The 72,089-nt window shown below is 42.1% G+C and overlaps 1 protein-coding gene across 2 annotated transcripts; it reads right to left on the reverse strand.

The window, feature by feature from the left end:
- Positions 1-4,955: 4,955 nt before the first annotated feature.
- Positions 4,956-43,389, reverse strand: LOC147891975 (aspartic proteinase 36-like). 2 transcript variants are annotated; one of them, XM_087388988.1, is made up of 10 exons: positions 41,399-43,389; positions 29,292-29,421; positions 28,866-29,113; positions 26,117-26,344; positions 25,750-25,906; positions 24,330-24,403; positions 12,947-13,040; positions 12,571-12,655; positions 12,209-12,280; positions 4,956-5,220 (listed from the first exon to the last, which is right to left on the reverse strand). In XM_087388988.1, the coding sequence occupies exons 1-10, from the start codon at positions 41,779-41,781 to the stop codon at positions 5,069-5,071; spliced, it is 1,623 nt and encodes a 540-aa protein (XP_087245114.1). In that variant the 5' UTR covers positions 41,782-43,389; the 3' UTR covers positions 4,956-5,068. The 2 variants fall into 2 exon arrangements, with proteins under 2 accessions (XP_087245114.1, XP_087245113.1); XM_087388987.1 differs by having other exon boundaries at positions 12,196-12,280.
- Between the last annotated feature and the right edge of the window lie 28,700 nt (positions 43,390-72,089).

Below are 72,089 nucleotides of genomic sequence, written 5' to 3' on the forward strand. Positions count from 1 at the left end.
AAACTTTTCTTTGTGGAAAGAACAAATAAGGGATGTGCTTATTCAAAAGAAGCAGATTAAACCCTTGGCAGGGATTGAAGCTAAGCCTGCAAATATGTCTGAGGATGATTGGAATGAGTTGGATGCATTAGCAAAGTCTACTATTAGACTTCATCTTGCAGAGTCAGTTTATTTCACAGTAGTAAATGAGCAGACTACGGAAGATTTGTGGAAGAAACTGTGTGCCACTTATGAAAAGGAAACTGCCTCTAATAAAGTTTACCTCATGAAGAGGTTGTTTGAGCTGCAGATGAAGGAAGGGGTCTCCATTGCTTCTCACTTGAATGAATTCAATATTATTTTCAGCCAGCTTCAGGCTCAGAAAATGAATTTCGATGCGGAGACTAAGGCAATATTTCTCTTATGTTCATTGCCATCCTCATGGGATACCTTCCGTACAGCTGTCAGTAACTCTGCACCTGGTGGAGTACTGAAATTTGATGATGTTGTGGGTAGCTTGTTGGCCGAGGAGATTAGACGGAAGTCTATGGATGGCAACAAGCAGGATGCAGCCTTAAATGTGCAAAGGGGCAGATCACAGTTCAGGGGGAAGTCCCAAGAAAGAGGGAAGTCTCGTAGCAAATCCAGGGCACGGAACATTGAGTGTTACCATTGTGGCAAGAAGGGCCATATGAAAAAGGATTGCTACAAGCTGAAAAGAGAGCAAAAGGATAAGAAAAAGAATGCAAATTGGGGTGCAAATCAAAAGGAAGAGAGTCCAAGGGAGGACAAAGGAAAAGTGAAGATCGAGGAGATCAATGCAGTCACACGTGATAGTGACAATGATGTTCTCTTCATGTCTAGTTTATCTGCAGAGTTGCTTACCACTTCAGATGATGCATATTCCCAAGATTGGATTTTGGATTCTGGTGCTTCATTCCATGTTACTCCCCATAGGGAATGGTTCTCCACTTATGATAGTGGAAAGACAGGTTGTGTGCATCTTGGAAATGACTATGCATGTGACATAGTGGGAGCAGGTGACATAAAGTTTTCTTTTGCAAATGGGTCTGCATTTGTTTTGAAACATGTGAGACATGTGCCTAAGCTGACCAAGAGTCTTATTTCAGTGGGTCAGCTAGATGATGCTGGTTTTCACACCACTTTTGGCTTTCAGAGTTGGAAAATTCAGAAGGGCTCTATGCTTTTGGCCAGGGGTGCCAAGTGTGGGACTTTGTATCCCTTACATGTATCAGGGGTATTTGATCATGTTGTTGCGATAACCGAGCAGCCAAGCACTTCTTTGTGGCATTGCAGGTTGGGGCACATGAGCCAGAATGGAATGAAACTCTTATGTCGTTTGGGTTATGTACCGCATTTGAGTTTCTCTGATTTTGAATTTTGTGAGCACTGTCTCTATGGGAAGCAGACTAAATCAGCCCATAAAAGAAGGGGAAAGAAAGAGTTTGAAATGCTTGATTTGGTGCATTCAGACGTATGTGGTCCCATGCCTACACGGTCATTAGGCGGGGCTGAATACTATGTGACATTCATTGATGATGCAACTAGGAAAGTGTGGGCTTATGCTATAGCTCGAAAGAGTGATGTGTTCCAGGTATTTCAGAAATGGCTGGCCTTGGTTGAGAATCAGTCAGGTAGAACGCTTAAATGCCTACGGACTGATAATGGTGGAGAGTATCTCTCTCATGACTTTCAACATTTCTGTGATACACGTGGGATTAAGAGGGAGCTCACATCCCCTCGTACTCCAGAGCAAAATCCAGTTGCAGAAAAGATGAATCGTACCATTCAAGAAAGGTTGCAATGCATGCTTTCCAATGCAAGTCTTTCTAGTGGTTTTTGGGCTGAGGCAATGAAGACTGCAGTGCATGTGATCAATAGATCACCTAGTAAGAGTTTGGATGGTGGTATTCCTGAAGAGGCATGGAGTGGCAAGAAGCCCTCTTACTCTCATTTGCGTATATTTGGGTGTGAGGCATATGCACATGTGGCCAAAGAGCTTCGAAAGAAGCTAGATCCTAAGTCTAGGAAATGCATCTTTCTGGGTTATGGTGAAAGTGGAGAGATGGGCTATCGTCTCTGGGATCCAGAAGCAAAGAAGATCATACGCAGCCATGATGTGGTCTTCAATGAGAAGAAGATGCATAAGGCACCCATGAGGGATGTGGAAATGAGGAGAATCACTTTCCAGGATGTGAATCCACCTGCCTATGTTGATAGACAGCAAGCTGTCCATGCACCAAATGTGCAAGAAATGGTACAACCAAGTACTCCCACAGGTATACAATCAAGGGTAGATGATGGATCATCTATTGGTGGAAATGATGAGCCAAATGTGGCTGATATGCAAGTGGGACAGCAAGCTGAAATGCCCTTGAGAAGATCATCTAGAGTGTCTAGACCGCCTGATAGGTTTGTTCCAGGGGTCGACTATGTGATGCTTACTGATTGCGGGGAGCCTTCTTGCTATAAAGAGGCTATGATGCGTGAGGATCAACGCAAGTGGGAGTATGCTATGCAATCAGAGATGAGTTCACTTATGAAGAATAAGACTTGGGACTTGGTTTCTTTGCCACATGGAAAGAAAGCATTGCCATGTAAATGGGTCTACAAAATGAAGGTCACAGGTGATGATGTGCCTAGATACAAGGCCCGTTTGGTTGCTAAAGGGTTCAAGCAAGAGAAGGGTGTGGACTTTGATGAGATATTCTCTCCGGTTGTGAAGATGACCACACTTAGATGCATGCTTGGACTAGTGGCATTAGAGGATATGGAGCTTATGCAAATGGATGTCAAGACAGCTTTCTTGCATGGGGATTTGCATGAGGAAATTTACATGGTGCAGCTGGAAAGCTTTGAAGAAAAGGGCAAAGAGCATTTAGTTTGCAAGCTGAAAAAGAGTCTCTATGGTCTTAAGCAAGCACCTAGAGAATGGTATCAGAAGTTTGATGCTTTCATTCGGTCCCAGGGTTTTAGAAGGAGTGAAATTGATCACTGCCTCTACACTAAAAGGGCTAAGGATAATAGCCTGATAATCTTGGCACTATATGTGGATGATATGCTATTGGCTAGCAAGAATACTTATGAGCTCGATGCATTAAAGGCAAAGTTGCATAAGGCCTTTGATATGAAGGATTTGGGATTTGCAGGTCATATTCTTGGTATGCGCATCACGCGTGATCGGCTTTGGCTTTCACAAAAAGAGTATGTTACAAAAGTATTGCAGCGTTTCAATATGGAGGGGGGGAAGGCAGTGAGTACTCCATTGCCTCCATATGTGAAACTGAGTCATACAGATAGTCCCAAATCAGATGAGGAAAGGGCCATGATGGCCAAGGTTCCTTATGCATCAGCAGTTGGGAGTCCTATGTATGCTATGATAGCTACTAGACCAGACATTGCATTTGCAGTGGGAGTTGTTAGCCGGTATATGGCGAATCCAGGAAAGAGGCATTGGGAGGCAGTTAAGTGCATCATGAGGTACATGAAGGGTACCAAGGAGATGTGCATTTGCTTTGGTAAAGGAGACATGCGTGTACTTGGGTACACAGATTCAGACTATGCAGGGCATGTGGATAGTAGGAGATCCACTTCTGGTTATGTGTTCACCTTTGCAGGTGGTGCAGTGTCGTGGATGTCTCGCGCACAGAAGTGCGTTGCTTTGTCTACCACAAAGGCTGAGTATGTTGCAGCCACAGAGGGTTGCAAGGAGGCTATATGGCTTGATCGGCTAGTGGGAGATTTGGGGATTCATACAGGTGTACCGACATTGCATAGTGATTCCATGAGTACTATTCAGCTAGCACGGAATCCGGTCTTTCATGCAAAGACCAAACACATTGAGGTCAGGTACCATTTCATCAGGGAGGTACTTGAGGACAAGCGCATAGAGCTTGTCAAGGTTCATACAGATGATAACCCTGCAGATATGCTGACGAAGAGTCTACCTAGTCAGCGGTTTGAGTATTGTCGTGTATTGATGGGCATTGGATAGTATGCTCACTGGTTGTTCTCCCTTAAAGGCACATTGTCCTTTAAGTGGGAGGTTGTGGGGGTTAAAGGTCACTGTGTCTTAACCCCAGTTATGTACAATACTCAAACACATATATAAATGAATGAAAAAGAAGATTAGGGTGGTTCTGCACCCACCAAAACTTGTGTGGCTCTCTGTCTCTCTCTCTCTCGCTCTCTCTCCCTCTTCCGTTCTTGCTTCCATTGAGAGCACTCTCAAAAAATCACTCTAATTCAAATTTGCGTAGCAGTATTACAATAATTCCTTATAGCAACGTGTTGCCCATCACCCATATTTTCTATATGTTTGCTTAGAAATGTTCAATTGGGAGAGACTGAAACGTAATAATTGTTTTTACAAGGTGTAGCTTGGATGAATATATATTTTGATGTGTACTTTAGCTTTGGTAAAATGGTCATTTGTATACCATAACAATCAAAGACAAGGAGAAAATCCTCAACTAATTTAGTTGTTGACATGGACATTTATGTTACCAAATGTGCACTGGATGGCATTTGAAAGTACGAGAATTGATGAAACACAACGACATGAGTGATTTTGTGTAGAATTGAAAGCCTTTGGACATTTAAAGACTCAAAATTTGTTAAAGATAAAGGCACAATATTCACATTGCATACAATGAAAATAATATTTAATTATGAAATTGAGTCTAAATGATTATAAAATGTTCTTTGATTTTGTTTTGATTGCACTCGACAAGCTAAATGCACATGGTTTTAATTTGTTCACTAAATATGAAACATCCACAGTCCCTTCTCATATCCGAGTCATGTTCCATGAAGCTCCAACATGGTCAATGTTATTAGCCACAAAAATGTTCCAAATGACTTAAATTCTACGCAAGTGCAAACTACAATACCAAAAGAAAAGGCCTAAAAAAATCTCGAATGGACATTGAGCAAATTAAAACAAGCATGCACAATTATGGAAGTAGTCATCTTAAGAGAATATAACTACATAATATAATTTAGTATACAAAGCCAAGAGACCACTTTCATTCAAGTGGGCTCATTACAACCAATTTTGATGGAGATATCAAGAGACCATATTGATCAATATTGTTCCCAAACAAAGGAATAAGAGCACACGAACCTCCAATAGTAATTTCAAAGAATGATTTCCAAGTTGATGGGGACTCACAAATTGACTTTTTCCACTTGTTGTCGAGACAACAACACTTTTTGTACCTTCAAGTAAGGTAAAACTTTCACTTAGAAAATTAGCTTGCACAACTGATTTTTGATAGACTTGGGCTAAACACAAAGGACAAAATGTTCTTTGAGAGGAACAATCACATGCTAGTGTGGCTAACACAATTTGAATGCAAATGTGCATCGTATAAAAGGCATTGGAAATGTCAATGAGTCCTGCCATTAGAGCTGAAGAACTTCACAGGCAATTAGTGAATGACTTCCTTATTTTATTATTTTTATATTGTTGACCTCATTAAGAAATTAGGATTCAGGTGACCTCCAAAATCCAAACTTATGATACAGATGTTAGAAGATCACTATGCATCTTTGTTTCGTCCCCTAGGTTTTCACTCTTACACGTGCACGTGCACACACACATCTGTGTGCATGGTGCACATAGATCCGCAAGCTTTATGGTCACTCGCTATCCTCTAAGGTCCCGCTATGCCCTTTGGATTCTCCAGTTTCAACTACTTCCCCATCAAAGACTCCCAACAAATGCTTCCAATCGATCAAATGCCTACACCTTCCGCTACTTAACTCCCCTTCTCACCAAACCCCCACAACCTCGCTTGGTTAAAGTCCCCTAGCACAACCCCCTTTCTCCTCTTTCCCCCATGCCCCCAAGCAACCCATTGATGACATTCAAGTCCTTGGCTTTACTTTACCCCATACTTGTATATATTATTCTTAACCATTGTGGCTACCTAGGATCCCCTTGGCTTTACTTAACCCCATACTTGTATATATTATTCTTAACCATTGTGACTACCCAGGATCCCCTTCCCAAGCCATCTTCTAGTAGATTTTCACACATGAGCCCTCATGCCTTGGAGGCCAAGATTACTTTTCATCACCTTGAGATGGGTTGCTCCATCAAGGCATTGGGCAACTCCCAGCCTCATGTGAGTAGCTTCCAAAGCAAAGATCTAGACCCTGAATGACTCCTTTTTGTTCCACCTAGTGTGGCAGATGCTTGGACAATGCTTGGGGCCCACAAGCCAAGACATGTGGGCTGTATTTGAGTCCAAGGAAGTATATGAATTGATAGTCCTCTACAGTCTTTCAGGTGGCCAATTATCTCTATAGAGTCGGAGACTTTGGTACCACGACATCTTGATGGTGTAGATTGCCATGGTTGGGCTTGATTTCATGGAGGTCGAGGGGGATTGGCATCGCTCATATGCTAAGACATGTACATGGTTTATAGCCTTCAGACTATATATGGGCCGTTCCAATATAGCCTTGAGGATCTATCCATTCTGCTCAACTATTACGAGGTGAATCAAGTCATTAGAGAGGATTTCTTGCAACTCCACACATGCAAGACCTAGCTCTTGAGCTTTCACTAAAACTCCGCTTCTACAGGGATCATGTTTGTGGATCTCAAAGGAGGGGATTACCAAATCACTAGGTTATACTCAGATCCATCTCCTACATGCACAAAGGATCTCAACTAGACAGTCACGTGTTTCTTCTCACATACTACGAGTTGAGACAGATGAGCATAGGGCATTCCTGGTGAGAGACGAATTTACACTTTATGCGATATGCAAGAGACAAAGACGAAGCAGCAGTTTGCATCAGATGTCTTGTGTACTATGAGATCCGTGGACGATGCCACCATCTATTCAATAGCAGTTTTGGTCCACTCAGAGACTTCCTTGCACATCTTGATCAATAGCATGGAAGCACTTTCCATCTTGAGGCCCAAAGACATAGAGGTCAGCTCATACAAGCACAAAGGAAGGCATAGAAGGACCAACAAAGCCCAACTAGAGCAGCACCATCACAAAATTTTGCTCCAATGACGAGCTAAGGACAGCAGGGGACCGGACGTAGCAGAGATCCAGAGTGCATAACTTGACAGACCCAACCTTGGGTGGACATGCACATGAGGACTGCGGGTATATCCTCTCTTCTCGACGAGGGAAAACAAACCCCACTGGAGAAACAGTAGCACTTGTTAGATGGTGAGACGCCTCATGGGAACTACAGAGGAGGAGGGAGGGACATGGACATGCACATGAGGACTGCAGGCATATCCTCTCTTCTCAACCAGGGAAGACGAACCACTGGAGAAATGGTAGCACTTGTTAGATGGCGAGCCTCCTCATGGGAACTACAGAGGAGGGAGGGACATGGACTGGCCAAGAGCATCGGCAGTGATCCATCACCTATTTTCTTCCTTGACACCAACCCTCACCAAATCGAGAGCCACTGTCAAATGAGTTCATCTTCTCTCTCCTCAATCATTCGGTATTGTTGGTCCCACAGACACCATATGTAGGTCTAGTCACTGGGAGATGGCTAGGGCTTCCGCTTGTTGTTCCCTTATTTGATTTTTCTCTCACAGAGAGACAATGCGATGTATTATTTTTTCTCATCACACATCAACCTTGGGTATGGGTGCAAGTTTAGTGCCCCCCCCCCAGCTTTCATTGTATCTGATTTTTTTAAAGGCTCATAGACCTTTCGTTCTTTCGTAGATATTAATAAACTCTCTCTCTCTCTCTCTCTCTCATAGTCCTTTGCCTCAGCCCACCGAGGCTTTTATGAGTACCTCTTTTGTGGTGTACTTTATTCCATAGGCCCACAGGCCTCCCAAGGACGTCTCTCTCTCTCTCTCTCTCTTCCCCCCCGCCCCCCCCCCCCCTAATAAGAGATATATTACCAAAATAGTATTACAAATGGCCACATGGCTGCCATGTGATGTGCAAGCTTCCCTCACTAATTACTTCGAGCCACAGGTGTAGCTCGAAGTACCCTCATTCAATATATAGCTATGTCATTCTCTACCAAATGAACTGACCAAGGAAGAAACTTGCCACAAGAAAGGCCCTTTTATAAGACCTATGTGAACTTTAATACCAACTTTTGCATCAAGTAAGAAGGCATTCATAGTTATCAGATATGCCACAAACCAGTCTATCTTCAAAAAGGAAAGAAGACTGAATGCTTTGGGCTATAAGGCCCCTTTGAAATCTTGCCAAAAGTCCAGTCTTTAACCTTTATGGGCCTATCGGGGTCATCTAGACTCGAGAAATGAAATCCCACACCTTCTTTACCATCGGATATGAAGTGAAAAGATGTGGACAGGTTTCCAAGCATGTAGTACAAAACACACAATTACAAGAACCAATCTGCCGCTTGCGCAATTGGTACCCCATTAGTAGCATGTGCCAGAGGAACACCTTCCCTTGCAATGGAATCTTAGACCACCAACCCTGCAAAATTATTTCCTTCCACCAAGTCCTACTCTTTCTAGTGTTCCATACCCTATTAGCCTTGTTAGTGATCCAATGCTTATCTTTCACCATTAAATGGTACACTTGATTTGTTGTACATTGGATACTCTCCCGAGGCTTATCTTTACCACTCAACTGCTTTGTTAGGCCACTTCAAAAGTTGGGAAGTAGCCAACACCTCATCTGCCATAGAATTCACCTGCAATTGCTGATCTACAGGCTCCCATTTTGTGTGTGCCAACACCTCCTTCCATGAGACCATCAAATGAGAAGAAGAGGTAAAGCCACCACACAAACCTGTTGGGAACCATTCACTCTATCCCACCATGTACCATCAATCCTAGTCCTCTCTCTCTCTCTCTCTCTCTCTCTCTCTCTCTCATCACCCTACCTCCCGCTCCCCCTCCACCCCATGTCCCTTCTCGCACCTTCCAACACTCTCCTCTCACATCAAGAGCTTTGTTCACCCTTTTCTCAAACTTGTAACTCTTTACCATCCAGCTATGCACTCAAGACCCTCAGGTCCAAGCTGAGAGATGTTGAAGGTCTTCATCATATAAGACAATAGAGATGGCTGCAGAAGAAAATGGTGTGTTTCTAGCATTGGTTCTTAGTAAGCAAGGAAGAAAATAGCTTTAAGGCAGCTTTAACAAACAAACAATATTTGTCTCTGGTTCTTAGCAAGCAAGGAAGAAAATAGCTTTAAGGCAGCTTGCTAATCCCTGCACCCAATCTTATGGGATTTCTCTATAATTTAAAAAATAAGAATATTCCAAACAAAGAGCACTTATGGTTACAGGATATTGACATCGACGAATGAGGGCACACAAAATGGCACAAAGCTTTAGAGGAAAGGGGGGGCATCACCACTATGAGCAAGAATTTACTCACCTTCGGTGGATATTTCAGCCTGTAGATATTCAGCAATGGTGCTAACTTTGTTAGGAACACAAGACACACACAAGTACAACTCCAAAGGGATGCTTTGATTACCTTGTGATCAGTTGACGTTTGACTCGTGTAGGTGAGCAAAGCCCAAGGTGGGTGATGGAGAATTGGAGAGGGACCACTGTTCGATCCCCTCTTGATGGATAAGGTAGCATGGTATGAGATAATCAGTAAAAACAAAGCACCCTCCTAGAATAAGCTAGATTACACTATATCTCACATCTATAAGTCAAAGATGGCGCAGACTTCGAGCATGTCTATGCAAGGAAATTACATAGAGATGCAGAGTCACTTGACAAAGGTATTAACAGAAACATGATCATTGGTTCAAAAGGCAGGAGCAAAGGGATGTTCTCTAGCAGTTGGTAGGACCAAAGTGCAAAAAGGATAATGATGCTTGGAAACCAGCAACAACAGAGAAAAATCTAGTGAGGAAAAAGTGCAAGTATGGTCTGTTGTTTGCTTGTTTGGGTTCCTTCATCTTGGGCACAGGTCCTTCCTTAGAAATGTCCCTCTTGCCTGCTAGACTGAAGTTTTGACAAGTGCCTCAAATTCAAGTATTTGATGTCCTTGCTCCATGGATGCAGGTTTGGGACTATGGTTGGTTTTGTGCTAATGCCGGGCCATGGGCAAAGTGCCTAGTGCAGATCAAGTCACTGAGTGAGCCTATGATAGCTCCACTAGAAATGCCTTCTCATCTTCTCCATCGAACACCTTTGTCACTATATCTTCATGTAGCAACAAAGCAAAGGTGGGTGTAAGTTCCTCACACAGCAAACCCGGCTCTCAAAACAAAACTTTGTCACTATATCTTCATGTAGCAACAAAGCACCTATCTCTGCAAAAAAGATTGGATCTGCAAATGCTTTAGGCTTCTTACAAAGCTTCGTTGAGCATGTTCAAGAGTAGCATTGCAAAAAATATGACCATCCAATGTTTGCCCCATTGCATACAGCCAACCAATCTCTAACTTGTGCTTTTTCACCTTCCTCCATACAAATCATTTTGGAGGTTGAGAACTTGTGTGGATTTGTTCATCACATAGGTGCCCTTGAGAAAATTCCAAGCTTCACAAACTCTTTCTACAAGGTGGTTTAGGGAAATCATTGAATCTGCCATAGTCCCAATGATATATCTCAAAACACAACAATCTCACTCACAAGGTTGACACTCCATCATGTGTAGCACGGACTAGCTAACTTGACATCCCCATCGACATCATCAACGCCCAACGGTGGGTGTAGACCATAGTATAAAAATACGCTCTCACACATACAAATCCACACACCCACACATACTTGAGCACTCATTTATACTAAGTCTTCGTCTAGAGGTTTCGTAGCACTTTGGAGGTGAAGGAAAGACTCAAGCGTGACAAAGGCTAACACTAAAGGGAAGGCTAATAAAAAAGTAAGTTCACTTTCTCTTCATTGAAGCTACAACTACTTGTGAAAACTGAATGATTTCACTTTAGTCTCTCCCAAACGAGCATCTAAGCGTGAAAAAAAAAAAACTTGGACAACCTAGCTGACAGGGCAATGCACCACTGATGATGGTTACCAATGATGATGGACAATCTAGCTGATAGAGAAACACACCACTAATGATGGTTGCCAATGATGATGGACAATGCTTCATGATCCCCTCCCCACTACATGAGGGCTAATGGCATGTCATAGGAAGGACATGTTTGGATACCACTCTATTGTAATTATGATGGGATGAAGAACTACAATGGAGAGGCATTGCAATGGTTAAAATGGACAACTGGTGGGCAAGTTACATGGGTCTTACTATAGGTGGTCACCTATGGCCCGTGAGTTGTACTACCGCTAACCTTAGGTCGGGTATGATTGCATGGACGAGGAAAGCAATAAGGCCCTTTATAAAGGGGGCAGGCACCCTTCTCCTTGTGATCCGCTTAAACCTTTTAAGGTAGCACAGAAGAGGAGTGGGAGGAGCACTCAGTGCGAGGATCTGGAGCCACCCATGAATGCTATACATTAGGGAAGTAAGGTGTACACTTGGTTACACATTTTTAAACCTGTTCTTTGCTATACTTCTTGATGGTTTATGACAGCATACTTTATTCTACTTGTGCACCTCCTTCACTGATGAGATTGGAAATGGTTTTGTGATCTTGTTTGGCATCATTTACTTCCACTGCAACTACTTCTAGCAGTGCTGGTCATATTCTCTAATATGATATCCAAGGAAAGGAGTCCCTCTTGCGGTGAAGGAGATCATATTGTTCTCCTCTTGAACAGCTGCTTCACACGTTGACATAACCTCATGTTTGCCTATCCCCAACTTTGTTAAAATCTGGATGGTACCAATTGAGATGGCATATGGCAGCATGGAGAGTGTGGAAGGTCAGGCATTTCCTACAGATATTCTAACAAAGCCATGATTGAAAGTCTTGTCACATGAAATATTGAAAAGGTTCATTGTCTTCGGGCCTAGATCGAAGTACCATTGATGCCTCAAAGATTCCCACATGATCCTAAGTACTGCTTACATCGCTGCCGGAAGCACAATCAAGGTCTCTCTAGAGCCATGCACACTCGACAAGAGCTTTGGCATCGAGATGTTGTTTTCATATTGGAATGAGTGACAAAACTTAGCACTACTTGGATTCTTAATTTGTTCTCTTTGACCATCATGATCAAGGTTTGTGCAACCATTGGATACTTTCGAAAATGATTTAAAACTAGCTATTCCTTGATTAATCTATCACAAGCACCAAAAGAGATGGAGGCATTGATAAAACAACCAAGTAAGCTTACAATCGAAGTCGACCCATCCAATTTGTTGGTTTTCAAGATCATATGCAACCAGCTGATCCTTCAAAACTATGTCTGCAAAAAAATATAATGAATATATGATTCAGCAACCAGGATGATTCATAATACATATACTTAATAAGTTGTCGAGTTGATGTCCAAAGTTATAAACATTGATGCTACAAAAACATACGAGAAGCAAGAGGTGGTGGTAAAACCATGTGAGCATATACAATCATCATTTGATTTTTTGACATAAGCAAAGCATAGAGAACAGAAAGACTAGAAGCACAAGAGGAAAATGATCTTAAGAAATCCAAGAAGAGCATAAAAAAACAAGAAACATGTATACTCCATGAGCAGACCTCCAAGTATATTTAGTTGTACACCATTGAGCGAAGTGCTTGGACCGATGGGCTTCCAACCAATGCACCAAAGTGGATCATTGACCTGCAATACATTTTATGCAATTCTTATACAATGAGACCACTGACCATGACAAGCGTGTAGAAGGGAGTCTTCAAACTGTGCAATTCTAAAATTAAGGTAAGTGTGCCTGAGTAGAGAAAACCTGAAAATAAAAGCATGCCTTAGTATCCTTCAATAGTCATTCATAGAGGGAAAAAATGCATATAGGGTGCATTTATGCTCGCAATCGTGATAAATGACATCAAGCCTCAGTGCATATTTCAAGAGAAAATAAGTGCTGCAGCAATTAAAAATAATTGAAAAGCAGCTTACGAAATCTGCTTGTTGTATAAGATAATGACTGCTTTTCAGATTCATATCTGCACCATCGAAATGTAGTGTCACCATTGGAAAGGCATCATCCACCCTATCTTGAAACAAAGAATCCAATTAGTACATAAAGCAGATAAGATTTGAAGATTCACAAGGTCTTGAACAAATTACACAGGTTTAATCATCAAGCAGCAAAAGTCGTTCTCCATGAAGGGAAGAGAAGACGTTTTACGGTTGCAACAGAAATTTAAAAATGAATGACTGCATGCAATATTTTGAAGGGAAGCATAGCTATGCATCATTAAAGTGCCTTAGCTAGAGAATCTTAGTGTTAAAGCCTTCGTGACGACCTCTGTTGGGTTCTCTTTTGTTGGACAATATGCCTCCTATACCCATCCATCTTGCACTCTCTCTCTAGATTGGACATAGAACTAGAGCACCTGCCCGCATTAGGCCGCCTTGCATCGTCCACGGGTATCACCTTCAGCGAGAAGTCAAGGATTCCAACAGTATATCTCGGATATGTTCCAAAGACAACAGTCATCTAACCATCATCTTTACCATTTGCCGCTCCCATACTTTAATTTTCGTACAGAAAAAGAATAAGTCAGCACGCTTGTGTGCTGCTACTAGAGGGCACTTAACAAACTCACAACAAGCAATAAGTTTCTGATGCCCCACATTGAGTACATTATGGACAGACTCAACGGTGCCAAGTATTTTTCCAAAATAGATCTGAAAAGTGGCTACCATTAGGTATGCATTTTCAACATTGATATTCCAAAAACAGCGTTTAGGACAGAACGAGCTCATTATGAATTTGTGGTCATGCCATTCGGACTCAAGAATGCACCGCCAACCTTCAACAAATGATGTTGACGGTGTTTACTCAAGGGACTCCATTGCGGCCATAGCTTGTTAGAGTATGGATCGTCACCTCCCCATCTGTGAGCCCCCAAATGAGGAGTGCAAGGTGGACCAGGTCAGGGTAACTGACATGTGGGCAGCATTTGAGATCTAGCTGAGAAGGCAAGGCTGCCACATGGACAGCACATGGGCTGCCATTGGGCAGCAAGCACACAGAGAAAAGACAAGAAACAGGACTCTCACATGGGCAACACAGGGACTGCCATGTGGACAGCACAATCAAAGTACCTAGCAGTTTGGAGCTGTCCTAGAGGTCTGCCTTTGTACGGAATAGCCACGTGTCATGCAGCAACATCACGGGGCAATACTGCATTGTCTCTGGCTTTGGAACAGACAGCTCTGGAGCGAGGACAAGTGGTGCAGCTGTACGGCTGTCAAGCTTGGTGGTTGGGCCAGGTAAAGGCTTGGAAACCTGGAAAAGAGCCTAGAAGAGCCCAGGATTGCAGGTGCCTGTGTTTGGAGCAATAGGAGGGCTGCAGCAGCCTGTACGAAGCTTCCCATGTGCAGCAAGACTGGAACAGGTCCCGGAATAAAAGGAGCTCATAGGCGACTGTCAGGAGGGAAGATCTAGACAGGCGGAATACGGGAAAAGACCCGGGACAGGTCAGTACAAGCCTAGTCTTGTGGCAGGCTGCCACGTGGCCAGGCAAGGCTAAAGAAGGCTGCAGATCTGGTCGGGGTTCTCCAGGTTCAGGTCTGGTTTCACAGACTGGCTGAGCCCACCGCTTCCATCGGGTATTTCACAGGGCCCTTCAAGGGCTCATCCTCATTTTGTGTGCAGTTTGTGGAGCAGGCAGCCTGCCTCAAGGATCTTATAGAGAAGCATCTAGTGGAGAAAATGGATGTCACAAGGACGTGAAATTTTGGGACTTTTGATTTGAGACTCCTGTTATTTGCGCGTGACTACCTTGAGCCTCTAGGGCGCGAGGGTCCGGCGGCCGGCCATGGGGCAGGACTTGGGGAATTAAAATTCCTAGTGGACCCTTGTAAATAGTGAATGTGCGCCCAGTTACTAAAGTGTGCAACAGGGGGGCCAAAAGAGTGGTGCAATTAAAAAACTGCTTTTAGGGGACAAAAGAGTGGTGCAATTAAAAAACACTGCTTTTTGGAGCCTAGGGCTTTAAAAGGGGGAGGGAGCCCAAATCAGTTCCAGAGGAGCCAGATCATCAGTTTCAAGTGTTCCAGAGCCTGCCAGGGAAATTCGTTTCAAGCAGGTGTTTTCAACTGCATGGCTTACCACAACTTTTAAAGTGGATATCATGACTGCTTGGCATGAGCTGAATTCCAATGATTGCCGTAATTTGCAGGAGTATAACAGCAAGTTTTGGGCGGCTTTGTTGCCTGTTAGCTCCTACTGGATTGTTCCTTTCACTGAGCAGGTTGAGAAATATTGTTGCAGGCTGCCTAAGGAGTTGAGAGACTACTGCACGAAGACTCAAGTCTCCAATATGTCTCAGCTTATCGAGAATGCTAGCATGGCATATGCTTTGATGCAAGGGAGGACTTCACGGTTCAAAGGTGGACAGAAGCACGAAGCGAAGAAAGATGACATAGATAAGAAAACTCGGTTCCGATTTTCCAAAATAGAGAAGAAGGCCAATTGTCAAAAGATGAGCGTAATCGCTTGTCTCCAGAGGAACGACGCGCTTTATATGAAGTTGGTAAATGTTTTATTTGCAAAGAGGAGGGACATCGCTCTAGAAATTGTCCCAACCGTAAGAGGAAAGAGCCGACTAGTGACACGGATGAGCCACGGAATGTTCCGAAGGGCAAGAGTTCCTGATTCCATAGCGGATTGTTTACAGCTGGTTTTGTATAGCGCAGTATACAAGTACTTGTAAAAATAATTTTGTATGGCAAAGTCTGCCACTCTTTTTGGCATCTGATTCTAGATGATGTATACGGTTTGCAAGATGGTGTTTTCCCTGCTACTTTTGGATGCTCTTTTCTCATGAGGTTTCGACAAAATGAGATTGCTATTTTTGTCATGAGGTTTCGACAAAAATAAGAATGCTATTTTTACCATGAGGTTTTGGTAAAATATGCATGTTATTATTGTCATGAGGATTCAACAAGATGGGAATGCTCTTTTTTGTCATATGGTTTCGACAAAAAGAGAATGGATTCCCCTAGACCTTGGTTCCGGATGTGCAATTCCTAGAAGTGGTCTATGTTGTGCATTGTTGACCGCGATGTACGTGGTGTACTAGTCACAGTGGGTGTAGTAGTCGCTTGGTTCGCAATGCTATACGGATTTGTTATTTGCAGCTCTATAAATCGTATATGCATTGTTGGTGATGGCGGCATGGTTGGCTGTCCACTCAGATTTGGATTTGATATCTCATGTACTTCGGATGTTCATGATGTACCACTAGTGTGGGACTGAAGAGATGGCCATAGGTGGGTAAAGCATGCGTGAACTATCCCTGGGAAGTACAGTCTGAGTATCTATATGCATGCATTAAGTGTTTACATATGCTCATGATGTACCATTGGCAGTGGGTCCTTAGGGATGGCCATACATGAGGTGGATCGGACATCGTGGGGAGCATATTGTTTGTGAGTGCATGTATGCATGTATACATGTACGTGGAATGTTTGCTTGTCTTTTGCCTAACAAACATTTAGTGTTTCCAGTTGTTTTTCTTTTGCAGGCAATCGAGGACGTTTGCCTTCTTTCAAGAGGGAGGTATGTCACGGGGACGTGAAATTTTGAGACTTTTGATTTGCGACTCCCGTAATTTGCGCGTGATTGCCTTGAGCCTCTTGGACGCGAGGGTCCGGCCATGGGGCGAAACTTGGAGAATTGAAATTCCTAGCAGGCCCTTGTAAATAGTAAATGTACGCCCAGTTATTAGGCAATTAATTCCTAGGGCCAAAGTGTGCAACAGGGGGGCCAAAAGAGTGGTGCAATTAAAAAACTGCTTTTAGGAGCTAAAAGAGTGGTGCAATTAAAAAACACTGCTTTTTGGAGCCTAGGGCTTTAAAAGGGGGAGGGAGCCCTTCTTTTGGATGCAGTTGGCCAAATCAATTCCAGAGGAGCCAGATCATCACTTTCAGGTGTTCCAGAGCCTGCCAAGGAAATTCGTTTTTACCCAGGGGCCAGTTTTAGGTGATCCAGGGCCTACCAGGGAAATTCGTTTTTACCCAAGGGTCAGTTTTAGGGCCTAACTAAGCTGCTCCGGGTGAACTGCAACTTGCTTTTTTTTCAGGCTTTTAGGCTCTGCACGAGATTTAGACCTGATTTTCTGGAGCTTTTTGGGTGTTGTGACTGGTTTTGGTATCTTTCCAGGCGTGGGTGTTCTATTCTAGGCTGCTTCTGGGCTGTGCCAGGGTGGAATTAGCTTATCTCCGCAGGATCTAGGGTTTTCCAGCCAGGGTGACCTTTCTTCTGTGGATTCCGGGTAGAAGAAGGCTTGTCTTTGCCTGTTTTTGCTGTTTCCTGATTGGTTGCTGGCTAGTTATTGCGTTTGGGTTTCTTTCCTCGTGAAGAAGGGTTGATTTATGCTGTTGGGCAGTGGCCAGGGAGGCTATAGATTGAAGAAACTCGCTGGGAAGTGTTTGGTTGTTTGATTGCACCAGAGTTCAGCTGTTGAGGGGTTTGTCTTGCAGTTGTACAGCCGTGTTGATTGGTTGGGCACTTGGATGTGCGATTGCAGGAGTGGTTCAGACAGTGGATGCTATTGGAGTCTCTGTTGCATACTTTGGTTGGCTGAGGATATAGGATTGTCTAGTGATTGGATGTTGTTCACCATTTGAAGTTGAGCAGGGAATTACAATGTGGGCTGGATGGAGAGTCTGCTGGCATTGGTTTGCCTGTGGTGCAGCTTCCCAAAGACCTTTGTAATCAGCCGCTTGGCTTCAAATGAATGTTAAATAAATACCGCAAGGGGCGCCAACATTTGGGGCCAATCGGTGTCTTGTTTCTGAGTAGGAGCGCTCTAGCTCCCCTGTGATTTGTTCTGTGGTGCATATTTACTTGTCTATTTACTGTGTATGCTGTATTTAAGTGGATCCTACCACCCTTTACGTTGTTGAGGCTGGTTTCAATGGAGGTGGCTAACTGCAGGGTTCAAGGAGCATACAGGTCTTCACCATTGGCTGCCCACAACAGCAGCAGGGAAGATTGGAGCAAAGAAAAAAATGTGTGCCTCCTTTTGGGCTGCATTCAGCGCAGCAGGAAGGTCAAGGTTCCATAGCAAGCACTGCCTTACGAGAGGCTGTCCATGAAGGTGTGCTGCGGGGCACGCTTATGAGGCCAACTCAAAGCTCTAGGAGAGCCCATAGGCCACATGTTTTGGAAGTGCCAAGGAGGTAGGAGAACAGCTTTCTGTATGTACAGCGATCCACATCTAGTCAACACTCTGTTGTTGATAGAGGGTGAGCACATTGGATGTAGATTTTGCATTGGATGGAAATATATTTTGCCGGTTCTACAATCTTCTTTTGAGCAGTGTCTAATTACTGCCTGCACATCTATGCATAGTACACATTAAGGAAAGAAGTTTTGAATTCGGATATACCACTGTGTGAGTTCCTGGGCTCCATAACCTTAACTCTAGAGTTAGTCTTCCACTGCGCATACCCTTTGTTGTGTTCACTAACAGAGCTTAGGCTACTCATAACTGACACGACACATGATATTCCTATTTCCTTGACTTATTAGAGGTATGATAGACACCTCTAGTGCGTCCCACGAGGGATGTACTCCATGATGTTTTTAGTGTTTGGTCTCATAGGCTTTTCTAGCCTTCCATAGATGCTGATAGACCTTCCTTGCTTTCTTTCTTTCTTTCTTTCATATAAATTGATGACGAATATCAATGTGCTTGGTACATGCATGAGACATTGGATTCTTTGTCAATGCAATACAACTCTTGTTGTTAAGTTTGAAAGGGCTGTCTTGCTGAGATCCCAAGTCTGCAAGTACGTGACAGTACACGAAAAGCCAAATGCTCTCACACATTGCTTATGTTGCTGTCATATGCTCTGCCTTTATATATGACAATCTGATATCACCGGCTCTTGCTGCGCAATGAAACTATGTCTATACGGAGAGCGAACAATACCTTGGAGTAGATATGTGGACTTGTGCATCCCCAATCCCACTTTCATAGTGTTATGCTTTGCCAAAGGTGCAAATCTCAAAATAATAATCAATTCCCTCATCGTGAGAATTCAGCAACTATGTCATAAAAATTGTCCATCCAACTTGTGATAATTACCCTGGCATTGGGGGTCCATGTGTTCAAGATAAGAGGTACCAACAAGTCTGCATCCGTGACATCTTCTCTTATGGCTACAATCTGCCCCACAAAGTCCTTTAGCTTTGTAAGATGACTCTCAATTGAATCAAATTCATGCATCCTCAATGTATACAGCTGTTTTCTCATTACAAATCTTTGGAGGATTGTGTTGCAAGATATCCCATGCAGCAAAGGGCTGACTTTTGCACTCAGTTTGTGGACATCAACCCTGCTCTTTACTGACAAAACAAAATGTATGTTCAGCTTATATGTCTAAATGACAACAAGTGACAAAGTGCACAAATGTGCAATTTCTCCATGGCCTTGCAAAAAAACTGAAAGTCGATTGCAATGGCCTTCAGAACAGCAGGTAGAGTGACCTGAATTTACACAAAATTTGATGTTTTTAATGTTTTCCTCAAGTTATTTTTGCAGAAGCATTAAATGTCTCTGCAGAGCCTTGTGACACGATGTGTGTGAAATCTAGAAACATTTCAAAAACCACCTCGAGATGTGTGCTGTCAGCAAAAACCTGTTGTTACTGCTCCTAATTGCTGTGTGAATGTCTGTACAATCTATAGAAGGCTATGGATGCATCTGCGTTTGCCTCAAGACGCATGCCCAAGCCTGAAAGCTCAATTACCACTGTGAAACCCTGAAAATCACAAGTGTTGAGGTATAACAGGGATGAATTCAATCCCCCAAAGTGGAAATGTTCACCTTCAGCCCTGTATAAGAGTCTGAAGTGAAATCCTAATTCAGAATGGCTCACATGACACACGTGGCAAGATTCAAAAAAATCAAAATGTGATATGCATACCAGATCAAAAAGCATTCATGACTTGCTGAGCTGCTGCTCCATGTATGTCTAACCCCCCTGAAAATACAATATGCATACCAGATATAAAAGACATTGTTGCTGCTTCCCGTACCTCCTGCTGCTCTCTGTACTACATCTAGGGGTTTCCGGTGAGCCCATTGATATTCCTTTTATACAGGACTGCATGATGCAGTTTGAAGGAGATCTAGTAAGCTTATTTCTAATCGTATTTTTGGTTTGGTGGATTGGTACTGGAGGAGGGAGATGCATTTCATTTCAGCTTCTATTGTCCCTCTAGTTGTTGGACATGGGGTCAGGGTTTCCTACATTCGATGTACGGAACATTCCGTACTGTTCCGTACGTTCCGTATGGTCCTGTACGGTCGCCTGTTTTTTAGGGTTTCGGCCAATTAGGGTTTTCGTTTTTTTGACCGTTTTCTGCCTGTTTTTGACCATTGGGGCCAGCCTCTCCTCCAAACCTGCATATATAGCCCTCTTACCCCTCCCCCTCTCCACCAAGCACTCTTGCCTCTCCATCTCCCTAGCCATCAAGCAGCCCGCTGCCCACCTCTCCATCTCCCTCTCCCTCCCTCTCCCTCACCATCTCCCTCTCCCTCTCCCTCTCTCCTCTCCATCTCTGTCTCCATCTTCCTCTCTCCTCTCCATCTCCATCTCCCTCTCCCTCTTTCTCTCCCTCTCCCCCTCCCTCTCCATCAAGCTCCACCTCCCTCTACATCAAGCTCCCTCTTCATCCCCCTCCTCCATCACTTCTCCATCTCCATCAATCTCCATCTCCATCAAGCTCTCTCTCCATCTCCCTCGGGCCTCTCCATCAAGCTCTCCCTCGATCTCCATCTCCCTCTCCCTCTCCATCCTCTAGTGAGAGTGATCATAGTCTTGGATTTGACAGTGATGGGAGTACCTAGAGGCTAGGACCTAGGACCTAGGCCCTAGGCTCTTGCCTGTAGTAGTAAAGCTTTTTGTAAGACTTTTTCCATCTATATTAGATCTTGGTCCCCCTTTTTGTACTCACTACTTTATGTCACGAATCATGATATATCTTCGGTCCTTTAAGTTTTGCAAATTCACCTATGCAACATGTAGATTCTAGAATGTTTGTGTTTCAACTTTCAAGAATCAAGTCATGGACATGTTTGTGTTTCAACTTACTCTAAAACTCTAAAATATCCCTCTCTTTTTTTTGTATCGAATGTACCATTGGACGTATACCTAAGATTTTTTAGTTCGTTTAGTACCGCACTGATATTGAGTGGCACGCATCGAACGTGATTGTACGTGTCAACCATGCATGGGGTTATTATTCCTTCTAGAGCTCAATGGGTTATGCTTTGATTAATGGGTACAAGATAGGGTTATGCTTTGATTAATGGGTACAAGATACGCTTTCTTAATTTATATGCATGCAACAATAGAGAAGAGTGTATTTGTTCTGGAAGGAACTACTGTCTTGGATTCTAGCGGTAGATTCATAGATCATTGGTAGTGACTTCAATATGCTGGAGATTCCTAATGATAAAAGAGGGGGCAGAGAGGAGGCATTCATCCTTTGAAGAGAGCTTCTTGAAATGCATTCATTTTTCACTTCAAAGGCAGGGATGGTTGGGTTGATGAAGTATTTGATGTTGTACCCTCTTCACTCCTTTTTCCCGAGTTGAATAGTAGACATTTAAGCCCATTCATACTCATTGATAGATTTTATGTTGATGATTGGGGCGTTGATAGAGGTTGCACTGTATAAATTTCCTAGGGGTCTCCACCTCTAATCATTATCCACTTATTCTCGCTCTCTTTGAGCAACATACCTCCTCACATTCAGCCACCACTATCAGGGTTCTAGAGTCCCTTTATGCAAAGAGGGACCTCATTGATTTGGTTCTCACAATCTAGGATTCTTATTTTCATCCCGCTTTGTTGGAAATTATATGGTCACCTTGCCATCTGTAAGCCTCCATATGAGGAGAGAATGGGGGGGGTGAACCACCTAGATATGATATGGTTGTCACATGGGCAGCACTCTGGCTGCTATGTGGACAGCATTCAAGCAAACAAGAGAATGCACATGGGACTGACACATGGGCAGCACACAGTTTGTCATGTGGGCAGCTCACCTAAGGGCATACCTAGCAAGGAGGATGTAACTAAGCTAGCCTATAGCCTGCTAGCTTAGGTCTAATTCACAGCCTGATGATGTAGAAATACCAGAAAATGAATGCAAAGGTAAAGTACAGCATGTAGGTTGCAGAAATTCAAGAGCTGAGCCATCAAAGTACCTGGGTTGTGTGTAGATCCATAGCTAGTGAGAGGCTGCACCAGCAACAGGGATAGGAAAGAAGATTCCTAGGCTAGGAGAAGACATCCTAGTTCAGCTTAGAGCTATTCAAGCTTCAGCTGTAATGAATGACCACAAGTTTGCATTAAGAAATGAACTGAGTACATAGTACAGCAGAGCCCCCTTTTATAGGTGTGGGCCTGGCATCAAGGGGTGGGGATGTCCATTGTCCATTTTGGTCCACTCTAAAGGGATACCTGAATCAATGTGAGTAATTCTTCTCTCACTTACCCTGAGATGGAGTACCCTCTGATCTCTTTGATCCTTAGTAAGGTTTTTGAAAGCCTTCGAAGACCCCACTGTAGTAGTCGGACCTCTCCCCCACGTAGACCACTGCATATACCCTGAGACTCCAAGAGGCATGTCATTATCATCCTTGAATAAATCTATTCCACATAATGGGCTGTCTAGAAATCTGTGGATGGAGGAACCTGTATTAGAGAACCTTTGAAGTAGCACCAAGCCTTGACAATAGACAGAGCCTACCATAAGTGGTGAGGAAGGCATCTTGATATCTACTGAAGTGAAATCCACGTGATGCCCCACCAATCACCACCAGAGGAAAGAGTGCAAGAAATAATGTTCCACAAGAAGAAAGCCTTCCACTGCTCCTACATAAATCCCCTATTTATCAATTTGCAAATAAAAGCTTCGCACTGAATATTTGGATCAGGCTGTTATGTTGGCTTTTGGGCATCAAATTTCCAACCCCACCATGCATGTTTCTTAAAGCCTTATACTTTATACACCACAAGATGGCTAATGTTAGAATTAGACTTATCCTCTCCATAATGCAAAGGCGGGCACGCCACTCTCATCAATGCATTGGATAGGCTTCAGAGAGTGGGTGATTTGTTCCTGGATCTATTGGTGTTGTCACTTCTCTTCCATGTCCGGTGCTCTTCATGGATCATTTTTGCCCTTCCCTTTTCTCCCTGCAAGTTGTTTGACGGTTCGAGTTATCAATTGACTCCCTCGATTCAGGTTTTTGGTACAGGTTTTCCTCGCTGGAGGGAAGTAGTTATGTCTCACTGAAAAAATGGGTTCTCCCCTTTGCATGCCTGAGCAAGTTTATGGTTTTGGTTTTTGCTTTTTCAGTGATCACTTCTGCCTCTGCTTTTTGTTGTTTGTGGAGGCTAGGGATGGACACCATTGTCCCATCTCTGCTGTATTGGTCTTGTTTTGAAAGGAATACATACTTCTTACTGTAAAAAGGCACATTTTGCTTCTAAGAGAGCCGCAACTCAGTGGCTTGGCTTTCACTTACTACGCCTCAGCCATTTTATGAGCGTCAAGGCGGCTCCTGGGCTATCACCTTGATGTACAGTTTTGTTGACTTCATGTCATCCTTGTCTCTCAATACATAATTGCACATGCATCAGTGGACACTAGCTAGGAAATTGTAACAAGCATCACTTCCTAGCACATTAGGAGAGCTAGATGGATAGAGACTATTGATGACACCCAGCTCATACCTTGGCGAGTATTTTGACAAATATCTTACGCACTCTGATGGCTATTTGGTCGAGGATGCAAAGATCTTTTAAGTTTGGTATGATTTGTCTCAGAGAGTGGAAAGATTGTGCTTTCTTTTCTGAGACCATCACGAGCATGACATGGCATTTCCAGCCATAGTCCTATACTTACCAAGTTTTACATTTGCTTAGACTTTTTCCGTGATATTTTACCATGGGTTATCCACATGATGTATCCATGCCTTCAGTTTCTTCTCTCGGCTGTTTCTTTCATACTTGATAGAAGTTTATTTCATGAAAAAAAAAATAGTACGCTTTAATGTGTGGATACAGTTCCTATATCAAAGTGACTTTTTCTCAAAAAAGACATAGCCACATCAAATATCGCACTAGAATAGGTGCGTGCACATTTTGAGGCATATGGGTACAGTGAACCAAACAAGGAAGCTACAAAGCAAAATGTATGCTTTTGAAAGAAAGAGATCACAGTTTTTCCATTTTGTACATGCAGAGGCTTCAAAAGGAATCATTCAAAAATTGATCACAAAATATGGCAGCTCCAAACCTGCTAGCATATATAAAGCATGAAGTCCCTTGTTGAGAGATATGTTGAGCATCATTAGGTGCCCCTCTAATTATCTGCCACAAGAGAAGAAAAGCAGGTTCACTATAGATGTTATGAATCAACACAAGAAACAAGAAAATTCTCACTAAGAACAAGCTGATTGCATCACTCAACTGCATTGAAAAACAAGTGAATGGAAATGCTAAGGGTTAGCATTCACAGGGAGTGTTTTTTTAAGATGTTTAAAGATGAATTGTTAATAGATAAATAAATATATATATATATAAATATATATGTATGTATATACATAAAACACACACACACATGTATGTATGATATACATATACATTATACATAATGTATATGTATATGTATATGTATATCATACATAAATACATACATACATGTGTGTGTGTGTATATGTATGTATGTAGGTAATTTATTTATGTATATACATACATATATATTTATTTATCTATTAACAATTCATCTTTAAGCATCTTAAAAAAACACTCCCTTTATATATATATATATATATGTATATGTATATGTATATGTATATGTATATGTATATCATACATACATGTGTGTGTGTGTGTGTGTGTGTGTGTGTGTGTGTGTGTGTGTGTAGGTAATTTATTTATGTATATACATACATATATATATATTTATTTATTTATTTATCTATTAACAATTCATCTTTAAACATCTTAAAAAAACACTCCCTGTGACACACACACACACACACACATGTATGTATAATATACATATACATATACATATACATATACATATATATATATATAATTAATTAATTAATTAATTTATTTATATTTACATTTATATCTATATACATATGTGTGTGTGTGTGTATCTATACATATATATACATACATACATACATACATATATATGCACACACACACACACACATACTTTTTTTTTTTAATGAAATCTTTGATTGATAATATTATATGAGTAGCAACCTCAAAACAAGGTGATACAATTACATCAACTGAAAATTTCAGTATATGCCAAAAAGACCTCATGATCTATGCAGCGGGTCCGCAAGCAATCAAAGAAAGACTGCTGCAGAGAACGCCTAAAAAAGCCAAACAGAGAGAAAGTAGGATCACCAAAGACTTTACAATTTCTATATGTCCATAAAGTCCATAGTGCCTAGTAGCGAACCCAAACGAAGAAAAGATGAAACTCCATCCACACACACACATACATACACACACACACACACATACATACATACATAGAGAGAGAGAGAGAGAGAGAGAGAGATGTATTAACATCCGCAGGAGGCCTTGCAGGCCTATGGGACAAAGTACGGAATCAAGTAACTCATACAGACTGCTGTGGGCCGGGGCAAAGGGCTCACTAAGGCCCTTGCTGAAGAGAATACACTTACAGCATCAAGGAAAGCTGAGTAAGCAGGCTCAATGAGATATGCAAGTGTTGTCCCACTATCAAAGATGGTTCCCTGGACATTCTCATAAGCTGATGAGTCCACACTCAATGCAATGCCATTAACAGAAATTGCTCGCATGTGGACATTATAATGTGCTCTGCAAAATATAAAAGAGAAAAACAAACAACAAAGTGACATGCAATGCCATTAGCAAAAATTGATATCACATTGACATTATAATGTGCTCTGCAAAATATAATCAAGGCAACAACATACAAAGACTTGATACTAAAGCAAAAGTGATGACATATTTAGAGATTTATACGATAATGCAAAATAAAAATGAGGTGTAGATTCCTGTGCTTACTGAGATGAAACTATAGGCGTATATACCATTCCAGGCTCCAGGACATTGCCCAGAACGAGTATTCCACCACCTCTGTCAGATCCTCCTAAACAATGTGCAAAACTTTCTGGCGTCAAACCTTGAGCATAAAGTTGAGAGACGACAGACAGCTTGCTCTGACCGAACCCCATAATTCCATCCAGTGCGCTCTGTGATGTCAACAGGTCACCAGATTGACTGTAACCACACCTGAAAATGCAAGATGTAAAAAAAGTAAACACAAATGAGCCACAAAGAAAGCGACTCCAAAGACTGAAAATGGGAGATGAATGCAACTGTCGTGGACGATGGATGGAAATGATGCACTTCATGCAAAGGAGAAAGGTTATCATCTTGACACCAATGCAAAACTGTCCAAACAGACATTCCATCATTCAAATCAGGGTTGTTTAAAGAATGAGAAGCTTGCACAATGTTATCACCTTGTAAGAGGCCACAACTGGGCATATGAGAGCCAGCAGGACTTTTAGAGGGCCCCATGATTTATGGCAGAATATGGGAAAGAATGCTGGCTAGTTCCAGCCGTACAGAGAGATAAGATCTCAACTCCTACATCTCTATCTTCAAAATAAAAGCCCTTGGCCAGTCCTGGCAACTTAGGCCAGCCATCACACTCACATTTCCCCAATGCCAGGTCATATTCCGAGCTAGGAATATCAGATTCGTAACTAATAAGATAAGGTTAGCTGTTGCTAGCTTTTGAACTCAGTCAAGTCAAACCATCCAATGAAGTTTCTGTGAATATTTTTCAGATTTTTTAACACAACTACTCCCTCCATTCTTTAGCCCACAACCCACTGGTTTTGTGTACCCTCAATGGTACTGTAATCTCAGATTACAGTAGAATCCTTTGTCGACAGACCAACTGGCACACACACCATTTTCTTGACCCAGGTGGTATGGCTTGATTGCATCCCCACTACACGCATTCACACCTACTCTTGTAGTCCGCTGATTTGCACGAGTCCTGTTGAAAGTGATCTCATGGTCTACCATGCACCTACTAAAGTAACCTATAATGAAATTTTGTAAATATAGCTATCAAAACCTCAAACTAACAAAGGTCTACCAGTCATGAGTGACCTCCTGGTTTACCAAATACTTGCTGAACCTGTTGGGCCACTATCCTAGACAGGCTAGTGAGCATGAGCTGTGAACATAAAAGAATAGAGGAAGTTTAGTCTCAATGTTGCCCGCGAAAATACCGTCAAAAGTGCAACAAACCACAAGGGCTATAAGGTCAGTTTTTTTAAGGTCATAATGCATGTTGGCTTGCCACTGAGTAAATAAGGAATTCTGCTAAAAAGACGCACAAAGAGACTAAAGAGTCAACGACATCATCTGTGGTTAACCTCTCATGCAACAATTTGCAAAGGAATTTCTATGATTCTTGAGTGCACATTCTAGAATTCCAGGGTGAAGACTTGGCCTATAGCTTACACATGAATTTGCGGAAGTAGATGTTGGCTTGAGAACGTCCATTGTTTCCACCACTCCAGTAATATAACTCCACTCTATCATACCCTTTCAAGAAGTCCAACTTAATAACCCTTATCTGTTGGTTGGACTCGGGGGGCCACAAAACGCCATCAGAGTGTCGAGGATAAATCTCTTCTTTAGGAAGCTTCTTAGCGAGATTTATTGATTCTCTTTAAGGATCAGGGCCATTCTTTCACTGAGAGACTTAGCAATGATCTTCATTCCCCAAGTCATGCATTCAACAAATCGGAGTCAGGCCTGTTGGGTCCGAAGTTGTATGCCACTGGCTGTGGTGTCGATGGATTCACTCGATCATTCAGGGAGTCCTGGCTTTGAATACTCCCCTACCATTCCCGCGAGAGCTGTAAAAGCGTCGGAGAGTAAAGCACTGTATCCATCCCCCACAGCTCCCTACTGATGCTCCTGCCTGAAAGGAGGGAGAAATTGCACTGCTAGGAAGGGTGGGGCGGGAGAAATTACTCTCGGGCCGCCCGATAACAACAAAACGATGTGGCTTTCTTTCTAGGTCTGCACTAGGCTTTCGCCTGCCCATAGGATCTGCAAGGACAGGCGGGTTGATTTCTCGATTTTCTGTCCTCACTGAGTGTATTTGTCAAGAATAACATCCGAGCCTCGGCTCACCCCAAAGCAGCAAGCAAAAAGGGAAAATCGAAAGAACTCTGATTGATTATTATTATATGATAATCAAAGAATTATTGATGCTGATTCTGAAATTTGGAAAGTCAATTCCTTGCTTGAGAAAGGGCCACGAAGCCTCCAGTCATTGATTCACTATCGCTCGATGGGTTAGATTCAGTGAATGGTTGGCGAAACGAATAACTCCGGCTATCTCGGATTGGATCAAGAAGAACCAAATTTTACAGGAATGCAAGAGTTTCAAATGACAGACATATCTTTATGCCAGCAAGTTATCAATTTATATTTTATTACCAAAGTACACAAAGTACGATGTACCATGAGACGTAGTACCACAAGTCTACAAAGGAGTTTTGCATTGAAAGCATGGCTCCATTTCATGACCATGATGCTAAACCAAACTTGGTAAAGTATGCCTGCAAACTACTTAGTAATCACCATCGTATACAAGACACTGGACAGAAAGGCAAAATATTTTAAAACCTTTACTTCATTACAGGCTTGAATAGGAATACAAAGCATACTACTTATTACTAGAGCACACTATCCTAAACAGCAGAACTCACAAACTCACCCAAAAATTATTTTTGCCTCTGTATTGACCAGTGTACTATTTGGTCTGACTGTACTATAAATCAGAGTATCTGCAACCAAATACCCTGTTGTGGTACTTCCATCCCCATACAGAAAGCTATAACCACAGTTTTGTGAGCTATCACAACCAGCATTTGCAATCTTCATTGCAGAATCACAATTTGGGTCTCTGCAGCTTATTGGTGAGCTTGTTGATGAGGTGTGTGGATCATAGGGTACTAGAGTCATCTGCACGGGTGTATAATAAGCAAAGACAAAATTCCTTTCAGAACACAACTGTAAATAAAAAAGACATCACACATTGAACTTGAGAAAAAATATTTGATGTTCCAAAATCAACTCACAGAACTATCCTTGATTTAAAAGTTTTGGCCCAACTTTTTTGAAGGGTGGAAGCAGGTAGTACCCCGAGAGCACTAGATCTTGGGCATGCGGTGCATGGATTACAATTTAGCCAAAGGATATCACTTCCAGTGTCAAGTTGCACATAGTACTCCTTTGATGGGCTTCCCATACTTATTCGAGTGTAGTATATCCTGCTTGACAGATCAGGACACCTTTATTCACAGGAAGCAAAGGAATTCTCTCTAGGTTCTCTCTTTCTTGAGCCAAAAAACAAAATTTGAAACCAAGGGGACAGCTTTGTGTTAAGGAGGAGCTGGTTTGATGGCAAGACTTGACTACCTATGTTCATTAGAGCCTGAATTGGTTTTAATTCAAAAAGAGCAACGCACTCATAGGTTCATATCAGGGTCCATCAATATTTCATGTTTTCATGTTAAACATTTTTTAACAAGCTCATACACTATCCACCAGGTTCATGACAAGGCCATCCGAACAACTTAAAAAAAGAAACATTAATCACCTGAGGAGGGCAGTCAAAATTGCTCCAAGAAGAAGCATAAAATATTGTCACGCATTTAAAAATGGCAAGCGTCGATAAGTCACAAAGTTATTATTTGTGTCTGTTGGCACCAAAGGTGCCACATGTCCAGTCTGGGCAGAGCATTGTCTAGCCACCCAGGTCCTCTCTCTCCCCCTTTCTCCAAAAGGGGCCCAAGGGTGCTGCGAGAGAGCACATGTTAGCCCTTATATCCAAATCCTCCATTAGGCGCACTTGATATATGAAACTACCTGTCATGGGCATCTGCAGCCCATGGCATGGCTGCCTAGGTGTAGCCTTGCAGACCCACAGCACCAGGACAGCAGGACAGCAGAAGTCCACGTGGTCATGCAGGCTGCCATGTGGCCTGCACAGGTACAGCAAGAGCAGACAGGTACAAACAGCAAAGTACAAAAGCAGGAAGGAGCTATTTATAGGCCCCACTAGCCAATCCGTGGATTGTACTTACAGCCTCAGCCAGTCTGTGGATTTATACACTCATGTCTGTGGAAGGAGCGTGCCCTAAAACCTAGACAAGGATCACTTCCCTCCTCATGTCCACATCAACTTCTGTAGCCTTCAGTTCAGATCCAGCAGCCTCAGGCTTCAGCAGATCCAGGAGGACAAGCGGAGCGTCACTTATGGAGAGGGAGAAGAGGAGCAGTCTGAATCTCTCCATCTCCATCTACAGGAAGGGACAGCCCTTCATCTACAGTTGTGTTCTGAGCCCTTTGGTACAACAGTAATAAACAGTAAAAAGGGCAGCTCCCACATTCATTCTCACACGCACATACAAGCACATGTGTTTGTGTACCTTTCAGTCCAGCACATGCTTCTGCATCTGCAGTTAGATAATGGGTGTGAGTTAGCTCCTTCGCCTGTTCAGAGAATCGAAATTTCTTTCCTGAAAGTGCGAGGTACAGATCAGGGAAGGTTGTGAGTGCATGGTCACCACATGCTCTGGCAAGTCAAACATGAACAATGAGACACCTTCCAAACCAGCATGGACGATGAGGCGACGTCCGCACCAGGTGGGAGTTGCACCCATGCCACCAGAGGCACCTATGAGCCAGCTGCTATAGTCACAATGATGCAAGCCATTATTTTGATGCAGCAACAACAGTCAAGAAAACATGACACAGTGCAGCAACAACAGTCAATCTCTCCACCCAGATATTACAGCTCCAGGAGATGAGAGGGGAGTGGGACTGAGCAGCATAGGAAGTAAGAGAAGACAGAGAATGCGAGGCTTGGGAGGCAAAAGAGAGCTGAATCGGTAGATGCTGATGGACGTACGCCTTTGAAAACTCGCAATCGTAGCCTTGCCTCTAACTGGCTTCAAATCTCGGCCTCCTTGAGTCAACAACCAACTTTGCTAATGTTTGCTTGCAGGTCTATAACATGGCGCTGGATCCAACTCATCTCATCTCCACATAGGTAGGGTCATGTCCCCATGGAGGCCCATCACCCTCCTTGGCACTACCTACAAAATCCTATCCGGGACACATGGTCTCTAGCACGTAGCGTACTTGATCAGAGTGAGGTGTCGAATAGTCATCATCATTCCCATAGGTTAGAAGGTTAACCATTTCGGTGCTCTCCCAACAAGGCAGTGAGCCTCGAACTCCATCCACTTCTGCCTGACCTCATGCATGTTCCCCTTCAGGTCATACGCATTCTTTGGAACCAGGAGGAGAGAGTTCTTTCCAAGGTCACACAAGGTTGTAGACTAGTCACACTGCCAGAGCAGAAGCTGGTAGAGGATGTTGTTCTTCATACAATCAAAGTGGCTGGATTCAGTAGACCTACACATGCCGCTTGACATGGGTTATCCTTGGCGCCTCTGGCTCTATGGTGGATGCCCAATCTTGCACCTTTCTTGGGACCCAAGAGAGTAGGACTGGACTGATTCAGCAGCTCCTTACAGGACACTCTTTTTAGACTAAATGCATACAGATTCGCTAGGTGTGGCCAGCTCAAGAGCCTACATGGGATTCCCACCCGGAGAGCACATTAGGAGTCATTTGGCATCACTTTACACAAGTAGACCATTCTTTGGGAGATGACTCTGAAGATCCTACCAGAAGAGAGAGATTTTTATGATCTTTCGGCTATTCTAGCACAATCGACTCTTGATCAGCACCTAAAGACAGACCCCACATGCTATGATGCCACAGTCCTGGAGTCTGTTCACCATTGCATCTGGGAATGCACAGAGGCCCAAAGGATATAGCAGGGCCTTGCACGATTGTTTGGCAGGATGAGGAGAGATACTTGCTACATCACATCGTATCGGTGGCCGAGCTTAGTCAAGTCCACAGATCTTCTATGATAGAGTGGATTTGGACAGGGCCATTCTCATTCTCAAGGGAGCCCCTCAGCTTATCACTTTACATGCACTGCAGGCACAGACATCATGCTTCCTACATCAGACCCGGCTTGGGAGATCATTGCCAGTCTCACCGCAAGGCAAATTTCGAGATCCAAATGCACAAAGGCCTTAGATGGAACCAGACTGATACAGTCACTTACTAATCTCTCTTTCATTCTGTCGATTCACGGACAAAATTCACAGGCGTAGGCATCCCGAATATCCTCCCAGCCTCTCTCATGGATTGCATGCCCATAAAGATACGTAATTTCTATTTCTTCATGCCTATCCATAAGTCCTCAGTTCCCTAGATGGTTCCCTCCTGCCACATGTCAACATTTTAGACCTTTTAGCTTGGTACACCATTTACCCCTCTCTTGGGGCACAATTAAAACATTTGCCCCTTGGCATTTTTACACATTTAGGTGTACCTAGGCCTTAGCACTCAGAACCACCTAGTCGATGCCAATACACCCTCACCTAGGACCTTGGCAGTTACTTCCCTTGACCATTTATTTTACGTACATGAAATATTACAGAAGTCGGTCATCTAAGAGAAAATGCCCACGGATCTTTCCGAGGTCATGCTATCTCGGCTAGAGCATAACATTCCTTCCCTCTTTAAGCATCAGCGTCCTCGATGATGAAATCTGGGAATACTCTCCGTAACTAGTATACGGATTCCCAGGTAGCTTCCGATAGAGGTAGACCATGCCATGCAACCAACACCGTGGGTATCTTCCGATTGCGCACTTGCATTGTTCCTCGGTCCAGGATTCTTGTTGGTTTGCGTCTTGCATTATCCTCTATCTCCTGAAACAAAACAACACCTTCGATTAGTGAGTCACCTGTATGCAAAAATTTCTTTAAACAAGAAACATGAAACACTGGGCGCACCTTACACCCCGGTGGTAATTCTAATTTATAGGCTACCTTGCCTATTCTTTTTAGAATTAACCACGGCCCACAATATCGAGGTGATAACTTAGCACACTCTCCTACAGTCAAAGACATAGAGTGCGAAGAAACTCTGAGAAAAACTTTTTCTCCTTCCTTAAATTCTCTATTGGATCGATTTTCATCCGCATACACCTTAGCTCTGTCCATAGCTTGGCGGATGTTAGCTCTCGCAAGTGCTAGCATCTCCCGCATCTGAACCACAAAGTTCGCGGCACTAGGCACTTTCTGAGATATTCCAACTATAGTTGGATTCGCTGGTCTATAACCATAGTTCAGCTCAAACGGACTGAACCCTGTAGAGGAATGTTTCCTATCATTGTAGGCAAACTCTAACAATGGCAACCACTTGTCCCATGTATGTTGCCTCAATGACACATATGCTAAGTATATTCTCTATAATTTGGTTGATTCTTTCTGTCTGACCATCCGTTTCTGGATGATCCCCACTACTCATTCCCAAGTCAATCCTTAGTGTACCGCAGTCGAAAAATGACCGGTAAATTTGACATCTCTGTCTGACACTATGGATTTGGGTAATCCATGCAGACGAAATATATGTCTAATAAACAAATCCGCCACTTGCGGGGCACTAACAGATTCTCTAGTTGGAATGAAGTGAGCCATCTTGGTAAGACGATCAACCACCACAAGGATAGAATCATATCCACCTTGTGTCGTAGGCAGCCCTACAATAAAGTCCATGGAAATGCTCTCCCACTTACTTAGTGGTATCTCCAAGGGCTGTGAAAGTCTGGGTGGCTTCACCCGTTTTGCCTTACTTACCTGACACGAAAAACAACGTGTCACATATTCATGAATATGCTTTTTCATCTTTGGCCAAAAGAAATCTTGCTTCACGAGATCATATGTCTTCTCAACTCCTGGATGTCCCGCACATGGGCTATCATGGCATTGTCGAATGACTCTCTGCCTGAGATCATTCTGATTAGGTACTACTACCTTGCCATTTCTTTTCAACATACCATCCCTTATGGCATATCTTGCATAAGTTTGGTCTTTTCTGGATGCCAGGTCATCCTTTTCCTCGGGTTTTAACACATGAGCCTTAGGCCAAAGGCTCTGGACGAACTCGTCCACCTTTTGAGTTTCTCTAATCTCGGCCATTAGAGCACTCTCTAACACCATGAAACTCATGTTATGCATAATGCGTGACAACGCTGCGTGACAACGCATCAGCAACTTTATTATCTTTTCCTCTTCGGTACCGAATCGTCAAATTAAACTCCTGCATGAGTTCTGCCCACCTAGCTTGGCGGCCTCTCAAGTCAGGTTGTTTACAAAAATGTTTCAGAGTATCATGATCAACATCCACATAAAACTCCGATCCATACAAATAATGTCGCCATGTTTTCAAAGCATGGACAACAGCATACAACTCTAATTCATGAGTTGGCCAATTTCTTTGAGAGGGAGAAAGCTTCTGCTTTCAAAGGCTACTGGCCTTCCCTCTTGGAGAAGAACTGCTCCTACCGCAATGCCACTTGCATCAGTTTCCAGGAACAATGGTTTCTAGGGAGCAACTATTTTTAACACCGGTCCTGTGACCACAGCTTGTTTTATGGTGTTAAAACTTTCTTGTTGATTCTGTCCCCATATAAAAGGTACTTTATCTGAGGTCAGATCAATCAATGGCGATACTATTTCGGAATATCCTTTGATATGCCTTCAATAAAATTGGACAAATCCCAAGAATGATCGCAAAAGCGGTCAAACTCTAAGGTATTGGCCAAGTCAATATCGCAGCCACTTTCTTTGGATCCATTTCTACCCCCTCTGGAGTAATTATGAATCCTAAATATTCAAGTCTAACCATACACAGTATAGTTTTCTTCTTATTTACATAAAGACTGGCTTTCCTCAAAGTATTGAACACTATTCTTAAGTATTCGCGATGCTCTGTAATACTTTTACTGAATACCAGAATATCGTCAATAAAATGTACTACAAACTTTCCGATATACAGACGTAGTAAATCGTTCATAAGCATGATGAATGTAGCTGGAGCGTTGGTAAGTCCAAAGGACATTACCAAAAACTCATAATGACCAAACCTGCTTCTAAAAGCGGTTTTATGCACATCCTCGGCTCTAATACGGATCTGATGGTAGCCACACTTAAGATCTATCTTACTGAAAATTACGGCCCCATACAATGCATCTAGCAAATCATCAATCCGAGCATCGGATACCTGTGCTTAATAGTGATATTATTCAATGCTCTGTAATCTATACAGAGGCGAAAAGTATCATCTTTCTTCCTCTTTAATATCACTGGCAAAGCAAAAGGTGAAAAACTGGGTTGAATCTGCTCCAGCTTGAGGTATTCTTCCAGTTGTCTTCGCATCTCAGCTTCTTCTGTAAAGCTTAATCTATAGGGAGGTCTATTTACAGGTTCTGCCCCCGGGATCAGCTCAATTTTATGTTGAACATTCCGCTCTGGAGGTAACCCATAAGATAACTCATCCCTAAAACAATCAAAGAACTTCTCCGATATCTCTTTAGCCAACTCGGCCATTTCCCCATCTTGGGTAGCCTCAGTGCCAGCCGATGCATCATCAATCGACTCTACCGATGCTATACACAGACACAGAAACTCTTTCGAAGTCTTCCGAATTTCCATGGCTGAAATCAATGGTCCTCGAGGTAAATCCTTTTCACCTCGCAAAACATATTCTACCCCGTTCATCTTGAACTGGTAAATATGCTTTTTCCAATCAATGGCTGGATTTTTCCAAAAATGCCAAGCCATGCCTAGGGCTATATTTGCGTGAGCAAGCCTGGTCAACTCAAAGTCCAGCTTCTCAACATAGTCATCTGTTCGAAGTTCCAACTGGGTAACCCTTTGGTCCCATACTTCAGTTGAACTTCCGTCCGCCATCCTGACCGTATAAGCATAGTCAGACGGACTAGTTTTCAACTTGAGCCTCTTAATAAGCTTCAAGTTAATTACATTGTGCGTTGACGCTAAGTCAAACAACACAATCACATCATGATTGGCTACTTGCCCTTTCATTTTAATCAACTTGGGCTCATCGAAAACCGTATACCCCGTTGTTGCGGGCTTTGAAAGGATGTTATCAGGTGCACCGCTTACTAACTTAGTAACAGACACACTTAACAACACACGTACTAACCTCTGAGAAGATCCCGCCAATTGCATCTGCATATGTTCCGCATTGAGACTCTCCTACATTTCCGCGTCGCATTCAGATATTATCATATTGACCGTGCGACGGTCTTTATTTAGTGGACAATCTTTCCACTAATGTCGCTGAAGGCAGCCGAAGCACAATCCTTCTTTTCTAGCTTTCTCTTTTTGCTCAGGAGTCAACGAGGACTTTGACCAAGCCTGGGTTGCCATTGGAGTTACTTTTCTTTTCACCCCAACGGTGGTACTTGTCTTTGCTTGTCCCTCAACTGGCTTCACCTGCTTGGTTTGGCTACTTGGCTGCGAGACACTTGTCTTTGAAGTCCATTTCCTCTGAAATCCCCCCTTTCTCGGGTACTCATGCTGAGTCCCTGCCTGCACGAATCCACTAGATCTGCCTTTGGCATCCTCGTAGTTCAGGGCTACTGCAATAGATTCATCTAATGTAGTCACATATTTGGCCCGAACTTCCATTTTAATCTTGTCGTTCAGTCCATAGATATAGTCTTTCAACTGAACCGACATAGGGAGAGAGTCTGTTATTTTCATAACACATTCCCTGAACTTATCAGTGTACTCTGCCACCGACAAATTCCTCTGGCGAAGGTTTCTATAAGCATCCCAAGCTCGGGACTCTTCGTCAGGTGGAAGAAAGTGTTTCTTAAATCCAACCTTAAACCCTTCCCAGGTGGTAGGGGCAACCTGATCTTTCTGTTGCTTTATCCACCATCTATCTGTTGCCTCAATAAACACGTGAGTGGTCTCGCGGATTTTCGTTAAATCAGATCTGATTTCACAAATGGCGAAGGCTTCTTCCCACTTATGTAACCAAACCTCGATCACATCAGAACTGCGCTCGGTCATCCGACCAGCGTACTTCTCCGGTCTATAGTTGGCAATATTAGGTACCTTGACCTTTGCACGTTCTGATGAGTGTATACTGGGCTCTGGCTCTGCTGGAGCTTTGCCCTTTTCATTTCTAGATGGTTTAGCTGACAAGGCTTGTACCATTTCTCTAATTTCATTTTGACCAAGATTCACTTGAAGCTGCTGGTTCATGATCTGTTGTAAAGCATCTTCTAGTACAGAAATCCTACCCACCAGAGTAGGTGTTGTGTGATGGGACACTTGTTGTGTATACTGCGCTCTAGATTCACCAGGATTTACCCTGGAATCCTGTCCCTCTGTCTCCATTTTTTCAAAAGGGAAAATAGTTTTTTTTTTTTAAATAAATAACTTCTTTCCGTACGTCAAAACCCCAAAAATATATCACACTTCGAACTCCCCTTTTGCTGTACAGGAATAATAGACTGTAACTGAAAACTGAAAATTTGTATAGAAGGAAAAAGAACTGCTCCCTGGAATATCCTGGAGTCCCGAATTCCTTTCTTCTGCCAAGCCTTTGCAAGCCTCGAAAATCTGCGCCACCAACCAAGGCACTCACCCAGCTATTCGCTTCTCTGTTTCGGAATCAGCCTCAGTGCTCACGGGCTATTTTCGTGACCACATCCCAGACGTGCAACGTCCCACGCATCTTTGGCGCTGCTCATCAACCTATCGTAGCTGCACTGCTCCTATTTGCTGCCTTGAGGAGCTGCTAGATGGCCAGTCGATTGAACCAGTACCCGACTACTTTGTTGGGCTAATCAGCCACGCATCGCCATCGAGCCCCCACGTTACCATCGCTGCCCGTGTGTCGCCCATCGCCACACCTCATTTACCAAATGAATAACCACCTCTAATCCTTGCTTGATGCCAACGGACGAGACGGCCAAATCCCGTGACCATTTAAAAGCACACGTCGTAATCCCCTCGTCCAGCCTAAGCCACGCTGATTTCACAGGTGTTTCACCCAACAGCGCTTATCGTGTCGAAGGGCCTGCCCCTAACTTCAGTCTCACGCGCCACCGTTCCCTGGCTCTAAGCTAACCGTATACCAACCGGTTCACGTAGACAGCTCGTCCCTTCTACGCAACTCGTTCATCCACGCTCCCATATGTTCTGTGCTCTGATACCAAATGATACAGTCACTAACTAATCTCTCTTTCATTCTGTCGATTCACGGACAAAAGTCACAGGCGTAGGCATCCCGAATATCCTGTTTACCCCTCTCTTGGGGCACAATTAAAACATTTGCCCCTTGGCATTTTTACACATTTAGGTGTACCTAGGCCTTAGCACTCAGAACCACCTAGTTGATGCCAATACACCCTCACCTAGGACCTTGGCATTTACTTCCCTTGACCATTTAATTTACGCACATGAAATATTAAAGAAGTCGGTCATCTAAGAGAAAATGCCCACCGAACTTTCCAAGGTCATGCTATCTCGGCTAGAGCATAACACAGACCTATGCTTCTCAGTCACTCTCAATGATTTAGTCAGATATCAAGGCGCATCACGCACAACCATGGCCAGGAGAGTGGTTTTCATGAGAGAGTGGGACCATGGTTTATTCTTCACTTACATTGCCTTAAGGCCTCCATGGTAGTTCCACTCTCTGGACTGGTTACGACAGCCACACCTTTTCTTTATTTGATTTATTAGAGATTCTTCACAATATTTTTCTTGTTTCCATACCCACAACATGAACCATGCATCTAGTATTCCACTTATGTGGGCCAGGCAGTGACAGTAGTACCAGAACTGGAAGCAGTCCGAGATCATCAATGAGGTAGAGGTGGTTGAGCTACAGCAGATTTTGGTTCATAGGTTCAAGAGAGGTACACGCCACTGCTACCGCTTGTATGTGATCAAGTTCAAACATCAGGGCTCCCACAAAGCACCATGGCCCGACGAGAACACTCCACAAATTATTCTCACTTCCTTAAAGCATACAAAGACGTTTTTATCTCCCCTAGTTCCAGCTTCAGCAGGAGGGGACGCCATGGAAATCTGCAGCCCATGGCACGGCTGCCTAGGTGGCAGCCCTGCAGCCCATTGCAAAGGACAGCAAGACAGCAACAGTCCAGATGGCCACGTGGCCTGCACAGGTACAGCAGCAGCAGGCAGGTACAGCAAAAGCAGCAGGGTACCAAAGCAGGAGGGGGCTATTTATAGGCCTCCCTAGCCAATCAGTGACTTACAGACTCAGCCAATCTGTGGATTTACAAACTCAGTCAGTGGAAGGAGCTTGCCCTAATAAGGAGCCCATCCCTCATTTCCTCAACAGCCTTTGCAGCCTTTAGTTTAGCTCCAGCAGCCTAGCCTCCAAGAGATCCAGGAGGACCAGCAGAGCATCAGTTACAGAGTGGGAGAAGAGGAGCAGTCTGCCTCTCTCCGTCTCCAGCTACAAGATGGGACAGCCCTTCATCTGCAGTTGTGTTCTAAGCCCTTTGGGCAAAAGTCATATCTTTGGGCAAAAGTCATATCTCAGTCTATTGGCAAAACAGTAATCAACAGAAAATACTCTCTATGGAGGGGGCACATTCATTCTCACACACACATAAACGCAAGCACTCGTGTTTTCAGTTCAGCACATGCTTCCAAATCTACAGTCAGATAACAGGTTCGAGAGAGAATGAGTTAGCTCCCTTGCCTGTTACAAACCCCACCCCCCGCCCCCCCCCCACAATTGTCACCATGCACCCATCTCACATTAGGCCAAACCCAACCTGCCACATCACATGCCTGAAGATATCTAGCTACCCGCCCGTAAAGTGATATAGCGCTCAACATAAGTTACATACCATCCACCAGACTGCAGAGGAAGGCATTAACAATCATCACAGTCGGCCACCGTGGGCCATTAAATCCATGCTAACAGCCGCCAATAGCACCACACGCACTGCTGCACAAGCGCACTCCACCTGACCCCCTGACCCAGAGCAGGAGCATAATGGTTCTATAATATGTTGGCATCAAAAGGTGCCACATGTCCAATCTGGACTGCATGGGCAGAGAACAACCTAGCTACCTAGAAGGTGGTGAGAGAGAGTGCCTATTAGCTGACTCTGTATATGGGACTAAAGTCTCACCCATATTGCCACTGTCACGACTCACCATTCATCCATCTCAGAGATTAGGTCTATGTCCATGTTTCTTTTTAGTGTGAGGCGAAGGTCCTTGCAGTTTCTCTAAGCAACAGCTTATAGCTAATTCAGTAACCTTAATTGAGATAATAGTGGACAATTGTGATAGATAACAAGAATCCAAAGCGGCAGTATCAAGCTGGTCAAGACACTGGTAGACTTAGTCCTTCCAAATAGTTTTTCATGTTGCAGAATTCCCGGGTTCCAACTGGAACCCACATGAAAGCATTTCGTACAGAAGGCATGTCACTGTAGGAATATGCTATAGTTCCTTACAGAAGAAAACAAACCCTACAGACGTTCCGAGGTCTGTCTCAGAGAGGAACAACAGTATTAGTACTTAAACGTTAAAATGGGGAAGTGGACAGTCAGGCCACCCAATCTTATTAAACTCTCGTCCACATTGTAGCAATGTTCACAACTGCTCAATACTCTCTCACTTACTTTTAAAAGAGACTATTACGAAAATGAGCTTATGACTCATAAAGTTTAAAATCCAATTTCATCAGGGAGGTACTTGAGGACAAGCGCATAGAGCTTGTCAAGGTTCATACAGATGATAACCCTGCAGATATGCTGACGAGGGTCCGCTAATGTAAAGGCTAAAAACTCGACTGCATCCTGAAGGTTTCCAAATTTGAGGCAGCAGATATTCTAAAAACCAGATGAAAGGCCGTCAAGTCGAGCGAGACACATGGTTTCCTGGGTCCACTGAAACAAAGGAACCTACATTGATGAGTCACGCCTCCTACCGGGTATAACACGTTTGCAAACGTTCAAAAAGAGAGGAGATATTTCTTAATCATGTTGTCAAAACCCGCAAATAGCAGACAATTCGAAACTCTGGCAGTCATATTCCCGCCAATCGCCAATATACCTGCTCTCCTTTGTTTCGCCATGCTATCCTCGAATCATTCGTGAGCACCGCAATAATCAAATCACAGAAAAGCGGGAACGTTTAAAAGCTTTGAGTTTGCGTAAAATCATTGAGAAACGACCAAAGAACATCGTGAACGAATATATTGACTCCTATCTCTTTTACTGAAATTGCAAGAGCGGATGTGGAGAGAGAGAGAGAGAGAGAGAGAGAGAGAGAGAACCCTGCGACAAACGGGTTCGCGGATCCTCCGACTGGAAATTGTACCACGTCCGCAAGAAAGCGACCGTGCCTCGCCCTGTCATGCGCCGCGAAAAGTTCGAAATGTTCTTTACTCATTCCCCTACCAGAATTCTTCTTTGATGCCGTTAGAAGATCGGTGTACGCATGCTGAAGCCTGATCAAACCCACTTGTCCCTTGACACGGGTACTTTCCGTGTAAGCAATAATCAGATAAGAAATAACAAGGATCAGAAAATGTCTGCATTCCCAGCGTGAAAAGCCGAAACGCGAAGTCGCCCGGAGTAGAATGGACGGACTGCACTGGCTGTCTCCATGCCCGTGAAGATGGATGAACGGTGGTGACGTTATGACTGGCCTTCTCATCGGTTTAATCAAGCAATTCAGGATTAGAATCTGCAATTCGGGAGGAGAAGAGAACTGGGCTTTCTTGCAAGAAGAAAATTCTCGCAAGCGCGTCAAAATCCCGTCTAAAGCTTCAAGTCAAGGCAGGAAGGCGATCGCCCGAATGGAAGCACGCGCTTCTCCACAGCCCCGATCATTCTCAAGTATATAAGAACATAAAGAATTAAAATTTTCTAATAAAATCGGACGAATCGTTTCCTGACGGCGCTTCTTGAGAATTTGCTGGGGAATCGGTGCACTGCAGATACCCAGGTCTTGTGTCTGTCTTAAGATTGCAGCCAGAGCTCAATCAAATCTTGTCGTTTAAGAGAAGATTGCAGCCAGACCTCCTTCATTCTTGGAAATTATGTCCAACGAGATAGCGCATGAAACCATGGAAATTTTCTATCTGATGCCGCCTCAGGGGACAAATAGCGACGCAAAGAGCGGCTTCGGAATTCGCTCACATGAAAGGAAAAATCGGTGCCCGCAAGAATTCGGCGCAGACACTTGAAAGTTGAAAACTTGTGACTCGTGTGAAGATTGCCGGCAGACCTCGATCAAATCCTTGTAGTCTGTGCTAAGATTCCAATCATTCTTGAAGTATGAAGAAGGAGAGATCAGACTGAGACAGATGGAGTAATGTCTGTGTGGCGGTCTCCCAAAGGAAGATAGCGATGGGAGAGCGCGGGAAAAACGACGGGAGAGAGGACGCCGGTGCAGAGGCGTTTGGTGCAGCTACTTGAAAATCTTAGGATTGCAGACAGACCTCGCACCGATTTTGTATTGCAAGCTCACCTTTCGGATGCTTCGCCAACCCGAAAACAAGCTGCGGAAGAACAAATTTCCAGACAAGCAAAGCAACGCCGGAAATACGTCGATGAACCAACCGAGAACTGGAGGATTAATCAAACGGGCGGGTAGGAAGGAGCTGGGAGGGATACGAAGCCGGTTGTGATGATGCTAGTGAGATCGTAAACAGGAGGTGAGAGGTGTGGAATCTGTGTAAAGGAAGCATGTCAAGGGGAGGGTGATGGTTGGGATACGGGAACAGAAATTTTCCAGAAAGCAATCGGAGGGATTAGTCCTTGCCGTGCTTGACCAGATGATGTGCTTTCCGTTTCCGGCGATGCTTCCTGGCTTTCGCTGCTTCTTCTTCCCCTCTCTTTCAATTCTTCCGGTTGAGGATCCTCTGCAAGCATCAGCATCGCATTCTTTGTTGCTTTCGATGTCTCCTGCTTCCTCAGATATGCTTACCGTCTTGCTTTTTCCGTTTCTGTTTCTGTTGCTTCTTGCTTCTTGCTTCTTGCTCCCTTCCACGCTCCCTCGATCAAAAATACGAGGAGGAGGAGAGGGGACGCAACGTCTGCTGCTACGAGAAGGATCGCATTCCTTGCCGCTGGCTTTCCTGATGCCCTTGCCTTCGTCTTGCTTGCCGAGATGATGATGATGATGCTTGCTTGCTTGCTTCCCGGGCTTTTTCGGCTTCCTCTTGCTCTTCCCGGTGCTTGCAGTCGTTGCGTTCCGTGCTTCCTCTTGTGCCTTCGGTGCTTCCTATTGTGCCTTCGTGCTTCCTCTTGTGCTTTCCCGTGCTTCGGTGGCTCCTCTTGTGCCTTCGGTGGTTCCTCTTGTGCCTTCGGAGCTTCCTCTTGCCGTCTGTGCTTCCTCTTGCTCTCCCAAACGGAAAAACGCTTCAAAACACTCAAATACTCACCAAATTGAAGCTTCGTTGCCGCAGGAATGCGATGCTAATTTCTTGTGCGAGAGCGAGCTAGCTTTCTGCTTGCTTCGTCTGATGAGGTGAGGTGAAATCTTCGGATGGAGAGGAGAGAGGAAAAGATCGAAGAGGGGGAGGTCAAGCAGAAATTCCAAAAGCCTTCAAAGGATTGAAAACAAGACGATTAGCTAATCCGTCGTTCTTAATTGTACTTACTTACGCACTAAATCGAACTTAATAGACTACGTTAATTTGGCTCATCCTAGCTGCCACGTCGGATGCATAAATATTTTTACAGGGGCGCCTCTCCCGCATTTCCCACGTCAGATTTCTATTTACAGGGGCGTCTGCTGTCGTGGGCTGTACAGTCTGTCTCAACCAGTTTAAACAATACGGCGGCTCAGAGGTGTCTGCCACGGTGGCGCCATGAAAAGCATGCCACGTCGGCAAACGCGCCTGCCTACTTTGGTCGGCGCCTTATCTAATGGCTCGCCTTTGGAGGGCCCACCAATGAGGCCCACGTGGCTATCTAGGCGCTCGCCACTTGTCACGTTCTTAACCCAACTCTTTCAAAGAGCACAAGGACCACGGACCACGGACTTTTTGGGACTTCCTTTTGAGGCCTCTCTTTCAGTTTTTTTTAAAAGCCTTTTACTCACTCCTCAATAGGAGACTCGAGAGAGGTCTAAGGAGGTATCATGTTCCAACTTCTCTTCCTGGCTCTTCCTCAGTCCTAACTTTGTCCAACTTCATGTCCGAGGCCCCGCGTAAATTTGCACCCCAATCAGGCACCTTGACCCCGTCTTGTATACCACCTTGCACCAACGCCTGTCTCACCAGCACTGCCCCACCCCCCCATCTCCCCCCCTCGGACCCTGATCAATTGTCCCCCATGTTTCCCCACTTGCACCCTACAGCCTCTCACTTTACCCTTGATTTCAGCCCTTGCTCTATGCCGACATACAAGCAACTTTCAAAAACAATCATTGACTCCGACACGCTCATGCTTCCTTATGTCAGAGGTTCACCTAACTTGCTTCATTTTCAACAAGCAAATTTTAAATTCGTTTCACACGTGAAGTGAAAAACATCAAATTATGGTATGTTGCTTAGTTTGAACGAGGAAGGCCTCCCACTCAAGGTAAAATATATTAGATGTATTCTAATTAGGTGAGGTGGAAAAAAGGGCATAGTCTAGTGACCTAAAGTAGCATAAATGGCCATATATGGGGACAACCACCTACACATGGAAGCTCTTTTTTTTCTTTTAGCCAAACATGGAAGCTATTAAAAGGGACTTCAATAAGATGCATACAAAATCCATAAAGGAACGACATTTCATGTTTCTGTTTCGAGGAGCCAAATATATTAGTAGTCTTTTACAATTTTTAGATCACATCCATCTCAATTAAATAAGTAAATTCTCAAGTTAAGAATAAACTATTCAAGCTACTTCTTGCATGCCAACAAATGAACTAATCTTTACAATGTTGTGAGCCATATAACCTAATGGTTTGTTTAGCTTTTCCAAGTCATGATTACGAAGAAAATTTCATAAAATGCTTTTCAAAATACATCTAAAATTCTTTGCATTTAACAAATCAACACATAGGAAATCAAACATTTCCATCTTAATATATGTCACGTTTCGAGTGCATTATACATGCCTAAAGTCGACTCCACTCATCCATTTGGTATCTTTGAATGATGTAAACTTGTTAACAACGTGTTGATAAATGATTCTAGCACCATCACCACACCTTCAAGGAATTGTATTAGACACCTAGATGTGAAGCAAAGCTAACAACAAGGATCCAAAAGGTTACGTACTTTCCTCAAACTAAAGGCCAAAAGAGTGCAAAAGATATAAAAAGGCATAAGGGGACAAACCATGTCCATGTTAAAAAGTGGACAAAACTATCAACACTTTATATTGATTCGATATCATAATATTGGTCTTTGTTTTTTCCTTTTGGCAATTGTACGCAACCCTCTCATTTCTACCATATCCCACTCATTCATGTACGCTTGGGCCCTCATGCAATTTGAACCTTAGCTATCCCCTTTAATGCACGCCAAATCTCTATTGATTATGATAATGGTCATACCATATCCCACTCATTCATGTACGCTTGGTCCCTCATGCAATTTGAACCCTAGCTATCCCCTTTGTAACCCAAATCTCTATTGATTATGATAATGGTCATTAGTAAAAGAGTGGACCACTTGAGCAAATAAAAAGAATGTCCAAGTGAAGATGCTTTCAAAAACCACCAATACTAACTTAATACATAATTGCTTATTTTGGATGATTTAGTGGCCAAACACTTTCATTTCATGCATGTCTTTGTCAATCGGTGTAGCACGATACACTCTCTATATTGAAGTATACATTACCTTCCAAACTCCTCTAATGTATTTCCCCTATGTATTTTCTTAAGTTTAGACATGAAAGTAGAGATAGCATATGAGGGATCAGCATCTTTATAACCAAAAACAAATATAACTTTATCTCAACATCAATCCTAACATGTGGTATTATTTGGGCATTAACTATGTGGCACCCCTAGTTTCACAACGATTTTTAGGCGCCTTTTTATGGTATCTTTAACTATAAAAGGTGTTGATGTATAAATGGACCAAGAAGGCAAAGATTCTAAGAAAATACTGAAAATTGTTCAACTTAATGGGATTTAAGTTGCAAACATAACTCAATTGGTGTTAAGATTATAAATGAAAATCATTGACAGGTATACATTATAAGGTAATTAGCACTCCATAAGGGAATTGCTTACAAATAAAGGTACAAGTTTGGAATGCTTTGATCAATTCCCTTGTATGGTAACCCTATGATGGCTGTCCACTTGATTCAATCCTATGTAAGCTAAGGAATTAAGGTGACATGATATGGATTCATTATCATGCAAATTATGGCTTTTTCATCTTGCATGCACACGATAGACATATGGTGAGGTAGACAAGCTACTTAGTTCCTTAAAAGGAGAGTGGTTGGATGAGTTAAACTTATGAAAAGTAGAAGCAACTAATATTTCTTATGCATGATATAGGCCCTTAAAGGTAGCACTATCAGTTGACTTTCTCCCTTAAGGAAAATATGTACCACTTTCTTTATTGGCAACATATGTGAAGTTTTCCTCCTGCTCTTCATGAATGTCAATGTGGAATGATTTTGACATAGTCAGTTGTTGAAGAGAACTATCATATAAAACGTATTAATTGACAAATATCAACTAAAGAGAATCAAACTCAATTGATAATCAAAATTAACAAGTTTTTACATGAGTCTAAAGTATATATTTCATGAGTGCCTAAATATAGGTGCAAAACCATACACTCTTTTTTAAACCTTAGAAACATGTATTAATTCAAAGCATATTAATTGAAAAATATGGCCTAAAGACAATCAAATTGAATTTGTTAGTCAAAGTTGGAACAGGTCTTTATATGAGTCCAAAGTATATATTTAATGAGTGACTAAAAACGATACTCTCTTATTACAACCTTAGAAATGTGGGAATATGTTGTTCAATGGATTTTAACCAACTTTTTTTAATTTTTATTTAAAGAAATGTGATTATATTAAAGGGGCGGGTTAGGCCCTAAAGGGTAACCGTATAAAAAAATTGGTTGACAAAAGGGGCTAATTGCTCTCAGTCGACACTGCAAGCAGCAAGAGTGGACTAGATTTGCATACAACTATTAATGACTAGCAAGGTCCTACTCACAATTGGCTCCGAGCTACTCAAGACCCAACCTAAATCTCTCAGACTGTTTTTGACCAGCCAGACCTATCATCAAGGTTTCCTTGCTTGGAGCCTTAGCCAAGCTATGTTGTGCACCTCCGAGATGGCCAACATGACATTGACCCAAACATATGTTGAGGATAGTGTAAATTGCACTCTCTAGATAGGGTTCATAGGACAAACCCTAACCCTACCCCTAAGGGCTTCTGATGTATATATTCACGATTATGTTCAATACAACATAGTGTATAGGTAGCTATATCCTCTCTTTCTCTCTCTCTCTCTCCCCCCACTTCATCATGGTATCAGAGCACCAAGTGCTCCCAAGCCCTTGCTTCTTGTCAAGGCATCAAACCCTCCTTGTGCAAGGCACCCTCCATCTCCGATCTAGAGATTTCTGAGGTTCAGTTCTTTGTGTGAGAGTTTTCTATGTGAGAGAGAGTATAAGCCCTTGCTATAGGCAAGGCACAATCCCTCCCTTTAAGGCATCTCATTTCCTTCTCTAGCTCCCATTGTAGAGCTGCTTCTCACCTCCGATTTAGTTCAAGAAGCTCTCCATTCTGCTTCATGGAGCTCAAGTTATAGCCATTTCTATCTTTATGTTCGTTGAGGGTTCAGGATCCATGAGTTCGAGTTTTCAAGATTCACTCTTGTGTTCATTTCTATGAGATGTGTAAGGTTTAGTTCTTAGTTTCTGAGGTTCAAATTGAGGTTCCATTCGATCACTTCCATTCTAAGTGTGTGAGACTTCTCTTTGGAACCTCGGCCCTTAGGTTCTCTTTGGAACCTCTACCCTGCAAATCTACAACGACTTTAGACTAGCAATAAGGAGACTCCTACATCCATACGAGCTTGAGAAGCTATGCTCCAACAAGGCTCAACAATGCCTCACGACCTTAGTAGCTCTTAACGGCTATAGCGTCCTCTATAGCACCCTTAAAATTTGAAGGCTTGCCCTAACTTTCATATTGAAGGACAAAATCTGTACATGTATTTATATGCAAAAATTTGCAACCGTGTTCAATTGTTCGCCTTCATTTGCAACCTCAAATTTTCCAATGGCCTCCCCTAGAATGCCTAAAGGGCTTTGAAGGTCGTTGAAGGCCAGGGCTGGAGTCGGAGTCTACAGCGACAAACAAAGGTCCATGCCCGGCAAGCAGTCAGTGGCTCACGACTCCAACTTCAAAGGCATCCCGGCCCGGCCACAAACAGCTACACACAGCCGATAAGCAAAGAAGGCAGCAACGATCTGGGAGATCTATGAGCGCCAAACGCGAGCCCAAGCAGCAGCACCAGCGACAAAGGCGGCTACCTCCAAACGGCAGTTCAACCAGCAGCGACATCTTCAAGCTCTCCAAAGATACAGACGAGCAATAGCAGCGCCAAGCGCCCACGTTCACAGCTCAACGAAGCTTTCAGCACTCCAACGCCAAAGCACACGGATACACAGCCAATGGCTCCACAAATGCCTTCCATCGACCTTTGGGCTGCGTCTACACGTCCCACGGCTCCACCTACGCACGTAGCTCCCAACGCTTTACTACACCAAGGGCAACGCGCAGCTCCTGAAGACTCCCAACAACTAGCAAGAGCAACTACGCAACACGTCCACGACCCCCAGCAAGCAACTCTATGGGGCGGCTCTTCAATGGAGATCCAAACGAGTACCTCTACAGCGGCCTCCCATGACTTCAGTCCTACACGAACCAGCAAGTCGACCTCTCCATCGCCAAACAACACAGACCTAGTGAACAACTCTCCGTAGTGACGGAAGCCTATCCGCAGGGTTATCACACCCCGGGCTTGGTCCATGCTTGCCACATGGCAACCATATCCCACCACGTCAACATCTCCTTGTCCACATCATCAGGTAGTCTATCTCCACGTCACCCTAACACCTCAGATTGCCACATCAGCATGACACATGGCAGATCCACATCACCTTGCACAGTCATCCAAGCCACATCATTGGCCAGCCTTGCAGGCTATCCACATCATCAAATCTGCCACCTCAACATGCCACGTGATAGAGTGCCAGCCAGCAAGCACAGTTGCCTCTTCACATGCACACTTGGCACCTTCCATGAGCACCCAACTGCCACCTAGGCATAGTTCTCCACACGGGCACACTTCATGTGATCACCCACTTCCACATCACCATCATCATTTTGGCCACTCAATGGACAAAGTATGTATCACACTTTAAATGAAAATAACTTTTGATGTAGGTGGAATTTGGAGGAGCTCCAAAAATAAAAAATGATCGACAGATTATTCTCTATGCACTGAGCACCTCATATCTGTAGTTTGACTTATGTACAGATCAACATCATTCAATCCTCATCATCAAAACCACCTCTTGATCCATTGTAGTGTACCCACTAGCACATAGAATGAACGAACTAAAATTCATTTTGCTGCATTTTTCTTTTCGATGTATAGTTTAGATCTAGACTAGTGCAACCTTAGAGGAGATTCAACTCCACCAAGCCAAGTAAGCCATTTCTATATTACCCGATTAGTTCCCACCGACAGGAGTCCCTTCAAATCTATCATTAGTGTACACACTCACACATTTGACACCAGCTCAGTTCTCTTGGCATTCAGTAGTTCATCACACTTTGTGACACTTGGCAGAGTGGTCTTCCTCGGATTTAGGATTGTTACATTCTTCTTGCACACACATATGCCACCCTTATACAGTCATATTTATTGACTAGTTCTCGGCATTGGTTCCTACATGCATACACATCAACCTTCTATAGCCTGTTGGCTACTCTAGGCACACAGTTGTCGTGCTTATCTTACAAGCTTGATCCTTGGCATACACATGTTCTTCCATCACATGATGGTTCACACATTGATAGGTTTAGCGTAAGCCCCTTATGGCAGCTCGAGCATAAGACCCCAACTGGCTACTCTCACACAGTGTTCTCATGGGTAGACACTCTTTTTGGTACATGGGTAAGCCTCTTGCATAGAGCACTAGACCGCCTCCAGCATGAGCTATTCACATCACACAGTTGATGAATATATCAGTCACGACTCCGGACGAGATCCGTGAGTGGAAAGAGAACCTACTGTGATCATTCATTGCCACAGGGTATGTACCAGTTTATGATGCAGACTCGAGCATCATTAGTCTTGAAAGATCAAACACAGATGTTCTGCATGTTAGCATGTATCAGCCTTCACATTACGATCATGCACATTTGTCGATAAATCCTTAGCATGAGGCACATTTGATGGTAAGCCCTCAGCACGAGGCAGTCCCATCTACATCATCACAGTCTGATTCTAGTGATGTATAGCCATCACATTCATGCATGGATCCAACTCCATCTTTTGCCACACATGATACAGATACAGAGCAAGAGTTCAATTATGATCATGCAGTTATTCAGTAGGTAAGTCCTCAGTATGATGCACCGACATCTCTAGCAGCATGCAAAAATACATGCCACAATTTATTTAGCTCTTCAGGTGAATCCATTCCAGCATCCATCACTGATTCTTTCACCTTTGACATGGATCATATCACATCCTTGGACACGGTTTCCATCAGCAGCTTAGATGGGCACATCAGTCTTCAGGACATTCTAGCATCGACTCAGTCATGCCGCATTGCATCATGCTTGGATCCACCAGTGATCACCACCTCTTTCGATCAATAGATCATTCCTCAGCATGAGGACATTTATGCATGAGTGTAGTCCTACCCTAGTGTAGTGGATATCATCAGGTTTAGCCATAGCGCAACCTAGGGAACCTCAGTATTTCTGCATGCACTTGTGGTTGTAGTTAGGCCAGTACCTGCATCAGCATTCGGCACCTCCTATGCCTCATGGATATCTTATGTTTTCTTAGTTGCATTACAGGCTTCTAGGCCTTTATACTTTCTAGGCCTTTATACTTTCAGTTCCACCTTGAGTCTTTGGTAGATGCTACATCCTATGCGGACGGATGTTTAGCCATGCACACATCAGATTCCCTTTAACTCATGACCGTTGAGCATACAGGTTGGACAGGTTCCTATACCTTGTCAATTTTATGGGTATATCACACTTGCACCTTCGGCCCTAGATTTTTTGCAACCCCTAGATCACTCTGTCCACACCAATTATGCGTTCTTCTTTGGCCCCACATCATATGATAGAGATAACTCTACTATAGCATACCTCTAACATTGCTGTTAGTTCTTATGGGTTGGTGACACCCTCGTATGTCACAACCTACCGGATTCTTTCTCCATAGCTACATCAACTAGCCTCACATCCGGATGCCTCTTCTACAGAGCAGTTGCACAGTCCACATTGACTCATAACATCTTCAGCTTTGACATTTCAGCATGCTGCCATAAACATCGTTATTCATGCAATCATCTTTTGACCGCTGACCAGTCTTTGATCTAGGCGGGCATCTTATTTTTGGGATTTTCTTCCTCATCCCTTCGTTCTATCTTCTGGGTTTTATTCCCAAAGGTGAAGGATGACCCACACCTTAAGAGAGGGAAATGCACATTTATGTGTGGGATCATAAGTTGTACTCATTGTACATGCTTCCGCTACGTAGTCGTTGTGCTCATACATGCACATACTACTCTAATTCTTTTTAGTTTTCTTTTCAATTTTGGATGCTATCATATGCATAAAACGAGATCTACAAAAAGGTCTTGTACATGCACCCTCTACTTACCCAGTGCAGGAGGGGGTGTTGAGGATAGTTGCACTATCTAGATAAGGTTCATAGGACAAACCCTAACCCTATCCCTAACCCTAAGGGGTTCTCATATATATATATATATATATATATATACATGATTACGTTCAATACAAAATAGTGTACATGTAGCTATATTGTGTGCACTCCTCTCTCTCTCTCTCTCTCTCTCTCTCTCTCTCTCTCTCTCTCTCTCTCTCTCTTTCTCTCTCTCTGCACTTTGTCAACATACTACCATCAAGCTGCTAGTGTGGAGGGAAGATGGGATGCATTCCCTATTAGAACCAGGCACCAATTGGCGCCTATATAAAACTTGGCCATTAGGCCCGATAACGAAACCGCATTCTCCACCCGCCCCATGCAATGCAAGAGATGTTATAGTGGAGCATCAGGTGATAGAGGACGTTGACTGCACTCTAACACGAGGGGTACATGGGGGATACTAGTATATTCTTAGCTAACTTACCTCTTACTGGGAGCCACTGCATCATTACCTTCCAAAGAATGAAATAGACCTTACTGGAGTTGGAGTGCTTCCAAATGCTCTTGCGGTTCAGCTCTGGGATTAAGTTCTAACCCTTGATGAGCTAGTCGTAGACAGTTTTGTTTGATATCTTGTTCAACCGGGTCTTGCCCATCACCCACTACTTAGCTTTCCATTTGCTAGAAGGCAACTGTTTGTAGGCCACAACTCTAAAAGTCTCTCCAAGGCCACCCACAATAGCAGCAAATCCATTTCACCCAAGGTACAGTTGAAGCAGCTTGAAGCTCATCAAGGGAGAACCTGTTGGCTAGCCTTTGATTCCAAATGTCATCCTAGACCCACACGCCTTTTTTTGGAAAGACATGAGTATGTAAAAATATCTACACAATAAAAATTCAAATCCTTGAATCTTTTCATCATAAGTGGTGGCAAAAACCACTCTGGTAATCTGTAGTAGGCCCACTCAATTGGCACCATTTGGTAATATCCATGTATTGAAAGTAGATTGACTCACTTGGCACCATTTTAACAAGATGATTATTAGAATATTTCATATATATTGTGGAAGCCATGCTTCAACACCAACTTATCATGTCACCAATATAAAGAAAAACATAAAATGGGACCTAGAGGGATCACATTGCCATTAGTGCATCAAAATGAGAATTGAAAAAATAGTGAATAGAGAGCTAAAAACCACTGAGAAAATGATCAAATGTTTTCCCATATTTTCAATAGTAGTATATGATACGAAAAAGTTTCTCCCAATAAATTTCCATGAGATACCATTTATTAAGTAGGATTCTAGCATGTTTCTTAGTTATCCCATTCTTTTTTTTAAAAATCAATCCCAAGGATGTTCTTCAAATCAAGATATTCATGTCCAAATATACATATAGATAGCCCCCCCAATCCAATCAACATAAGGTCATAGTGTACACATCTTTATAAAACCCTTTTCTCTTCCTTAAATGCCCCACTTCTACTAGTCAACAATTGGAAATATTCCAATGACCAACAACGAATTACAACATTCAATTCAAACATAACATATACCACATGATCCACATGGGATATTTACTTCACCACTCTTTTTTGTTTTGATATACCACATCAAGAAATAAAATGCATGCCATCTCAGTGCCCATATGTAATAATAGACATTCAACAAAAAGCCCTTTCCTTGAAGCATCAAAGAACTCAGTACATTATGGAATTGATGAATTACAAGATAATTTTATTAAACTATTCAGCACTTAAGACATAGAATCACTTAAGTTCAATAGACACATCAAGTGGTTGGATATACTCCCAATATTTTAGAATTTAGTTTGGTGATTTTGCATATAATCTTGGAATTTGTGGCAAAGTGGACGAATCATTTTTGTCTATCCATGCTGAAAGATAACAAAAAAACCTCATTTATGAAGAGCTAGGCATAAGTTGGAAACAAAAATAGAGGTAGGTTGCCATAAAAATATCACCACGTGGCTTAGAGAACCTTGGAAAGGAGATTGTGTTTACCAAACCAACCTTTCCAATCATTTGCCGATCAGGTGAAGATTTTGTGTGCTTATCAAAGGTAGCCATCCCAGGGACCCCCCATTTCAGTTCAATAAAGCCTTGTCGAAATCTAAAGCCATCTGCATGGAACTAAGAAGGAGTTGGCATGGAGCTAGATTCTACTGACTCCTATTAGAGATTGGACGCCGCAATCAGAAGGATACTCTGCAAGCCTGAAGACCTGGATCGACGCCATAGGAAGGAGCAAAAATATTCAAGGGCACATCTATCAGAGATTAGGAAATTGATCAAGGCGGCAGTGGCTGCATTGCCACGAGACTCGATTCTGTCTACCTTAATGGTTGATATTGAAATGGTGATGCAGATGGATGAACTCAAAGAAGCACTATTTGCCAGAGTCAGAAGTAGGTGTATGTGGCACTACAGGTTGGGGACTACCCATTGAATTTTTTTTTGAGTATGTTAGAAGGAAGCAAACCAAAGAGTTAGTGGACAAGATCCAAGATGCAAAAGGTAATGTGGCATCATACTATTGGCACATCGCTGATGTCTTTCTAAAGGAGCTTAGCTCCATAGTTGGTGAAGTGGCAGTATATGATGTAGAGTGGGAGGGGGGCCTTGATGAGGTCCTAGTTGGCCTAGACAATAGGGTGTCAGATTACCATAAATCCCGCTTTGACATACCTTTCTCCTTATAGGAACTTGCAGAAGCCTTAAAGACTATGGACAATGATAGAGCCCTAGGGCCGGATGGCCTTACTGCTGAATTCTATAGTGAATTCTAGGACATGTTTGGGCTCAACCTTGTCACGATGCGGCTGTTACCAAAGGCTATTTATCCATAGATGTCAATGTAGGCCTGGTCAAGCTATTCCCCAAAAGGCAGATCATGATGAAGGTGGGGGATCGGTGCCCACTCACCATGCTCAACACGTCATACAAGATAGTGGCAAAGGCATTGGCTAACCACATCTGGGATGTGTGTATGACAGTAGTGGACCATGAGCAGAGAGGATTTGTAAAAGCAAGAGACATATTTAAGAATATTCTCAATGTCACCATAGCCTTGGATTTCGGGTTAGGAGGTAATTCTATTCAGATTCAATCTGGACAAGGCATATGACCGAGCCAGGTGGGACTATATTATCTGAGTGTTGGAGAATTTGGGGTTTGGACTAGGATTTATTCGCTTGGTCTCCACCTTGTTTTGCAACAATTCCACAGCCCTCTACATCAATGGAGGTGTGGTTGGAAACTTTTCCTTGCAAAGATCTATTCGCTAGGGATGCCCCTTGTCCCCTATGTTGTTCACCCTTGGTTCAACCCGCTAATCAACCTTGCCTAGAACAAATGGAAGTATGCCGAATCAAAGGATTCACACTTCCCCCGAGAAACCAACTTGGCTCTCAACTGTTTGCTGATGATATGGTTGCCTTCTCTATCAAGTACCCCAATAGTGTGGTGTGCCTTCTTGGAGTCATTGAGAACTTTTGCAGAGTCTCAAGCTCCAATTGTTGCAGCTAGAACAAAACCTTTACCTTAAGAATTGGATGGGGTCCTAGATCCAAAATCTACAAGTTTAATTGATCAAGAGAGGTGAGGTCATCAGGTACCTTGGGGTGTCGCTAGGCATGGGTATCACTGTCCATCAAAGGTTCACCCGGCTCCTAGATAAAGTTAAGTCAAAGCTTCAGACCTCGCAGGGGCATGTCCTATGATGGAACGTTTGCACCCTGGTCATTCAGCATATTCTCTATGCAACGACCACACCTGTCTCCTCAGTGTGGAAATTTTCCACATGCTTGTGGCTTGAAGTGGAAAGGCTCCTTAGGGCCTTCCTCTACGATGAAGAGGGGGGAAGAAGGAGAATGCATCATATACTTGCTTTGTCACTGCTTTGTGACTACTTGGGGCCATGATGAGTCACTCACATAGGAAAAAACATAATGATTTTTGATTGCTTTTTGGCTTCTTAGGGCCATGATGAGTCACCCAAGCGATAAAGTTGCCAATTCTATGTGCTTTGTGATTGGTTTGACTCTTCTTTGTGATTTCTTAGGGCCATGTTGACTACCCCAAGCAATCAAACCACCAAGGTAACTTGATTTCGGATTGCTTTGGAATGAAGTGATTGTTGATGCTTTAAGAATGCTTTGTGGCTCCTAGGACCATAATGCAGAGCACATGCAATAAAGCTACTAATATTGGTTGCTTTTTTACTACTTTGATATTGCTTTGTAACTGCTTGGGGTCATGTGGACTCCTCAACAAATCAAACTACCAAGTTAGTCTAGTTTTTGACTACTTTACACTTCTTTTTGACACTTCTTTTATAGTGCTTTGAGATTCCTTTTTGATTGGTTGGAGCCATGATGAACAAGTTGTAGACTGCTTTGACACTACTTTGTGACTAGTTGGAGCCATGGTGAATTTCTTTGAGAATGCTTTAAACTTCTTTTGGGCTGTTTTCTAATTGGTTGAAGCAATGATGAATTTCTTTTCATGAAGAACACATTAAGAACATGCCTATCACCTCCATCCAACAAATGTTAACTTTGGATCAAGGTTAAAACATACTACTACATTCTTTGGTATAGCTGACCTTTAGGTAGGGAATAGAACATTGCAGGGACAAGCTTGACATATGTACATAGTAATGTGCATACATACATGCCTACCTATGCATGTGGAGATAGATGCACTAAAAGTTTAAGTGGGGAATTGAGTGGATTGACCCTAGTGATTTGTAAAAATGGGTGCATAGATTTTCACAAAAATGCTATATGTTGACCTAGGTAGAATTACAACAATTGACTGGTTTGGCAAATTATGTAAAATGGGTATCTCCAAGTGCCGTTTGACCACTTTAGAACCTCAAACCTACTTTATCATGACTGGTGTCTAGATTAAGGATTGTTCCTTGTATCTCTTCGTATCATACAAGTGTTAATCAATATTTGAAGCATGTTCTATGAGGAGACAAAAATATGTGGCCAAGAGAGAAGAACACCTACATTAAGGCAAAAGGGGATGGTAGAACTCGATGACCAAGATGCTATAGTAAATTCTAAGCCAGTAATGGATGAACATTGGAGCCAACAGGAGATAGCAGAGAGCCACCTACAATTGAGAGCTTAAGGTAGAAGGAGCCTTGGCAAGTGCAGAGAGGGATGGATTTCGACTATATGTTGACACCATGAGTGAGACAGTTTTGAATCTACATTCAAGATGACCTAAGGATTTTGATAGAGAACCTACATTAAGGCAAAAGGGGATGGTAGAACTCGATGACCAAGATGCTATAGTAAATTCTAAGCCAGTAATGGAGCCAACAGGAGATAGCAGAGAGCCACCTACAATTGAGAGCTTGAGGTAGAAGGAGCCTTGGCAAGTGCAGAGAGGGATGGATTTCGACTATATGTTGACACCATGAGTGAGACAGTTTTGAATCTACATTCAAGATGACCTAAGGATTTTGATAGAGAATTGAATTTCAAGTTCTAGAAGGAGGGATCCAAGCAAACACCAACAGAGACTCTACACTATGGAAGGCTATTGAAATGCAAAAAAATGATGATTTATGAGTAAACCTCATCATCAAATGAAAGATAAGAAATTTGAGTTGCCTTTGTGGGGATTACTTGTCATTAATTTTGAACATTGAGGTAGACATGTAGGACAACTAGGCCACCTGAAATTTGTAGCTTCAAACAATTTAGATGAAGGTTTTTTTGATCTATGCCTCACTACTGCATCAAATAGAAGGAAGCTTTACTCAAAATGGATGTGGTATTCCTATGACATTTTTCTCAAAATGGATGTATTCCTAGGACATTTTGCTAGTAGGTTATTTTAACATGGACCTAGAAAATAACATTGATAGTGGAATCAACTTAGTATTTTCATTCATGGGCTAAAATAGGTATGTGGGGAATCTATCAAGGATTTCAATGAGCTACTAGACATAGGGACGTATTCTAGTTTGACTTGACCTCAAATCAATAGGTAGGGGTAAACATAGGGAGACTCAATTGTAGAGGGCATATCATCTAAATCTCCCTTTAATGTTGGGGATGCATGAAATTTTTTGATCAATGCATTATTTTTTATCACAACCCAATTCTGTTCTAGGTAAAATTTCACAGTGGGCAAGAATCCAAAGAGTGTGTGGTTTAAAGTAGACTTGTACTTTTTCTACTCAAATATGTAGAATAGAGTAGCAAAAAAATCTGGCGGGTCCATGGATGAAGATATCTTTAATAAATGGGAGATAGTGATGATAGAGACACAGAGAGTCCTAAGGGAAGATCAAAAGTAGGTAGATTTCATAAAAGCACAAGGAATCAAGAAAAGGAAGTGAATGCATATTCACATAATTTAGTCTAAAGACTAGTCTAAAAATGGGAAATATTTTGAGATTCTTTGGACATACAAGCGAAGAAATATATGACAAGGTGGTGGCCAGGAAAAGTGGTCTACATCACCAAGGTGAGAATGATCTAGAGTCAATTGGCTACAATTGACCAAGGAGTAGATTGAACCTAGATTGCCACACTGGTGCTATTGGACATGCTTGCCTAGGGCTACAAGGGCTTCATGATAACCATGATACTAGGACAAAGATTGACATTGGTTACATTTTGAGGACCTAGTTTTATTGTTCCTACAAGAAGAGCTAAGAAGAGGCCCATGAGAAGAAATTTGATAGGTTCAAAGACAAGGCTTTCTTTGCTAGAGGATCTAGATCCATTGATCCTACAAGAAGAGACCCATGAGAAGAAAGCTGATAAATCAAGAGATAAGGCTTTCTTGGCTAAAGGATTTAACTATCAGCCAAAGGCATAGCACAATAAATCTAGATGAGGGTTTGAGCTTTGAAGATTGGATTTGTTTTTTTATCTATGTAGTTTGATCTTTTAATGTTTATTTATCTTTGAAATTGACATACATAGTTTCAAATTATGCATAGTATGGAAAATTGCATGTGATGAGATACAAAGGACATCAATTGTGATATTTCATACACACAATAAAACTCAAGATCCCAAAAATTACAATGATTCTAGGCAAAATATATTTTACACACACACACACATACACACACACACACACACACACACACACCCCTCTCCTCCCCTTGGGTAGCTTTGCAACATTAGGAGGTGTTTATGAGCTATCTCTATTTGGAGGCTTGTGAACATGACTTTGGGGTTGGATTTAAATGGTATATTTTTATCTAGGAGTTGAAACTACAAGACTTAATGACTAATTGATGAATGGTGTGGGGACTATATGTAGTTGAATTATATTGCCACACCTATAAGAACACCAACATAAATTTTTTTTCTGGTGAGGATCTCCAAAGGAAATTCGAGCCACGAGTACCCAATGAATTACTCATAGGCTCATTCTTGATTGCTAAAAAAGGATGCTCATAAATACACAGATGAATATATAATTCACGTGGCTTCATGGACCAAGGGTATATGGGATTACCCCTATAAAGGAGCCATGGGAGATTCGCGTATTGTCTCTGTCAAGATAACTCTCTGGTAATGTGGAAGATTAAAGACCACCAGGCCATCCCTTGCTTAGCTTACAAGCAGTGTGGAGCCACAATGTAAGTAAGGTAGCAAAGAAATTATGGTCCATGAGGAGGTCTATGAGTCTCTTCAGCAATAGTGATTATTAAGAGATCACCTTTAATAAAAGAGTTAAAACAAAGTGATCAATACATTTAATTTTACTTTTTCAAGTTCAAAAGTAATTAGTCGTATGAGGGTATATAGGAGGAAAAGGGAGAAATCTTGGCATTATCTACTTAAGTATCTTATGGCTAGTATCCACTTCATGGGTAGGTGCCGAGATGCTTGGACCACCACTATCAAAAGACTTATGGAGCATTAAGGGGCAGTGTAGATTGACATAGTGAAACCAATAACTATGGGCGCCAAGCATAATGGAAAAAATTGGAGGAATTCAAGGCGGACTAGTACTCACAAATGGCTCAAGGCAGGCAGAAGTATCTCAGTGCTCTTTTGTAGCTTATGCTCTCAGTACAGGGACCATGGAGAATAGCTCGTGAAACCAAACAAGGCTGCAGTGAACGTTCATTAGCTGCTGTCAAGACCAAGGGAGGAGTGTATATAATAAACTCGCAATTGGAACCTTGAGGCCCAACTCACAGTGGAAGGCTAGCACAGGGATTGAGGAACTCAATGGCATAGGAAGAATACTTGTCGATGAGTAGCAATGACACTGCCAAGTTTCTATCAAGATTAACCAGGTGCACTGTGGTCTTGAACACTTTAGCTCTTAAGCACTCATCATAGTTTTGTGACTTTATCAAAGCCAACGTGTGCATAGCTATCCAAGTGCTTTTGTGGCTCCCTTATTTGGCCTTCGCCAAAGCTCCCTCCTCTGCTTTTTCTCAAATCCATCTGCAACACAAACTTTGTTTTGTCTCATTTTATTTTGTCCTCTATCTATAGTTGTAGACCTTTGATTTTTTCTCTGCATCTATTGGTACGAGGCTTGTTATAGTGATGATAGCAGTTATATATATAAAAATGACTTTGCATTTACAATGGAAAACTGAGCTCAATCAGAGTCTTATTTGAAGTTCCCTCCATGATCTAAAAAAGGAAGTAAGAAAAGGAAGGAACCTCTCAGTTTTTTTACTCCTCTTATGATGATTATTGTCACAAATAAAAAAAAGATTATATATATAAAAGGGAGGGTTGACAATGAATCTTTATTACATTTTTTTGGGGCATGTTATGGACAAGGAAGACAAAAAAGAGGGGAGCTGGGTGCATTGTATCATAAAGAAAAAATAAGTGGTGGAGGAGTAGATGAGAAGAAAAAGAAATAGAACTAGTAGGCAAAACACACACACATACACATTGAGAAAATTAGATACATAGAAGAGTGGATCCAAGCTAACCCATCTATGGTAGCTACTATAGGTTTAGCATAAATAAGATACATTATAGAGGAATACTAACCCATCTACTTTGGGTTTCCTTGTCTCACTTTGGCAATGGTCCTTGACTGATCCTGTGACCAAGTTGATGCCTCCTTGTTGCCCTCTATCAATACCTATGAGCCTCCTTGTTGCCCTATGAGCCATTGCCTAACCTCTAAGAGGACTCGAGTACTTGAATGTCTTGTGTGCCCCATAGTAAGTGAATGCTTTGCCTCTACGTCTTGTGTTCTTCTCATTTGATCCTGTTTGATGTCCTAGAAACTATATTATGCACAAATGCGTGCCTCAAACTCTATACAATCACTTCCTTAGCATCCATGATATGGCACTCCTACACCAATGCATTTTTACTAGTCCTAGAACGACCAACCTACTCTAAGGCCTCTACGTGGCTCTCTCTCAAAACTCATACCAATACCTCATCCTCAAAATCCTCCTCCATCTAGTCCATAGCAACTGGATCCTTGATGCCCTTGGGAAGGTTAATGTAAAGCTCCTTTCATGTAATCCTCCTTAGATCATAGATACTATGCTGGGATCTTTCTCACTAAGTCTAGGATATTAATCATACCCAAGAGCCAATATGTGCTACGATCAACCATGTAATTACAAAGAGGGCACCTCAATCTATGGAGCAGCTATGCAGTAATGCAATCTAGTGCAACCAATGAGACACCCAAGTACATAGAATCCTATTGCATTGCGATCAAGATAACAAAGATTAAACAATGACTCACAAGCCAAGATAGATGCTAAAGATGGAATTGCAAGACGTCCTACAACCTCTATCATTTGTCGTGGGTAGAGGGCCAATCACATGCTACTATAATCTACCTAAAGTCATAATGAGAACATTGCATACTTCTTCATTCCACAATATAAGGGGATTCAATCATGATTATGCATACCTCCATGGCTAGTAGTCACATATTGACTATAGATATGTGATGCTACCAATGGGTGAGAATACTTGGACATCATCAAGGGTTTTCCCCTCACTAGCATATTGCCAAGACAGCATCTCTAATCCCATGTAAATTCCTCATATCATCATATGAAAGGCCTTGGGATATAAGAGTAAGTATTGGGTAGCTAACCTATTCTCTAAGGTGGCTATGCCACCTAAACTATACAAAGATGCCAAGATCTCTAACAAGATGGATGACAAATGGGATGTCAAGAGCCCTAGCAAAAGTCCACCAATGAATATATGCCATCAAATTTGAACGGCCCCTCACGCTTCCTTGTATGCTCATGTGTGAAACTTGCCTAAATAGAGTTTCATATATTACCACTCTACTATAGTGCTGTTTCTCGCTTGAGAGAATATAGAACACTATATTAGAGAATTTGGGAAAATCCCAATTCCCACGAAATAAAATATAGTCACTTCAAAAGTAAAATTTGATGTTTTTTATTGAAACATTAGCTCCATTGAGGACCCAAGTTTCAATTATGTTGGGGGAGACTAGACCATGCACAATACTTTCCCAATTCCTAGAACCCAAGCAACAAGCTTCCGTATGTTGCTATGTCAAAAGGCCTTAATAGATGTGAACATGGCTCCATGGCCAAAACATTTGTTGATTTGCTAGTGAAAGAAAGATGTTTGTTGTTTCATATGCATCGAAACCACAAACAAAAGCTGATTTATAGATGTTGCGTTAGGAAGATTCATTGGAGTAAATTAAATTACAGTATTGATATATGCAATAGGATTGTTATAGATCTTTGACATCCATCATATAAATGTGGTGTTCAAAAACAAAATTAAACTTGTAACAATTGTCAATTTTTATTTGGTATATTAGATGTATCAAATTAATGCCAAATGCATATGTTTCTATGTTGATAAATTGCAGTATTGACATATGCAATAGGATTATGGTAGAGCTTTGACATCCATCATATAAATGTGGTGTTCAAAAACACCGTTCCATCACAATAAAGCTCGTGAAACTCTCCATCACAATAGATCTCATGAAACTCAGAGACGTGGTCTTCATAAAAACCTTTTTTTTAATTGCTTTCTTGTGCTAAATATAATCAAAACCATTGACAAGTAGCCAATTTTGCACCACATCGTTTAACATAATCATTAACAATTCCATACTAGTATTCATACTCACAAAGTAACTCATCTCCGAAGGAGATATCCTTTATGGTTTGCACAGTAATGTAGCCATGGGCACTCAAATCTCCTTGTGACTTTTGAGCCCAAGGTGGTAGTTTAGGGATGTATACAAATATAACATTTGTTCTTTCTTTATAATACATTGAGCTATTTATATATCCAGCAATGTTTCCATACAATACATCTCCCACAATACATTTCACATCTGTTAATGGCTCAATGAATGGATCTTCAAACATTCCATAAGTCTTCATCCTTAAGGGAAAAACTTGAGGAGAGATCTCCACGTATTATAATCATACTTTGGACCATTATATACCATCAAATCTTGTTTCTTCTTGATGCTCGTATGTACAAAAGACCATATCCTGCCCCAGGTATTGTTGATTTCTTTACTTCATAATGGATGCCATTCATTTCGAACACGTGCTCAATGGGTATGGGCAATTCATGTTTCCATAGACCATTGGATGCAGGATCAAATTTTGTAATAAGATAGCTCTTCAACTTTTTAGGACAATCTGCAACACCTATCATATGTTTAAAATCAAAGAATCATTCTTTTAGTGGAGGAATACAAACTCACATCACAAAGCACAGAGCATTTTTTGGACAAGGTACTAACTCAATGTCTATTAATTCTTTCACAAAACAAATTGAAACATAATGTTTTGCAAATCAAATCTAACCAAATAGTGTCCAAATATAATTCAAAATGTAGGTACAAATGTTTTAGCTGAGCATTTGTGTCTGCAACTCTAATTAACAAGATCACTCAGATTCACTAAGGGTTGTCTATGCAATAAAATCGAATCAAGTTGGCTAAGAATGCCCTTGCAGCATCGGCAATGATTCCCCTTTCCTTGCATCCAAGAACCATAGTAAAGCATTTTGCCTCACTATCTTTCAATGGCCCCATTTTGGCATTTTTTCCTAGCATGCATTCTTCCTCTTCATTCAATGTAACATGTTGAGCATGCACCATACTTCTTGTAGTAGGACAAGTCCCTCTCACTCTAGTTTTGGTTATAGGTGAAGTAATACCTTTCTCTGTGTCTTTTTTTGAACTACGAGTAGACATATGAGATTCGACATTCATCCTTTCGAGCATTTCTTTGTTTTTTTCTTTGAATTCAAGGATCACTGGTTGAAAATAATAGAACATATCATGCCCTTCGACAATCGGAGCTTGACCAAATCTATTAGAAGAGATGGCACTACGCACATCTATTGCATCATCTAGCATCTGTAGGTATGGTAATAACTCATGAAGCAAACTAGAATCACCACAATCTATATCAAATTTTGTAGGGAAAATGCAATTTTCTGCTGGATTAACACAACCTGTGTAAGGCGAAACATCAATGAACACTATTCTTGCTGGTTTGCATTCCTCTTTAAAAGAACACCACACTCTCATTAATGGTTTCCACATTCATCCTATCTAGTCGAATGATTCTACTCTTTGTATGCTTATGGCATGCCATCGCACCCCAAACCATGAAGAAATGTAACTTTCTGTTAACATGATGCTCCAAAGTGTTCAGCATGTGTTGCACCGTGCCCTTTTCTCCTCCAGTGGACCAAATGCCAACGTGGTAGTGATCGAGCAACCATTGTAGAAACTCTAAACACCCAGGATGGAGAACAAGCCAATGCTTCCCATTGTGCAAGCTCATATGTTTGTTTGACTTCGAAAACAATGCTCAAGCAATAACCCTTTCAAATCTATTATCACTGCTAGTCTTATTTTTGTTATCACCTCTTTTGACATTATTTCTGAGGGTGACATTATGTCTTCTCCTTTACCTTCTAAGATTTCTTCCTGCACCTTGGCTTCATACAATGACATTGCATCTTCTCCTTTACCTTCTACACTTGCATCCACATTTGGAACATTAACTCCAGACATTGCATCCTCAACATTTTCAATCAACCATGTTGAGCTTGGAACTTGCATGCTAATGTTCAAATTAGGCACATAACGAATCGTTGGATCAAGTGTCACATGTACAGGCAATGCTTCTAGCGATGTGAAATTGAGATGGCCAAGATCTGTTGATAAAGAAGGAAATGAAATTCATAAGTAGAAACAAACTGAAGATTGAGATGGAAAACCCAATTGTCAAACTTTAGGTTGTGTGCTCTCAATGCAATTTGTTTGTGTGAAAGCATTCATGATTTTCTTTTTCAAAACAAAATTGGATTACTAAAAAAAAGAAAGCATTCATGTTCATATGCTTAGTATATCCCCTAAAGTTGTTGAATCTATACCCTTTCAAGTTATTTGAATCCCCAAAACTATATATCCTTACAATGTCAAAAACCTTTGCGTAATAGATAGAGTGGAGTCCAACATTATCTAGCATTGCCCGAGTGTTCCCACTAAGAAAAGATTTGGCCAAGCGGCCAAAACATATTTGAGCATTCATATGAAGTGAATAAGGATAGAAACAACAATTTACACTAATTCATTCATCACGATCAAGACTCAACACACTTTTTAACATTTATGAACTCATAAATAAATTTGGATCTGTATCACACTCCGAAGGTATTACAACATGCAAACACATCTTTTCATAAAATATAGAAAATTAAACATATGCAAGAATACATATGAATGTTTGAATTCTGGCAATGAGATAGAAGAAATTTCCAAGTAGTATTAAAAGATCTTTGGAACAAAATTAATACATCATATGGAGAATATAACAAGATAACGTATGGAAAACACGAACACCATATAAAAGGACAATTTCAAGGACCTGTTGCTTCCTCTTCTATTTCCCAAAGCTTTGAAGCGTGTTTTTGTAAATGCTCACGCTGCTCTTCATTGAAGGGTTGAAGCTCTTTTTGTCCTGGTATGGTATCAATTTCTTTATCCCCTCCACCTTCAATTGTATCATCTTCTTTTGGTACCCCCTCTATTGCCAATATTAGTTCTTGCAAGCCAGCCCATTGTCGAATTTCATTTATACTGTAAGCATACGTGTAACATATACTTTCAACCTTTGCCAACTCCTCATAAGTCTCAACAACTGAAACAACATGCCTCTTACAAGAAAGAGACTCTATTGCAGAAGCCCCTCAGAGAACAAGTCCAATACATACTCATCTTCTCGACAGAAACCCATGATCATGTCTTTCATGATACTTGAACGTTTTCTTTTCAAGGACAATTCAATGTCAAATTCATCATCATCATCCTCGTCACCTGATTCTTCTGCACCACTTGATTTTTCATATTTTTCATCTGCAACATATATTGATGGCTTACATTGTGCATTGGTATAGCACTCAATATCGTTGAAATGCTTTTCCTTGCTTACTAGTACACATGCAATTAAGCCATCCATAGATCCAGTGACAAATATATCTGCAGTTTCAAAATTAAGGCAACCGAAATGTATTTTATATTGTCCACATGTCTTATTTAATGCAATTTTCAAACATGATACATGATCCATGGTCAAGAACACCACAAGAAGGAATTGCACTGGGGGAGAAGCGATTGTCATCAAGCTTTTCAACAAACACTCAAAGTGATCCTCGTTCCAATTTCTACTTCTGCTTGGTCCATACATTACATCCAAAAAAGCAACCCCTATTGCCATTGGCTCTTGGTACACATTATGTATAAATTCCATTCCCTCCATGTTTGAACTGACTGTGTAGAACCTCCAAGGTTGGGTGGAATTTGGTCCATGACTTGCACCTTCACTTTGTCCCATAATCCACCTCGGATACCCCTTTGCAACATCAGGCAATGGTGGAGTTTCCTTGCCCCGTTGAAGCTTCACTTTTAACCATGAGTCAAAGCAACCACGAATCTGATGATACAATTCTGGAGTAATTTTAAAATGTAATCTGCACTCATCCCAATTTTTTAATATTAAAGAAGGTCGTTCTGCTGATATAAACATATAAAGTTCTTCTTGTAGTGCAGCATCTCTCTTGATCTGCATAGCTCATCCTTCAATATCAAGAATCATGGCACCAGTCTTTGTTTTAGCTATGACTACTCTACCTTCCTTAATGTCATTTTGAATTTGACCAATTTGATCATCACTCAATCCACGCAAGCATCTAAACATTGAGACTGTGGGTTGCCTACGGCATTTTCCATCTTGTGAATATTTGCCTGCAATGTAATCCTCAAGGATGGAGATCCAACCATCATAAATGGCATTGCTTGTGATTATCATATGTACATCCTTCATGGCAAAGCTATTGCCCAATGTTACCTTGCCAGTGTCAATGAAAGCCTGCAAAATATATGAATCCATTAGAATGCAATAATTAAGAAAACAGACTTGTAAAAAATGATTCATAATTAAAATCTGTCCTTACATCCCAATTCTCACGATCTAGATGTCCTTTTGCAAGCCCTTGTTGTGCTTCTTGGGTCTGTTAAAGAGAATCCATTGTCCCCTCACCTGCTTAAGTATATCAATGTATGGAGATTGTCTCAAGATATTTTGAGACTCCAGGTTTGCCATCTTTGATATCTCCACACAAAAGCGTGCAGGACAATTGACTACAATCCTCACCTGGTAGGTGCGGTAGTAGTTCTTTCTTTGGGCCGTGCTGTTATCATCATTAGATGTGAATATTTTAGCAGCATATATTGAATGTTGTCCAGATAGTATCCAGTAGTGGCACTTGGTTAAATCCTTTTTATCTACCCTTTCTAGGGGCTGCTTTGTTTCAGGATTGAAAGGCATTAAATCCACTACAGCAGCAGGAGGCCTAGAGTTATAACCGAAGTCTGCAGCAAGCTTCTCCACATGCTCTTTGTTCAACCCTCTATATACATAGCTTGGAGGAGCTTTTTGACATCTTGCAACTGGAATTGGAAATGTTGCATGCAACCCAAATGGGTAGTATTTTTCATATTCCACCAAGCCTGATGGTTTCTTTTGCCCTTTTTTTCCTATGACCTTTCCACTTGGCTCTAATTCACTACCATTGCTTCTTTCCACAACTGCTAGCATACCCTCTGGAGGTGTTACTTCTTGTGGTACATTAATTATAGTTAGCTTTCCTTTCTTTGCCCTTTCTCCGCTACCACCTGGTGCTTGAACCATTGTCGACTTTCCTTTCTTTGTTCCTTCCCCACTCTTATGCTTCTTTAATGTTGCTGAAACTTTGCAATATGATTCAATGATTGTTGTCACTGTGTCAATTTCATTTCCATCAATTGATTTAACACTTATCCAGACTCTTGAGTGCATGTTGTCATCTACATCAAACTTCATATGAGATGCTTCATAATTGCTGGGATCTAAGAGAAATTTCTTATTTTGATTTATAAAAATCAACAATCCAATATCTCCCTCTTTTCCAACCACATCTTTTGTGATTTGATGTACTGATACAAAATTCAAATTTCAAATTTCAAGATCTGAAAGTCAAATCAGATAATAAAGACTCTACTTTCAAATCACACTTCAAGATTCCTACTTTTACAAGACTCTTTCTTTCAAATCGTGGTGTTTTGAAATGGAAAAAATGGAGAACATGCAAGAATTAGGTACACTTTCGATTTCTTTCGTTTTCTTACTTGGATGATTGAGTAGCCATTGTTGTTCATGAGCTTGTGCTCTTTGGATTTCAAGCAATCGTAGGAGCTGTAGAGAGAGTAGCTATAGCAATTGTAGGAGTTGTCTTTCTTGCTAGCAAATAGAAGAGGAGCCAAAGGGGAGAAGCGCAGAGAGAAGAGCACCAGAAATCGGAGATCCTTACTCCAGTACTAAGGCTGGAGCGGAGATGCTTGTGATGGCCTTTGGGAGATCTTACGGTCGCGCCATGCATCGTCCAAAAGAGGATCCGGAAGAGTCTTTCAAACATGCAAATGGAGATAAATCTTCGAGAACTGACAACCAATTTGAGAGGTTTGTCACACGGATCCAATCTCAAGTGGTTGCCACTGATCGTAGCATTGTTTTGCTCCCACGAAACTCCTTACGTTCTCCTCAGGAGGCTTGTCCGAAATGATTCTCTGGTAGATATCACAGCTCGCAGCGAGCTTTATTCCCATCTCCTCTCCTTCTTCAGTGCCCTTACCATGAATCTCGACCTACTTCCGTTGATGTGCTGCCTAAGACTGAAACACGACTGCTGGGCTAAAAAAGATCAGTGGGATACACCAGGTTCTCTGATGGTAGGCCTGGAGAAGCTCTACAGGCACGTGGCTTTCATCTTGCCAATGCTTCAGGCCCTTACCATGAATCCCGACCTGCTTCCGTTGATGTGTTGCCCAAGATCGAAACACGACTGCTGGACTCTCTGATGGTAGGAGAAGGAGGAAGAAGGAGAAACAGCGACGAGGGCGATGAGGAGGAAGATGGACGGCTCTCTGATCGGTGGGATACGTCGGGCTCTCTGATGGTAGGAGAAGGAGGAAGAAGGAGAAACCATGATGAGGGTGACGAGGAGGAAGATGGAGGGCGACGAGGAGGAAGAAGAGTGCGAGGAGGGCGACGAGGAGGAAGAAGGAGAAATCGGGCGACAAGGAGGAAGAAGGAGAAATCGCGAGGATGCCGACGAGGAGGAAGAAGGAGAAACCGCGAGGAGGAAGACGGATGGACGGAAGAGGAGAAAGCAGGAGAGAAGAGGAGGAAGCGGGAGAGAAGAGGAGAAGCAACCACCCTAAAAAAGCATGCTTTTGGGGGGAAGGAGTAATCTCCCCAAAAGCATGTAGAGCCAAAAAAAAAAAAAAAAAGATCTCTTTCTAATCCCACTATTGAGTGTGGAATCTATGGAGAGTTTCATTGGTAATGGAAGTTTAAAACCTACATAGTTAAGTGCACACCGTTAGGACAAATCTGGGATGGGGAGCCTCCCGCGACCTCTTATTTTGACATAGTTTTGAACTTTTTTACTTGCAATTAGCTAACCAAGGGTGGAGGAGTGTTTTCCAAGAACTACCCCATCTAAGACGTTGTCCTAAGGCTCTCAAACCACCCTAGTTACACATTTGACATCTAGGACGGGGGAGAACAAGGTGAGCCTAGCAGTTGATCCCCCATGAAGATGAATTCAATTCCTTCTCATAGGTTTACTTTTTATGCTTGGTTTAAAAGGTTTGTTTAGCTTTGCCTTTTAAAGTTTTGGTTTTTTAATAGTTTTAGATTTTCTGGTTTGCTTTTAAAGTAATAGTATGATTTTAAAGTGTAATAGCGTGAATCATGAAAAGCATGTACGATTTTTTTGAAAGTAGGATCTCTAGATTTGAATTTCAAAATTTGAAACTTAAAACTTGAAACTTGAAATTTGAATTTTGAAATTTCAAATTAAAATTTTTTATTTTAAAATTTGAATTTTGAATTTTGAACTTTAAATTTTAAATTTTAAAATCTGGATTTTCAATTTTTAAATTTAACGTTTGAAGATTTGGCCATGTGGCCAAATCTTCCTAGTGATTTGAAAGAAGCTAGCAACATTTCGTAGCACGACAAAATCTTCCCAAACCCTAATGCTTTGAAAGATTTGGCCACATGGCCAAATCTCCCAGAACCTGGTGATTTGAAAGAAGCATGCAAGAGGAGGTTGCACAGCCAAAACTCCCCATACCCTAGTGCTTTGAAAGAAGCCTACAAGATTTGGCCACACGACCAAATCTCCCCAAGTTTGAAAGAACGCCACAACCAAATCTTCTCAGTGCTTTGAAAGAAGTCACCAAGGTCTTGAAGGATTTGGCCGTGCATCCAAATCTTGCTAGCTTCTTTGAAAGCACCAAGGTCTGAGCAGATTTGGCTGTGTGGCCAAAATCTTATTGCTTCTTTCAAAGCACTAGTGTCTTAGGAGATTTGGCCATGTGGCCATATCTTGTTGACTCCTTTCAAAGCACTAGGGTCTGGGGAGATTTGACCATGTGGCCAAATCTTGTGGGCTTCTTTCAAAGCACCAAGGTATGTGGAGATTTGGCTTCTTTCAAAGCACCAAGGTCTAAGTAGATTTGGATGTGTGGATAAATCTTGATGGCTTCTTGAAAGCACCAACGTCTCGGGAGATTTGGTTGTGTGGACAAATCTTGCTATCTCCCTTTCAAAGCACCATGGTCTATGAAGATTTGGCCATGTAGCCAAATTTTGCTGCCTAAAATTCAAAGCACCAAGGTTTAGGAAGATTTGGCTTGCCAGGAAATCTTGTAAAGCATTGTCATCCTAAGTCACACCATCAGATATCAATATTAAACTATAACAAATGCTATGTACTATGCAGGTGCCACATTGAAAGTGGGAGTTAAAGTCAACTTGCTTGTCAGTGGAAAGATTGTTGACATTGGGACAATATTCTCTACATCACATGATGACATGTGCCAAGGTGTGCCCTTGGGAGAAAACAATGTATCGGTGGCGATCGATATTTGTATGGATGAAAGTGCACTTCTTCCATTTCCTACAATGGATGCATTCTTAGTCTATGAGGCTTTGGGTAGTGTTGTTCGTTGTAAAGCACGATCAATGAGTTGTGTAGACAATGTCAATGGAGCTATTGTACCAATGAATGATATAACATAAGATACCATTGATGTTGAACCTCTATGTGAATATGATGAGTTTTCCATTCGAGAATCATGGAAGGACAAGAAAGTTTTAATATGGGATGAGCAGAAAACCAAGAGCATTGCAGAGGGTGTTGTTTTGTATGTCTATCCATTTGAACCTATAAATTTTGAGATGCTTGGTGAAGGTAATCTAGGTGTGGGAATTGAAAAGTATCATAGTGATGTATCAGGCATCGATACCATCCACTTAATAAAATGGCCCATTGCACAAATAACCTTTTTAGATGGAACTTCATTAGGAATCGATGACACCATGAATTTTCCAAGTGGTTCTGGGAAAAAGCACATGGAAGATGAGGACCCAATGGAAAAATCCACAAAAAAGAGGCGTTATTGCATGATAAAGAGGAAAGCTAAAAAACATGGCATGCCATTAGCATCATCT

This window comes from Dipteris shenzhenensis, chromosome 17 (genome assembly GCF_047967505.1).
Source record: "Dipteris shenzhenensis isolate YYH24624 ecotype China chromosome 17, Dip_SZ_1.0, whole genome shotgun sequence".
NCBI classification, from domain to species: domain Eukaryota; kingdom Viridiplantae; phylum Streptophyta; class Polypodiopsida; order Gleicheniales; family Dipteridaceae; genus Dipteris; species Dipteris shenzhenensis.

What these genes read in the sequence shown, in the direction of transcription:
- LOC147891975 (XM_087388987.1), bottom strand. Translation starts at nt 41,781, where the DNA reads ATGAGAAGGCCAGTCATAACGTCACCACCGTTCATCCATCTTCACGGG. An exon ending in ACGCCTATAGTTTCATCTCA is followed by an intron (nt 25,907 to 26,116) that starts GTAAGCACAGGA and finishes TATATTTTGCAG; the next exon opens with AGCACATTATAATGTCCACA. An exon ending in TTATACAACAAGCAGATTTC is followed by an intron (nt 12,656 to 12,946) that starts GTAAGCTGCTTT and finishes AATGTATTGCAG; the next exon opens with GTCAATGATCCACTTTGGTG.